The 72,089-nt window shown below is 39.2% G+C and overlaps 2 protein-coding genes and 1 long non-coding RNA gene across 3 annotated transcripts; 2 read left to right on the top strand and 1 right to left on the bottom strand.

Annotated features, from left to right (window-relative positions):
- Positions 1–20,225: 20,225 nt before the first annotated feature.
- Positions 20,226–54,124, bottom strand: LOC105398789 (insulin-degrading enzyme). The gene is made up of 27 exons (XM_048629866.1): positions 53,949–54,124; positions 53,116–53,292; positions 52,365–52,453; positions 52,024–52,109; positions 51,478–51,599; positions 51,077–51,246; positions 50,157–50,279; positions 49,457–49,659; positions 48,823–48,908; positions 48,336–48,450; positions 40,151–40,288; positions 39,336–39,457; positions 37,797–37,881; positions 36,712–36,801; positions 35,475–35,596; positions 30,274–30,352; positions 29,743–29,808; positions 28,514–28,602; positions 25,023–25,165; positions 24,313–24,439; positions 23,577–23,647; positions 23,028–23,185; positions 22,585–22,719; positions 22,134–22,262; positions 21,715–21,795; positions 21,246–21,359; positions 20,226–20,781 (listed from the first exon to the last, which is right to left on the bottom strand). The coding sequence occupies exons 1-27, from the start codon at positions 54,122–54,124 to the stop codon at positions 20,674–20,676; spliced, it is 3,204 nt and encodes a 1,067-aa protein (XP_048485823.1). The 3' UTR covers positions 20,226–20,673.
- Positions 54,125–55,159: 1,035 nt separating this feature from the next.
- LOC105396213 lies at positions 55,160–64,545 on the top strand. Its single transcript, XM_048629715.1, has 10 exons — positions 55,160–55,380; positions 55,685–55,782; positions 56,063–56,192; positions 56,718–56,891; positions 61,350–61,554; positions 61,917–62,053; positions 62,576–62,772; positions 63,194–63,333; positions 63,723–63,866; positions 64,408–64,545. The coding sequence occupies exons 1-10, from the start codon at positions 55,346–55,348 to the stop codon at positions 64,525–64,527; spliced, it is 1,380 nt and encodes a 459-aa protein (XP_048485672.1). The 5' UTR covers positions 55,160–55,345; the 3' UTR covers positions 64,528–64,545.
- Positions 64,546–70,234: 5,689 nt separating this feature from the next.
- Positions 70,235–70,794, top strand: LOC125490512. Its single transcript, XR_007267721.1, has 3 exons — positions 70,235–70,438; positions 70,521–70,605; positions 70,697–70,794. It is a non-coding gene; the product is annotated as an uncharacterized LOC125490512 (long non-coding RNA).
- Positions 70,795–72,089: the final 1,295 nt, after the last annotated feature.

The following is a 72,089-nucleotide window of genomic DNA, read 5'->3' as shown; positions in this document are numbered from 1 at the left end:
GGTATATTTGTACTGTCTCATACGAGTAGAATTTGTGTAAACCTTAAATTATTTCTTACATTTTAGTGGTTTTTTGAAGTCGGTTTTTTAATTTTTTTAATTATTATTTAATTACCTTTTCCAATACTTTCACTGTAGTTTTACCAATTTATTTCAAACGTGCCAGTACTGACAGTTCATTATTTAATTAAAAAATTGAACACCCCCAAAATCGGGTAAAAACCCCACCGCTGCCACACTGATAGCAATACCTGCTTATTACGCACACAAGCAAGCGCCTTTCACAGGACCTCGTGTTACAGAAAAGGGCGTCACACACACATCGACAATACACGAGTGCGAGCGAGACAGCCGCAATGCGGGCGCTATAGAAATGCCACTACACAGCTTTCAGATGAAATAAGACTTTGTGTCTGTCGAATAAATCCAATTTTCGTGTGACTTGTAAATAAGTCATACTAAGCTTTTTCCGCGGCTTCCTTTGTATAGTTCAATTGCATTTCTTTGTTTGTATTATTAATTAATTTTCAGAATTGCATGCCGGTTTGCGTAAAGTGATTATTCAATACGTGGAAAGGCTAATGTTTGATGAGTTAATTTTGAGTAGAGTGTGAGAGGGATGGAGCATAGGGGTTGTGGACGGGAACGAATGCGATGAAGATGTATTGGACGATTGCATGCACGATTTAGGAAAGCCCCGGAATACTGAAAAAAATCTATTACTTTGCCTAATAACCTTAATTTTAGTTAATTGTTCGATTACTTACTCCTATCTGTTTCCCTAGGATGGATTCTGGGAAGCTTAGGTCCGAAAACTTGTCTTCTTCTTCCAAGCCGATACGGCTACGGCGACTGCTAGTGGAGAGTTAGGCTTCGTAGGTGCCCGGATGTGGTTTATGTAGCCTATCTTGGCGTTAAATGTCCGACCGTATATGCCACATTTCAGTGACCCATTTTCGTAATTGTATAGGTATATGGAGATATGCTGGAGGTGGTAGAGTAGAACATCCCCATGCAAAGGGAGGATCCTACGACCAGGCCGGGTGGTGTGGCCTGGCGGGCAGCTGCCCGACGGTTAGCGTTGGGGATTTCTATATATTACAGAGTAGGTGAGAAACTTCGAATGCGCGATGTAGGATTTCATAGTGATTTGCGTAGTTCCCATACATCTTCTCTGTATTGCGTTCCGAGCGCCATCTGTTGATCTTCATCTGAACTAGTGGCTATGAGTCCGCCACAGGTAGGTACTATTGCCGCAGGTGGTCTAGCTTTCAGTTCGTCTCTTCTTGTGTCCAGGTCTGTTCGCCGCTGCTCCTCAAAAGTGAAGACATTTCCTAAAACTTACCCTACCATTAGTTAGGTATCTCTGCATGTTTAAAGAACGAATACCAACTTGGAATGACTTTTACTGATACAACACTGCTTTTCTTTACGTTTCGCCAACAAGCAAGCAGCGGCCGCTACACGGGCTAGGCAACGACGTCGATAAACTCGTTTAACCACAAGCGCATGGTGAATCGCGATATGATCGCGATATAGTGACGTTTATCTACGTCGATAACGAACCCGTGTGCAGTCTTGAGTTTGTCACAGTGGAGAAAGGATTGGCCAGCCCAATAGCATCAATCATCATCATCAGCCAATAATCATCCACTGCTGGACATAGGCCTCTCCCAAGGAGTGCCACAACACTCGGTCCTCGGCCTTCCTCATCCAACCACTACCTGCTCCTGCTACCCGCCTAAGGTCGTCAGTCAAGCGGGCAGGAGGGCGTCCCACGCTGCGTTTGCCTGTTCGTGGTCTCCACTAGAGAACTCGTCTACCCCAACGGTTATCGGTTCGTCGGCAGATATGACCAGCCCACTGCCACTTCAGCTTGCATATTTTGACAGCATCAATCGCTGACTGGCATGTTTCATGCGATCTACCATTTCCTTACTTTGAGGAAACTGAATGATTCTGTACTTATGAGTAAGGATCCTTATTAATAGTAGGCTATCTATAAGCTAGGGCAATGTTTAGTGATAGTGGATCAACACATTTCGTAAAGTTGCGTCAACTTACAGCAATCGGTACGCTTACGCTTATGCTTAATACAGTAAGTCGATATGGTCGTGGTAAGCGCAGGCAGCGATTTCCGATGGAAAAAGTCCTGAGTGCCGTAATTTCCCCGTTTTGTGAAACTTGAAATGTTATTATTTTTATAAAATTACTAACGCATAGAAAAAATCTGAGATTTTTTTAGGATGATACGGAGGGTTATTCTTATGATCAGAAAAATTATGAGCGTTGTCGATTTTTTCGGACATAGCCCATTATGTTGGTAACGTCAGGTTTTTAGTATGGGAACATGCATTTCAGAATCAGGACTTTAATAAAACCTATTCAGATTCGTAGCACCTTTCTAACTTAAACTAAGGTCGAGTTCTTTGATCCGTGGTCAACTTTAACCATTAGTCAAGTCACTTGTCAAACATGACATCTGCATACGAATTTCGTTGGTTTTTAACTAATGGTAGGCATTTTTGACCAATGGTTGAGTTAACTAGGGATCAAAAAACTGGCCCTAAAAGGCGTTGAAAAGTAGTACCTAAGTAACAGGCGCGGATCCACCTATATGGGCAAGGTGGGCATGCCCATCACCTAAATGGGCAAGCCATTTAGGTGATGGGCATGCACATAGGCATATCCCCTGTAGTCCCGTTGTCCCCGTAACTGTGTCCCCGTTACGGGGACAACGGGACGTCATTATATTTACGTTCCGTTGTCCCCTTTGCGGTCAATAGTGAACGGGGACAACGGGCCGTTAAAATTTTACGTGTCGTTGTCCCCTCCGAATTCTATTAGCACGAAATGGACAAAATAAAATGAAACAAAATGTTACATGATCGGCTTTAGGTAATGGGCAATGTCCGAAAAAATTCGACAACGCTCATAATTTTTCTGATGATAGGAATAACCCTCCGTATCTTCCTAAAAAAAATTCAGATTTATTCTATGCGTTAGTAATTTTATAAAAATAAAAACATTTCAAGTTTCACAAAACGGGGATTCTACGGACTTTAGGACTTTTTCCATCGTCTCAATGAGCAATAAAAAAAAATATGACAGGTATGAATGTTCAAAAGGGTAGTGTAGTTACGGAATCTCTCATTGGTTGACTGATTTAGAATAAGCCAATGAGAGTTTTGCAAACAACAATCTTATCTGTGCCGTTAGCGCATCCTTTAAAATTTACACGTTCATCAAATTTGCCAAATTATCACCCAGGTTAGTTATGAATTGATCTAAGCTAAAAAGCGATTTGATGTGGAGATAGGTATTATATAAAATTAATGAAATAAAAAATATACCTACTTGTGTTTTTTAAAGTTTATTTTGAGAACGGGGACAACGGGTCTGATTTTTTATTTTTTTATTAAGTGCCGCTGTCCCCGTTGAGGAGCTCACGTCCAACGGGGACAACGGGCCTGATTTTATTTATTTTCTGAAAGTACCGTTGTCCCCGCTTAACGGGGACAAGAATTACGGGGACAGCGGGACTACAGGCACATATCCTATCACACCATGGGAATTTAATATTATAATGTATAGTTATTTTATCACTTTGGAGGTATGGCTGTTTTTAATATGCTGGTGGTGATGATTTCGGGTTAGTGTAATTTTTTTTCCACTCAAAATGCCTCCGGATTGTTGTTAAAGAATTCAAAAACCGTAAATTTTTCTGAGCAGCATGTTATATCTAAGCCCTGAAATAAAATCAGAATATCAAAATTAGCGAAAAAAAATATCATTTTCATATCAGTTTCATAGAAACTTTGTTGGTCAACGTGACTTTAACATAATATGTAGTAGAATGTTTTTTTTAAAACATCACCGTATAACTTTTGATTTAGCTGTTTAAATTATTAAATTAGTAACTAAATATTCCCGCTTGCATCAAAAAATGCATTAAAAAAAATTCCCTTAGGAATTTTGCAATAAAAACTAGCCTGAATTTAAGTTCAGACCGTGGAAGTAGTTTTTTTCTATTTTTCCTTCTTAATTATTTTTGATTTTTTTCTACTTCCATGGTTCAGTTCAGTCAGAGTGTCAGTTTTCTACATTCGATTTCTCGTGAAAGATAATGGATATACAACATTGTTGTTTTTCGAACCCGACAAACTTTAAGGGTATTCTACAAGTAATTTCATCGAGAAAAAACCCCCATATGTGGGGTCAAATCTCAATACTCTAGAAATGGCGGCCATTTTAAAGTTTTAGATCCTTAGTTTTCATAAAAAATCATATCTCGAGATTCAAACGGCTTACGGACATGAAATAAAATGCTTTTATCCGCAAAAAATCATCTCTATCGAATAAAAATATGCAAAACTGCTAAAAAGTTACACAAAATAAGTTACAAGCACCTAATCTAATTTTTTTGACACAAAAAAACAGCAAAAATTTACATTTACTTGAATAACTTTGAAAATCGCCCCCCTTTGATGGTATTTTTATGTATTTATTTAAAAGTATTTGAAATAAGCTAAACAATGATACCAAAACCGTATCTGTACGTCGAGGCATTCAAGAATTATTGAAGTTCAAAACACACCTAACGGAGCTCATGTAAGTTGATTTCATTTACAATCTAATACTCTTTAATACTCTTTCACTCAATGGATTGCTACACCTGAGCTGCGGCGCTCCGTTAGGTGTGTTTTGAACTTTCAATAATTTTCGACTGCCTCGACGTAGTGATACGGTTTTGGTATCATTGTGTAGCTTATTTCAAATACTTTTCAATAAATGGGTGAATATTTGGAGCGCTAAATTTGTCAGTTTTCATCGGGAGAATCTACTTATTTTTTCGAATTTTGAGGCTATATTTGTATGGTACATGTAAAATGAAATTCTCTATCAAGGCCTATTTACAGTTTTACAACGATTCATAAAAAAATAAAAAAATGTATGACCAGATAACACTCAAATCCCATTTATATGGCGCGTCCAAACTCCAATTTCGTATACATTTTAGTTCATAAGTCTTACAATGTTCGCTTTGAAAACATTAAAATATAAATCCTTTATATTTCAATATATACCTACTCGTGAAGTCCTTAATATTCATTGTCCTCTAAATATAATACAATAAAAGTTATTAAGCTTTTCAAAACGTCCGCACCATAAAAACTAATTTGTCTGGCCGTGTCTTTTCACGAACGCCACCATTGAAGGGTTGAATATTTTTGAACTTGCGTTCGAGTTCAATCAGGTCAGTCCACCGCCCGTCTGCCGGCAGAGTGCACCGTCCGCGTGCGATTTGTGACGACGATAAATTGTGATAGCAAGCAGATAATCTGGACTTTGTACGGTAAGTGTCCTAATTTATATGTCCTGCCCTACATGCTTGCTGATGATACTTCTGTTTCGTTACTTAACCACATACGTGATCACACTGTATTCTACCTTTTTCCATAACAAGGTAGATGATTAAGTTCACAATTTAATTAATAATTTATTGTTTTTATGTAAAAACTCATTTATCTGCCACTCATTTGTCTGTTTTTATCTGGTACATAATGCCAGATGAATTTGTTGATGCCAGACCAATTATAATTAAAGACTTATGTCTACGCTAGGCTGGTTTGGACACGTACTCAGGCGTACTGAAAACGTCCCAAAGGAAGCACTGACATGGCATCTCGAAGGCGGTAAACGAAGACTCGGCAGACCGCGAGTCGAAACATGGCAGCACTCTGTCAAAAGGAAATATGCCAGGTGGGGATGTCTGGGCGGATGTAAGTAGTTGGCCTAAGATCGTAAAGAATGGTGGCGCTTCACTTCGGCCCTTTGCTCCCCAGCGGAGATTGGGAATAAGTATAAGTAAGTAAGTAGGTTGGTTTGAGCCTAGCGAAACTAGACCAGTCAATGCCATAAATTGACGTTTGGTAAATAAAGAAGAATAAACAAACAAATTTGACAGGTCATGTTCAGATTAGTGTTGCAGGATAATCGATTATCGATTAATCGATTGACCCCCCCCCAATAATCTAAAAATCGATTCTACTATCGATAATATCGATTAGATCGATAGTATCGATATTGATTATAGATTATAATTGTATAATCTCGACAATACTATCGATTAAATCGATACCGGAATCAAGCCAATACTATCGATATAATCGATATAATTGGCTTGATTATTATTATGTAATAATCGATTATTTTGCAATTATTTTTAGATATTATTATTGTCTCTCATATTAAGTCTTCTTAGGTATGTACTGTTGGACGTATATGATAAGATACAAGTTAAGTGTAGTAAAATAAATTAACATATTTAATTATAACAGTGAGTGAACATTTAAAGAGGAGAAAACCCAGTGCCAACATGGTACGAAAATAAAATAGTTATTAACTTTTTACCCGACTGGACCCGGAGGAGGATGTCGTATGTTTACTTGTCCGTTTCTTTGTGGCCTCCTGTAGCCTAAACGGCTTGATATATTTTGATGTATGAGGTATCGTTAGAAGCGTATCAATTGCGCGATGATTATAGGCGCCCTCTAGAAGATATAAAGTTATAGTCGTAAAATTCGGTAGATATGACCGGCCCACTGCACATCAGCCTGCAGATTTAAGAGCTATGTTGGTGACCTATTTTTTCTGACAAATTATACCTAATTTCTGATGCGATCCTTTCAGTTTTTTTTTTTTATTTATTTATTTATTTATCAATATGGTACACAAAACAGCAGTTAATCAAAACATGGTACACAGTTTTAAGCTTCTAAGATACAATCTAGATCAACTACCGAGGTATGTATACACATCCTGGAAAGCGTATGTAAACAAAAGCACTAATTTAACATCCTAGGTATACATATTTAATTATACACTAGTAGTAGGTGAATTAATTTAGGTACTATATAAATATAAAGTTATTAAAACATAAACTTACATGCAAACTTAAAAGTGATAATAATAATAATAATATAGTTACTCTGTATCAAATTTTAACATTCTTACTTGCCTTTTAAATCTGATAACTTTTGGATCGAAAACATCAACAACAGAATCTTTTGTGCTGGCGTAATCATTATATAGACGACACATTCTTGCAATAGGGTTAAAAAATGAAATATTATTTTTATAAGATTGAAGGTGGAATGGTTTGGGATGTCGGGGGTTTGGTTTTGTGTTGAAATTAATCAATGACAGCAATGTGGGGGAGTCTATAACGGAATGTATAATTTTATGGAGATATATATATTAAGTCCTGATGCATGCGACGAACATAAAGAGGTGTTACATTAAATTGACCTAGTCGCTGAGTGTATGAAATCAAACTTCGACCGTAACCTGATTTGAAGCTCAAAATTCGAAGCATTTTTTTCTGGACTCCTTCAATCCGTTCAGAGTGCACCGCGTAGTGCGGAGACCAAATTATAGAGCCATATTCCAGAACACTCCGAATTAGGGCGTTATACAAATAAATAAAACTATTTGGGTTATTGAATCCTTTTGTAGATCTCACTACGAACCCTAGCATACCATAAGCTTTGTTTATAATGTGATCGTAGTGGTCTCTAAACGTTAGTTTTTGGTCAAATAGGATTCCAAGATCCTTCGCCACTGTTTTGCGTTCTAATACCTGGCCTTCAAGTTTATATTTGTTTTTTATATAAGCTTTTTTGTTTGTAAATGTAATAATAAAACATTTACTCACATTGAGATACATATTGTTTGCATGACACCATTCAGAAATTGCATCAGCATCCCTTTGCAGCAGAGCACAGTCATTGTCAGTCTCAATACTATGGAATACTTTTAAGTCATCCGCGTATAGAAGACACCTACATGACAATCTATGAATGAGATCATTGATAAAAACAATGAAGAACAAAGGACCCAGGTGAGAGCCTTGTGGGACCCCAGAATCAATCAAAACAGGAGAGGACTGGTAACCACCAATAGCAACCAACTGGCTCCTTTTATGTAGATAAGACTCTACCCAACGCAGAAGACTACCATGGACTCCATAACACGACAATTTCGTACAAAGCAAGGAGTGGTTTACTTTATCGAAGGCCTTTTTAAAGTCAGTGTATATAGAGTCGACTTGTCCTCTTCTAGAAAAAGCTGTGCAAAGGTAGTTTTTGTATTCCAGGAGGTTACTGGAGATGGATTTTCCCTTAGCGAACCCATGTTGGTGTTCAGACAATAGTGGCTTAATATGGCTGAAAAAGAAGTTGTACACTAACGATTCAAATAATTTGGCGATGCACGATAGGATACTTATAGGTCTATAGTTTTCGCAGTTAGTATTATCACCGGCCTTATGTATTGGTACGACATGCGCCAACTTCCAGCAAGATGGGAAAACACCCGTTTCTAGGGAACGATTAAATAATAATGTTAAGGGATATGATAGTTGATCGCAGCAATTCTTTATGAACTTAGCCGGTATTTTGTCGGGCCCAGCACCCTTATTAGTGTCAAGACTTTTAATTTTTCTAATTACTTCAGCCTCTGTTAAAATAATTTTTGATAGAGAGTCATTAACCATGTTATCAAGCTGAAATTGCTGAGTGGGTGAAGACGGTTTCTCAAAAACTGAGGCAAAGTATTCTGATAATAGTTCGGTTATACCTTGGCTATCCGTTGCAGTTTTAGCACCAAGTGACATGCTAGATGGAATGGTTTTTTTACCCTTTCTGTTATTTATAAATCTCCAAAACGATTTAATGTTCCCTTCTAGAGAGGCTTCAGTAGAACTAATAAAAGATTTATAGCAGGATTTCATAAGGGTTTTTGATCTAGTACGGAGCATAGCGTAGGTATCATAGTCCCTCGGATTGCCAAACTTTTTGAATCGCTTGTGGTACTTCAGCTTTTCGTTTAAACAGTGTTTAAGAGGAGGACTAAACCAAACTGGGTAAATGTGCGAGTCATCTTTACTAAGCGGAACGTGTTTAATAATAATGTTGTGCAATTCTTCATAAAAAGACTCTACCGCCAGATCTATGTCATCATCGGAAAGTACTACGCTCCAATCTACAGCAGTAAGTTCATGACGTATTTTTACATAGTCGGCCTTTTCGAAGTTTAAACGAAGGCGTTTTTTTGTTTTAATCCCCTTTGAGGACAACGAGGAATTATCTAGTTCAATTAAAAGTGGGGGATGGTGCCTATCAACTCTAGAAATTGGATCGGTTTCAGTCACTGCAATGGATTGCTTATTAGATAATACAAGGTCAAGCCATCGGCCATTTTTGTTAGGCACGTTATTAAATTGGGACAAGTTGCAAAGTGCGAGAGTACTAACAAGGAGAGTAGACCTGAAGTCAGACGGACTTGAGGGTTTCAGTATGTTTGGATCATTAGCCATGCTATGCCAGGATAGAGTTGGGATATTAAAATCGCCAATTATTAAATTGATATCTGAGGTATGGTTCTCGAGTAAATTATTTTGTAATTTATTATAAAAAGAAGTTGATTTATCATTGGGCAAGTCAGGGGGGAGGTAACATACACATAGATTGATTTTTGGGCTGGAGGGGGAGTTGGGTAGGATGGATATCCAGATATCTTCAACATCGCTACTCATACTGTGATGTTGTAATACGTTTAAATGTTTTTGAACAGCAATTAAGACGCCTCCACCATCAGATTTACTGCTACTTGATGTATAACGATCTCTTCTAAACACATTGTATCTGTTGTCAAGGACTTCACCATCAAATACACTACTATTCAAATTAGTTTCAGTAAGGCAAATAATATCAAAATTGCTATTTAATATATTAAGGTAAACATCAGTGGTTTTACTTCTTATTCTATTGACATTTTGATAATATATGTTGTACATTATAGAAAGTAATATGGACAGAATATATGCATTATAACCACAGAAAATAATGATAACTTATGACTACACTTAATAAAATTAAGCTAAACTATTTAGGAAGTCCAAGTCTTTCACATACAAAGGGGGAGATATGTCGTCCTTACGCACATAAACACGATTATATTTAACCCACACATATTTGTAAGATAGATTTTTGGCCATTTTCCTTGCCGCGGCATGCAGTTCCTTGCATTCCGGAGATACATGTTCGGCCAGGTATATCTGTTTGCTTTCACCTTGAATTCCGAGATGTGATGAGTTGAGTGGGTTTGAACTATTGGATCTATTAAATCTTTTGTAGGCTGAAATAAAATTTTCTCTCTGTCGTTCGGAAGATAGCGTCAGAAGAATGTTGCGAGGGCGAGTACTTGCAGGGTTTAATTTAGCCACTCTCCTTACTGAGCAAATTTCATGATCCGCAACTGATAGGTTCAAAATTTCACACAGGCTTTTCATCTGCGAGAATAAGTTTTCTGTACGTTTCTCCGGCACACAATGTATTTCTAAGTTGTGACTCCGCGAGGCTCTCTCCAATGTAGCTAGACGACGATTAGTAGACAGTAGATCCGATTTCAGAATGTTATTCTCAGTTTCTATCGATTTTATTCGGGCGTTTGCCTGAGTTATATCTTTTTTAAGGTCTGCTTGCTCTTGGGCCAGGAAGTCCGTTGTATGCGTAAATTCTATTTTAAGTTTTTCAATAGCGGAGTTCATCTCACGGACCACTGCTGCCGTTATATCGCGAGTAATTGCATTCCTAATACTGTCAAGCTTTTGGTCTAGCTTCGTCTCTAGTAGTGCGCTAAATTTATCAATGGTAATAGAGTCCTGCCCTGATTTAGAAGTCGAGGGTGCTTCCGTTGATATGGGGGACTGGTTTCCGAAAGAGGACCGTATAGGTGTTGCATCGTTTCTACGGCGTGTAGTTACACTGCTGGTGCACTTGTGGCAGTACCATGGCAGGCGTTTTTTGATGTAATTATCTTTATACATTGCTAACGTCATGTTATTGCAACCGTAATGAAAGAAATTTTGGCAGGTTGAACATTGAAGTAATTCATTTTCTGCAATCGGGTGAGTACAGGTAAAACAATTCATTGCGATGTATTTCTCAGATGTATCAATACTCAATGAATTTAAAAATAAAACAAAAAGTTGTCCAGGAGTGGGAATTGAACCTTGGTCTCAACCGTGAGGTGCTGGCGCCTTAACGAGTACGCCAAATTACATATGAGCGAACACCGCAATTATAACATATGTATCTGCGAAATTGATGTCACCGTTGCCGTTACCCTTTACTTTTCAAGGTCGGTCGTTGCCCGGTCACTGACCAGTGATTTGTCACTCACACAGAAACCGAACGTTTTGAATATAAATTGTTAGAAATAATGCACAAGATAATCAAGCACTTTCACTATTTTTACATAGTTCTTTAGCTAAGTTTAAGCTGAACTTACTGGTATAACTTTTAATATGTAAATATCACTTTTTATACGTTTATTTAATATTTATGTAGGAGCGTAACGATTTAGATGTTTACTTGTTTGCGCGCGCGCGGGGAGGGTTTTTTATCCGCCTATCATGTCCTAATGCTGGGCAAAGGTCTCTCATTGAATTTTCCAATTATCCCTGTCTTGGACCTGCTCACGCTAGTCCTTGCTTAAGGTGTCCAGGTCGTCCGGCCATCTCCTTATTGGTTTGCCTCTGCGCGGGCGGCCGTAGCTGAGTATTAGTATTATTAAATTTCCTACTGGTCCATCCAAAAAATATGTTTTTTTTTGTCTCAGGATAGCGATGACCGGCCACTATCACCTTCTATTTTAGCACCAAGAAAAAGAAAAGCCAAAGAAACAAAAAGAGATGAAGCTAGTGGCAGTGGTGGTAGGTTGATAAATATCTACATAATAATATCCTACAACATCCTTAATGTTATGTGTTATGAGATTTTATGTTATCATCCATAGCTCAACATTCTCAATCAAATCTACCTATTAGTAGTAGTAGGTATCTAGATTACCCACCTAAGTAGATACCTACCAAGTAATTTCCTTCGGTAATTTTTTGGCACTATCTTGTTACCAAGAAATAAATACAGGGTGTTGCAAAATTGGTATACTAAGCCGAAACCTACATGTGCAGCATGGTATATCTATCTAAGCCCGAAACTGAAATCAGAATTTGGAAATTCGCGAAAAAAATATTTTTTCTTCCATAGTAAAAGTCACGTGACCAACAAAGTTTTTATGAAAAATTAATAATTTTTTTCACGAATTTTGAAATTCTGATTACAGTTTCGGGCTTAGATATACCATGCTGCACATGTAGGTTTCGGCTTAGTATACCCTTTTTGCAACACCTTGTATATTTAAGAGTCTGTTTTAGATTGATAGACATAAAACAACGCGGACTCGGTCGTACTCAATGTTGATAGACAATCACTTACCTTCTTCGCTTTAGATTCTTCGATTATTACATTTGTTTTTAATTTCCAATGGGTTGAGAAGATTAAATTTGATTGAGTGACGTTGAGTTTGTGTTAAAAGACTGAGTATTGTAAAGAATTTAATTTACCTCGAAACGATTAAATATTGTGTTATTTTTAAGAGCATGTTACCTAACTATCTCATATTATTTTTAATTATCCTGACTGATTTATTTTAAAAAATGCTGGTTGTGTTTAAAATAATGTTAGAAGATCTGTATTTGATTTTATGTTTAAAAACATTTTTTACTTAACTTGATTGAATAAACATTTTTTGAATTAGACTTTATTTATTACGAGGTAATGAATAATTTATAATTGATCTGGCCGAGCCTAATTTATATGTCTGCATGTTCTCATTGTTCTGGCTTATTCCTCATTCGTTTGGCAGGCTCATTAATTCACTTACCGTATCTCACAAACTACTCGTCAAAACATGAGGCAAATCACATTATATAGGTAATCTTCGATTCCCCTAAGCACGAGTTTACAGCAAAAGGGCTAGAGTTCAATTTTGAAAAATGCCAGGTAAATGAGGCAAAAACACTCGTTTTCAAATATTCACCCAAATACATAAAAATAACATCTAAGGAGGGTGATTTTTAAAGTTATTCAAGTAAATGTATTTTTTTTCTGTTTTTTTTTGTCAAAACTGTTAGATTAGGTGCTTTTAACTTATTTTATGTAACTTTTTAGCAGTTGTAAAATAATAATAAAATAAAATAAAAATCATTTATTGGCACCCATAAAACGTTTTTACAATAGTCTGGTGGTTACAATAATTTGGTGAGGAGTTGATCTATATAGTGTTGACAGTGTCCCCTACACTAGGTACAACCCGTATCGTGGGGGACGGTAGGCAGGTTATTTGTATTGTTTGGTCAGGTATTCGTTAGGTGGCTTTATAATAAAATTATGGACCATTAAATGACATTAATTAACAATTTAGATTTTAAACTAACCAAATTAAACTTAAAACCTAAAACCTAAGTTAAGCAGAATGTAGGATAGAATTTAGGCTCGCTTGTACACTTTTATAGGAAAAAATATATATAATAGTTAAGGATAAATAAAGTCAAATAAACATTAGTTAATATATATAAAATATAAGTTTATAAATATATAAGCAAAGTATATGTACTTACTCCAGATTATTACACAGATAGGAACGGTCCTATAAAGGGTTTCAAGGTCATTCCGTTATACAAATAATGTCCTCAGTTTGGTCATAATTCAAACCAGTGAGCCATTTTTTCATGGTATCCTTTGCCTCCTTCATTGTAGCATTATTCATACTACAGTGTTTTATAGCTTTGTTGTATGTATGTGGGCGAAGAAAATTGGGAAACCTTTGAGCGAACCTTGTGTTTGTGGCATGTACGGGCAATTTAAATGTTCTTTTGGATAAGAGAATGGGATAGTCCGTGGAGTTAATTGTATTGCGGTGTACTTGTAGACATGTGCGATAAATAAATAGTTGTCTCATTGTTAGCACTTGGCAGTCGGCATATATTTGAGTTGTGGGATACCGTTTCGGCTTTTTGAGCATTACTTTCAGTATGGACCGCTGCGCTCTTTCTAATATTAACATACTTGTTTTAGACGCTCCACCCCAGCATGTGATGCAGTATCCTAGGACTGATTGACAGAGTGCCATGTATACGTTACGAAGAGTATCTAACTCTGCACCGTTGCGGAGTAAGCGCATAATATGAATTAGCTTTCTTGCTCTGCCAGAGGTGTATTCTATGTGTTTATTAAAGTTCACTTTTTCGTCCAAGATTACTCCGAGATATTTTAAGGAAGATAGCCTTTGGATAGTTTCGCAAGAACAGGGTTGTAGTTGATGTTGACACATATGCATTTTTAACTTAAGAGCTGGATCGGGTGCAGACGCTTTAGTTTTATGAAAACATATATAATTTGTTTTAGATATGTTGAGGGTCAAGAGATTATGTGAAAGCCAAGTTGCAGTTTGAGTGAGGCCAATCTCTGCCTGTCTATATGTCTCATCCCAATCGTCTCCCGAGAAAAGCATAGCTGTGTCGTCCGCATAGCATACAATTTTGGCTTTGTTGGAGGTTAGGACATTGCTTATGTCATTCATATAAATAATGAATAGCGTTGGCCCAAGAATGCTGCCCTGCGGTACTCCATAGTTAATGGCTGATGGGTCACTTGTAGTGTCAGTAATTTTGGTAAGCTGTTTTCTGTTGGTAAGGTAACTTTTAAACCATGAGAGAGTTTGTCCCCTTATGCCTAGGTTTTCTAATTTTTGGGTCAAAATAGGTATCGATACCATGTCGAATGCTTTTGCTAGGTCTAGAAAAGCACCCAGGCAGCATCTCCCATTGTCTAAGTGAGAGGTGACAATGTCTAAACGTTGTGAGACTGCGTGCTCTGTGGAGCGCCCCCGCCTGAAGCCGAATTGGATGTCGGATAATAAGTTATTTTGCTCTAGGTACGAGGTGAGTCTGTTATTTGCAATTTTTTCGAGTAGTTTAGAGAGTAAAGAGAGTAGTGAGATAGGTCTGTAATTAGAGGGACAGGATTTATCACCCGCCTTATATATAGGTGTGACTGTTGCAGTTTTCCAAATCTCAGGAAAACAGCCATTGGACAGGCTTAAGTTGCAAATGTGCGCAAAAGGTTCGATTATGTGTTTGCATATTATTTTAATGAGCGGGCTTTTAATGCCGTCCAGTCCCGGGGCGCTTTCATTTTTGAGTTGCTTGATGTACTCAGATATTTCCTGAGGGTCGGTGGGTTGAAAAAAGAAAGATGATGTTGGGGTAGATGTACTTTTCACTAGGGCAGCAAGTTCAATCTCCGTTTTTCCAGTTAATGAAACTATTTTACTAGCCAAGACTGAGCCTATAGTTGCAAAGTGATCATTGCATTTGTTGATTGAGTCATGTTTGTCTTGAGTTGAAATTATCTCAGTAGCTGGATTATGTTTTGGCGTTATTTCACAGATTGTTTTAATTGCGTTCCATAACTTTTTTGGATGTTCTTTGCAGTCATTTAGCAGGTTGTTTTCGTATTGTGCTTTGACTTTGCGCAGGACATTCTTGTAAAAATTACGGTATCTGGTGTATATGAGTCTGTCTGTTGCGTTGTTAGGAGATTTTCTACTTTTAAGATGCAATCGATCTCTGTGGACCATGCAGCGTATTAGGCCTGGAGTGATCCAGGGTTTGGAGTTAATTTTTGAGCGGCTAACTGTTACTAGTTTAGTGTGTTTGTCAATAGAGTTTTTGACTAAAACTGAGAACTTGTTAGTTGCCTCGTTGACGTCGCGTGAAGAAATAATGTCAGTCCAGTCTGTCTGTTTTAGATCCTCCGCTACCGCTTCGTAGTCTGTTTTTAGATGTTGTCGTTTGCTACTGTTCATGATTTTTTTATTTGTAGATATAAAAGCCATGGGTAAATCATGATCACACATTGAGGTTTTACATACGAGAGCTACTGCTTTACTTTTGGATTTAATAAGAATGTGATCTATACACCTATCGTTTCTAGTTGGTATAGTAATTATTGGAGCTAAGCCATGTGCAGCTGTCGTACAGAGATATTCGTTTTTATTCTTATCGTCCCGTTGTGGATATTTTTATTGGATAGAGATGACTTTTTGCGGATAAAAGCATTTTATTTCATGTCCGTAAGGCGTCTAAATCTCGAGATATGATTTTCTATGAAGAAGAAGAAAAATTTTAGTAACTAAACTTTAAAATGGCCGCTATTTCTAGAATATTGAGATTTGACCCCACATATGGGGGTTTTTTCACGATGAAATTACTCGTAGAATCCCCCTTAATGTTTGTCGGGTTCGAAAAACAACATGTTGTACCTATAGCAAAACAAAGAAACGTATAAACTTTAGCTTTCTTAATGTACTTACGAGACTCGCGAACACTAAAAAAGTTCCACTTACAAAATGTCGACACTGAATGACCCATTTTTTTTAAACCTTTTTTAATGATTAAAATTTAATCAAAATAGGTATTCACAATTTTAGTTAGCAATATATTTATGCGCTGTTAAATAACTTCAATATTGCGGACGCACCGTCATTAAGTATTTAGGAAAACTGTTTTGTCAATAAAAGTTAAGTATCATTTAAAAAAAAACTATTTGGCCTATCGAGATAAAATAAGCCTAGTTTAAATGAGAATTTACTCCCGTTGTATACGTTGCATAGTAACTTTTGCCGTAACACAAACATTAGTCGTACAAAATTTTCAAAAACTGAAAAATTATTATTCATTATTTAACAATGTTTAATCCAAAAGTTTGAGATACAAAAAAAAAACACGCACTCACGCCTTGTACTAATGTACCTACTCCCTTACGGGGTAGGCAGAGGTGCATTGCTGCACCCACTTTTCGCCAGAGTGTTATGTTAGTCCCAATGTAAAGGGGGCGGGCCTATATGCAAAAAATATATTATATCATCACTACCAAAATACAAAAAAAACAGCTATCAGCACCTTAATCAAGGTTAGGCAAAACCACTTTTTTAGACTTGCCCATCACCTATTTTGAGGTCTGGATCCGCGCCTGCTAAGTAAGTACTTATAGCAAGCCGAAAGGGAGTGACTCGTAGGGTCTGTGAGGGCCAGGTCCACACACCAATATGACAAGATGGTAGAAATGATAAAAGAAGTGTAATTTATGATACTTAATTTGATTTATTTAAACTGATAACTATTCTATAATAATATGAGGATGAGTACGTGTCGCGCGCGGTTGTTGACGGACAAGAACTGACTTAATTTAGGTCACTAAGTTAAAACTGTTAACATAGCAAAATGTACGGCTATTGGCCCGTACAGGGTCATTCTGTACCCGTATCACGAAAATTCGAGCTAACGAATAGAATCGAATGCGAGTGCGACTATTGTCAACTTGACAGCACTTTCGAACACTTTTTACCTTTCGAATGAGTTTCGAAAAGAATGACCACATAGTACATAATATTATTCTGACAATGACCTATGGAATGATAGCTGTCAAACTTTCGCAAATCTATACACCGCCATTTTGTTGTTGACAGGTTGACAGCACTTTCGAATAGACTATCGAATAGAATGTGCTGCGTTTTTTCCGGATCGCTCTACTGAACAACTTTTGTCAACACATTACTAGTCACGACTTTTGAAAATCTGTGTTTTTTTGTGCTTCACTATTAACATATTGTTGGTCTCTTACTCTTTTTTCACGAATTCCTAAAAGACGTAAGACAAATTAATGTTTATCCGACAAAGTGCAGCCCAAACCCCTTTGCAGCTTATTATACCTACTTACCATTTTTGGAACACCCTGTATTGTAGATTATATAAAAATCCAATCCATTAGCTGAGTGAATCTAAAGTGACCCAATAACAAAAAATATGATCCGACATGTCCAACCGTTCCAAAACGCATAAATTTCCCCAAACGTGTGCAAATATTTTTATAGCGTCCATAAATATTCGCAAAATGGCGGCCATCCGTCAGCTGTCAACTGCAGGGCGGGAAACTGGCTGTTTGCGCCAAAGTTATTGCACCGCGAAAATGATGTCGAGAATTTTCCTCCACACAACTACAATAATGTTGAGTTAATAATAAAATATGCTGAATAAAGGTTTTTTGTGTGAAAAGTTCTCAAATAAAATTGTGTAAGTAGATACGGAAAAATTTACCAGATATTATTCAATAAGACAATGTTAGGTAAGTTTAACATTCTATGCATTCAATGTAATGTGTAAGTACCCAACGTAACTTAGTGTATGTGTAGGCTTTCCGCCCAACGCTGGGGTCGAGGCGGCTCGGCGTCTCGCGGCGGCTTTCAGACGCAGGGAATTATGCCTAAATGTGCTTATACATATAGAGAGACTGGGTTCCCTATATCTACCGGTACCGGTAGCCTGCTGTTTATCTTTCTGTAGAGCATTTCCCGGTTTTAAATCTCCCAGTGAGCGCTTTGGCATACCTAATCAAGTTACCGGTAGGTACGGGTAGATACAGGGAACCCGATTCTTTATGTAAGCACCCTAACTTACAATGTCGACTTATCCCCGCGCCGCGACATTTGTTTGTTATTGTCGCCTTGGTGAAATCCTGTCAGTTTTGCAGTCGCTGACTGCCCATGCAGGGTGTGTCGGGAACAGAATGATATATAACGAGGAGGCATTGGTCCTAGTGCACAGTGAGATGAAGAAATCAAACACAGAAAGCGAAGATGAAATACTTTATTATAAATTCTAGGTTACTTACCTACCTACCTGCATATTTCTAGGCCATTCTTGCTTTGTAAAAAGTTTCTACACCAACAATTACTTCGGTAAGTATAATTAAGTACTTAGGTACCTAACTAACTAACTACCTATAACCATTTCAAACGTACCTAATATATTTTACCAACACTTTATTTGTACAACCCAGGTTATTTTAATATACAGTGTTGGATAAATATATTTAATAAAATAAATATTATATAGGTTTTTGCTCACGTGAAGGTTCAAGGTCCAAAGCTCGGCGTGGAGGGCCCTCCCGATGCTTGAGTAATCCGTTTTAATCTTGAGGTTCTCACACACAAAATAACATGTCCACTTATAATCGTATACACAAATGTAATGCCTAATAGCAGCTGGTAATATTTAACCGAAAATACAAATATTGCGAATATCGAGATCGCGCCGAAATACAAGAGCAGATAACCCGACGAGAGGCTGCCAACGACTGGGAGACTGTCAAAAATAAAAGAACCTACCCACATACAAATATAAGAACCTACCCACATACAATTATTAAAGTGTTCGTCGGTACCGAACATACAGGATGTTGCAAAAGAGAATGAATGATGTTGAAATAAATTTTGCAAATTAGCTTTCGCTAAAAAAAAAATTTGCACCACCCTGTAGATTCAGCATGTTTTATTTCTTGTTTGTTTACACAAACTGTCTGCCTACAGCGGGATGGAACAGTGACAATACTGACAGTCTGTACGAAGGAAAGCAAGACGTAGAAAGGTTTAACGCCTTTCCCTATACTAGAATAGAGTTAAGATTTTGAGGTTAGAAGAATATAGGTACTTACAGTCGTCGAAATATAATAGGCCCGTTTGGACACAAATTTGCTATTTACTCTTGATTTACTTGATGAAATACATAAAAAGACACATAATCTGGCTTAAAAAGAACTTTTAAAGCACGAAAAGTTACTTATTTTTTAGTTTTTTCATGATTTAGGTTTGACACCAGCTGTCATCCCATTCATTTTGGAGCTGTCCAAACGGGCCTATTATGTTTCGACGACAGTAATGGTAGAAGAGCATTTTTAGGAAGCATTTGCGAATTAATGATGGGTCGATAGCAAGCTACGAGCCGATAGAATGAGGCCAGAAGTACAACCGAAGTGGCAGACCCTCTGCACCTCAGAGGCGCGATCACAGGATTCGATACTATTTTCGAAACTACACAAACATATTATGGAAAAAGAAAAGTATCGTCAATTCTCACTGTCAAAATGTAAGGCAAATTTTGGCAGTTCCAAAAGTGACATTTGTTTTTCCATATTATGTTTGTGTAGATTCGAAAATAGTATCGAATCCTGTGATCGCTGCACTGGGGTGCCATATATAGGACTGCACTAACATGCGAATTGCGAAACATTTAAATATTTCAATAGGAAGAAAGGGTAGTAAAGAAAAGAAATCATAAATAAAATAAATTCTATATTAACAACAAAATAATAATTTGAGGGAACAATTTTACACATCACACTTAAAATTATTACACACACTTAATATAAGTATTAACTTATTTAATTATTACAGAAGAGAAATACTATACAAAGTATTTACTTTTATTAAATGTCATTTTCAAAAGAATTTTTTGCATGTTTTACACCTTTGCCAGTTTCCGAATAGCTTTATAATCATGAATTAAACTGTACTTTAACACTAGAAACTCTTTAACTCCGGAAATAGGTATAAAAGTGGAGCCAAGAATCTAGATCTAGGCAGCATTTAGCATGTCTATAAAGCTTTGATGGTAAGGCCCCATTGATATTGACATAAATAAACGTTCATATATCGCGATTCGCCATAAATACGGCTTTTGATTGGCGGAACGCTCATTAAACAAGTTTATCAACGTCAATAACCTAGGGTGTATATTCTGGGAAACGTAATAATGAAGTTATGTCCCCTATACTATACCAGTGGAAATTATATCATAGCTCGCGATTGTATGTGTCTTTAGAGGTTAACCGTTGATTAACCTAAACCAGCGTGCCGGAACCCGGTCGCTCACAGCTTGCAGTGCGCTCCTTTGCGCGGTATGTTGGTGTGGGGCGCCGGGTGCGGGTGCAGAGAGCGACGATTCTTGAACTCGACCAGGTCTGTGATGAGGGTAGGCTGGAGAGAGAGAAAGGAGTTAATAAATAATAATAATAAATATTTGGGAACATTTCACACACGGCCATCCGACTCCAAACAAGGCAGAGCCTGTGATATGGGTGTCGGACAGCTGATGTATTTATACAAATACATTACAGATAGGTAGATAGGTACCATATTAAATAGTTAAACGAGAACCAGACGCAAGGCAAACACAAGTGCTCATCACACGAATGTTTGCCCTGGGCGGGATTCGAACCCGCGGCCCCAAGCTTCGGAAGCAGCTCACTACCGCCTAAGCTACGGTGCCGTCATTCATTCAGTTAGATGAACAATAGTAATATTTTGAGGTTATAATAAACTTAACCAACGTAAAAAAACCCCGAAATCTAAATCTTAAATTAACCTGGCAACGTACGACGGTCGGAATGATAAAACTCCACCTGTAGCTATAATATATGTATGAGTAAAAAACAAATTACCCGTGCTTTCTCCTCCTTCTCCGTGGCCTCCTTCGGCTCGGGGTCGGCACCTGCGGTGGCCACCACGCGCACTGACAACTTGCGCCGGCTGTCAGAGTCCGCGCTTATGTGACGCTGGAAGGAAGGTTGTATAAGTTTACAATCTGAAAGTTTACGTAAAAACGCCAAAAATGCCCGTTCCTGGCTGAAACGACCTCAACTTTCACATTCTAGGTATTGGGTATAATGGGTATTCGGTGGGATTTATAACTTATATAAAAATATAAAAATAAACCGTGGCAGTTTAAAAAAAAACGCTTTCAAACGGAAGTTTTTTTTTTAATTGGCGGCTTTATTTGATTCAGCTTACACTCCACCTTACATGAAGTAAGTATAGTTGAACCTCAACGTACGTCAACCCAGGAGTCGACACCTGGTCCACCCAAACCCTATATCTATTCCTAAGAAAAGAAAACTGTAATTGTCTTACCATAAAGAACTCCAACAGTTCTTCCTTGCTGATAGTCTGCAGCTGCTCAACCTCGACACGCGCACGGTCGAAGTTGTACAACTGGAACAACATGGCGATAATTAATTGTCACACAATTATATTAGAATTTATACTTATGTTACCGGTGGTTGGCAGCTCTTCAGACCCCGAGGTTAGGCGTAGCGAGGGCGCTAATAACCATATCGTCTAAATAAGGGACTGACATTGCGCTCCCGGGTACGATGAAAGTAAAAATTACAATTACTTTTTCATACTTTGAGGAACAATTTCCATATTAAAGTAAGCATTTATCATTTCTAGCTATCTTTCTGTATATATTCTTAGGTTTCCTACCTACGTTGTAATCGTTCTAGTGTAGTATCAGTCAGTTGCCTACCCGTCTAGTAAACATTGCCTACCTGCGTGGTGATCTCGCTCCACAGCTGGCTGGCGGCGCTGGACATGCGCTTGGGCCGCTCCAGCTTCTGCGCCGCGAGCGACGAGCGGTGCTTGATGAACTCCTCTTCGGGCATGTCTCTTATGTAGGCCTGTTTGGAAGAAGAGTTAAAAAGATGCATAAGATAGAAGTTAATTATTTGGTGTACAGCACTACACACAAAAAAAAAACAAAGAATTATAGTTTATTTAAGTTGTAGACAAAGTATAGCTTTAGAGAAGTAAGCTTTGCTAAGGCAAAACGGGGTAATATTGGTTATTCTGGACAACTTTAGTCACACAAATTTTGTAAATTCGTGAACAAAACCTACTTACTGTTCAAAGTAGAAACAAAAATTCAGGGTTTTCTACGACTATTTAAAACTCAACCACTTCACGACAACCGCCACCGTTTCGCAACGCCCTGTACATTACCTCCATAGAGTGCAAGAAGGCCTCTATCCTCTCCTCCAAGTACTCGGAGTGGCGGTCCCCCTGCACGATGAGGCGCAGCCCCTGCGTGCCGTTGGAGCGCCGCACGCCGCTGAACACTATGTAGCCGAGTTGCTCCTGTGGTGAGAGAAAATAATTGTAGTCGCTCGGCCCCATTTGATGATACAGAGTGTATATTTATACAATACAATATAACTTTATTGAGAAAACACACAGCATACATTAAATAACAAAAAAGGAGTAAGCACAATAGACGGCAATTTATAGCTTATACCCTGGATTACCACATAAGACACTTACTATCCCGGAATTCCCACGGGAAAACCTTTTAAAGCGAAGCAAACCTCGAACTTATTTTTTTCTTGTCACAGTTTTTTCCCTATAACATGACTCTGGCAGAATTGACACCTAACCTAACAACCTACCTTAGTCCGTAGCTGCGTGAAGGCGGGCTCGGCCAGGAGCTGCGCGCACAGCTCGAGCGCGGCGTGCTCGCGCGGCGCGCGCCCCCCGCACGCGTAGTATAGAGATGCGCAAGAGGATTTGTGGACTGAGTTGTTCACTATGCGCAGGTAGGATGAGCCTGGGGAACAAAAAATAAAATACTCAGTAAAATGACCAAGACCAAGGTGACGTGACCAAGAAAGTTCCTATGGAAAATAAATTTTTGATTTTATTTTTGGGCTTAGATATAACATGCTGCACATGTTGGTTTCGGCTTAGTATACAATTTTTGCAACACCCTGTAGTTTCAAACATATGAATTTATTGCATGACGAGAAGGCATCGCGCCATCGTATGATCGCTGCTAATTAGGATGACGCCTATGACTTTTGATTTGATGGACAGATGTTTATGCCTAATGAATTAAGTTCATTTCCCTTTGAAAAACTACATATAACAGATAGAAATTTAGTATTTGACAGCTGTCATATGGCTCATACTTTAGTGTACTAAGTATAGTAGGTACGTACCTTTATCTAACTCGACATCGCGATGGAGTAGCAACTGTTGAGCCAACAATGGCATCGCATCTTTTGGTAATCTGCAACAAAGTATTCAATATTAATTATTTGAAAAGACTACCTACTTCTACGACTAATAAATGCTGAAATTCAATTATGAATATTGGTTACTCTGTCACGTAAAAACTGCAGAACTGATTGCGATGAAATTTGGTATGCAGGTAGCATACACCCCGTTTTAACACACTAGCTAATCTTTATCCCGGAAATCCCACGAGAATATTTTATTATAGCAATACCAATCTTTCAGCAAATTTTAGCAACAAATATGCCACTTTCGTCAGCTTATAAAGGTGGACTTATCCCTCACTTCTCTTCCAGGCGCGTGGCAATCCGCAGCGCCCTCTCGCGGGACACGTTGCCGTAGATGAGCCCCTCCACGTGCACCTTCCTCATGAAGCGAGCGACACTCGTCCATTCATTCACTCATTGCGGTCTTTCATTTAGTCGGTCAATTGCGCCTAAAGTTTGTCACGCTCTCATGTGAAAACTACTGAACGGATTGCGATGAAATTTGGTATGTAGGTAGCTATTACCCTGGACTAACGTATGAGCTACATAATATCCCGGAATTCCCACGGGAAAACTTTTTATCGTCATTTAAGGCCCGCAAGAAAATCTAGCAAGAAATTTACGGTCGCTAGTTTCTGTGGCACTGTAAATAATAGGTGGACTTATCACTCACTTCTCTTCCAGGCGTGTGGCAATGCGGAGCGCCCTCTCGCGGGACACGTTGCCGTAGATCAGCCCCTCCACGTGCACCTTCCTCATGAAGCGGTGCGCGAAGTCGTTCAGCATCTCCGGGGTCATTGCTGGAAAAAATTTAAAATGATTTACATATTTACTTTTATTAGATCCATAGGTCGCTGGTTCATCCGGCTCGAAGGACTAAAAATAATGTACAGTTCGTACACTACTTAAAAGTTACGTACGACTGCTTTCTATGGTAGCTGTTCGTACTGTAATAATATTAAATTATATGGCTAAGGATGGCTAAATAATAGCTAAATTAATGAAATGGAGCTACCACCATTGGCAATTTAAAACAATAGTCGCTCAAAATGACTTCCTGGAGGAGGTCTACTTTCTATACCACCTTTGCATCAGCCTGTAAAGAGACGAGCAAAGCGATGCCATAAATATCAATCCTACATTTCCCAAAGCCAAGAGAGCCGGGAGGGCAATACTAACCTCACCAGCACTTTCTGAACTTTAAAGAGCCAAGCGAAGCGAGGCCACACAAACTAACCCCACATTTTCTAAAATGTAAAGAGCTGAGCGAAGCGAGGCAATACCAACCAAACCGGCATTTCCTAAACCCTAAAGACCCGGCGCAGCGAGACCAATTAATCCTATCCTACTTAGATAGTGGAACACCATGCACACTGCCCATACCTTCGGCGGCTTCTAGAAGCTGTCCCTTGGTCCACGCCAGCTCGCTCAGACACAGCGCCTGCTGGTACACGGCGTGTTGGTACGGCTGTTCCGCGTCGAAGTTCTTGATGGCTCGGATGTGGTTCTCTTTCATTATTTCGAACCTGTTAGAATTTAAATTGAAGTGTGAAGATTAATTCGTTGAAAAATGAAATTAAAATCTAAAATAAACTACCTCCCTATTCGGAGAAAGGGCTTCTTATATTCTACGGAGATGAAAGGAGTCAAAAACTTGAGCTGCCGCGGCACGAGTCTGTTATCGACATCGATAAACTCGTTTATAGCGCGTTCTACCAATCACATCACCGTATTTGCGGCGGATAGGTGTATCTACGTAGATAACTTCGTTTAATGGGCGTTCCACTAGACGCAGCGCTGTATTTCTGGCGGATAGCGATAGTGACGTTTATCTACGTCGATAACTACCCCGTGTAGCGGCAGCTGAGCCATAATTTCAAATATATTTTGCTGTAGGAGGTTTTATATTATTTGTAGCTACATTTTAATGACTTCATAATTAATTACTTTACTTAGGCCTTGTTTCACAATGTCTGGTTAGTGGCTACCTGTGAGATAAAATACATGCTGTCACTGTCGAAAAAATAATAACAGAGAGTGACAGCATGTATTTTATCTCACAGGTAGCCACTAACCAGACATTGTGAAACAGGGCCTTAATATTAATAACAATAACACACCGCGGTCTTTTACGTTTAGATTTCTCCAAAGTGGATGGCAAAGACTTTTCTTTCGCATTGCTTTTCAACGCAACACCCGTGAACGTGTACCAAATTAAACTGGGAACCAAAATAAACTATATAAGTACAATACACTCACGGGCAATGAAAAGGTTCCACTGAGAAAAGCATCAAATTACTCCTAAAACGGAAAAGGCTAGCTTAATGACGCATTCTGCAACATTGAAGTACATTTAACAGAGCATCAGGATATTATCAGCTAAAAACAATGATATTTTCAAATTTTAAATTGAATGTTTGAAAAAAGTGGCCTCCTTTCTTGTCGGAATTTTGTGAGTGGAACTTTTTCATTGCCCGTCAGTGAATAAAGTCCTGTCAATAAAGTTTGCGATTATGCAAAGACTTTTTATCATTGTCAGTTATTTACTTATATTTGTTAACATTTTAAAATAAAAAAAAACACGTTGATAATGGCTTTTTAACGAATTTATGCTTTAATCAATATAAAAAATCGATTAAATACGGTCTCTAACAATTAGTTGGGATCCACTTCCGTTTTCAGGACTTTATAGTTTTACTGTAAATGGATAACCGAAAAACGAAAGCCACGGGTTTGATTCCCAGCTAGGGCGTAAAATACATTCTTTCGGAACGGGCTATAGGCATAACAGTCTTTGTCAAGCCTCAGCCGACGATTCAGAGAGCGAGACCAAGACCGACGCTCGGGATCGTATCTGGCTCAAAGAATCTCTCTGGCTACACAGCGAGGCAATGCAGCCAGCATTAAGGGAACCTTTGAGCCTTTTAGGTTAAGTAGTTTTGTAAATAGCATATTTATTTGTTTTTTTTATTATTATTATTATTATTATTTAAGGACTACAACACAGACAAGTACAATTTAACTTATAAATTAAAGATAAATTACGTGGTATATGTGTTACTGTAAAAGCCCGAACAACGGTAAATCCTAAGATTTACGCGTAAAACCTAAGATTTACCAACTCTTAATGGTAAAAGCCCGAAAGATTTTGCGATTCGCACTTTTACCACTATTCACTTGGTAAATCTTAGGATTTACATTAAGGTACGGTAAATGTTGAAAAAGCCAGGTTATAACTTATAACCTCCGTAGTCGAACAAAGCGTCCGTAGTCGAGCGGGCTTCAATGATCGTAACTGATCACTGAGGTTTAGCAACAACCAGCATGGTCAGCCATTGGATGGGTGACCGATTTCAAGTGGTACTTTTCTGGATGCTTTCGTGCTTCGGACGGCACGTTAAGCCGTGGGTCCCGGTTGCTGCTTCGGCGGCAGTCGTTAAGCCTAGTCAGAGGCCTTCGGGCGGCTTGAAAACGTCTGACAGTCGGGTTGCCCACTTACCCGACAACTCGCTCAGCACAAGCTTGCTTTTGTTGGGGTCTACCAACCCGCACTAGGCCAGCGTGGTGGACTAGATCGAAACCTTTCCTTCATTGGAAGGAGACCCGTGCCCCAGCAGTGGGGACGTAATGAGTCGTGATGATGATGATAACTTATAACTAACCGAACTTAAGAAATATTTATTATTGCAATCTACTTTACTCGACGTCAACAATAATAATACGTGAAAATTATTTTACTTATTATTTTCCAATTTCTTTTCGACAAGTGGTTATTGGGAAAAACCGTTATCGCCAAATCAAAACGCACTTTATACATAAAAAATAATATAAATTCTGAAAGAAAATAATTTATGTTTTTGATTGAAATAAATGAATAGGTTATAATTAATCTTTGTTTTATTCCCAAAACCAACTTTTACTAGGTGTCAGTGGTAAAACCTAACATTTACCAAATTCTAATGGTAAAAGCCCGAAAAAAATGACCCATTTTCACAAATCCTTACATTTACCAACTCATGTTGGTAAATCCTAAGATTTACTGGTAAATCCTAGGATTTACCGTTGTTCGGGCTTTTACAGTAACATATGTACCTACTAACAAATGTAGCCACAACACGTAAGAATTACATTATTTATATTTTACCTTTTATTTGTTAATTTACTTAATCATTTTCCTGTTAACTTAAGTTATTTATAAGTTTTTTTCATCCAATTGAATACATTATATGTCTTAACCGATTATATGTCTGCAAAATAGTTGCCGAAATGCTAAAAATCATCATCGAAAATATGATATTTTTAGATAAGATTCATTTCATTTATATTTACAAATCATGTGTATTGTATTGTTTATGCATAACATGACAATTATTGTGATCATCTATTGATGTAAATAAAATACTTATACGTGTTGTTATTGTTCCTATTTTATACTAACGATTGAGGTTATTATAACTATAAAGAACACTACACATAAATAAGGAAGAAAAACACTTTTTGTTATTATTTAGAAAGAAAACTGTAAACCGACAGTGAAATAAAACATCGTAAGGAAACCTAGTTTTATCTACCGGCTGTTCCTAAAGTATGACTGTTTTCCTATTGATTAAACAACCAAAGATACGGATGCCGACCTCGGGGGTCACTTTCGCTTACGAAAAACATACAAACGAGAGCAATGCACTCCAAAGTTATGGGGCGCTGCTGCGCTAAACACGACTCTATCCAGTTGCATTAAACATGATTACGTGACAGCTTTTGTTCTTTTGGTTTTTGTAAACTAAAGAGACCCCGCAGTACCCCTTACCATAGACTGTAATATACCAATTAAGTCTATGCCATAATAAAGCTAACTTTCTCTACAAAAACCTTACCTTTTCGGGTCGCACTTGAAGTTGACTAATTCGTCGATAATCTTGTCCAAGAGTATGTGTTGTTTGTCGTCGTATCCGTCTATGGTCACCTGCGAACAATGTCACATAATATTAGGGTAGGAGCGGTGGTAGCTCAGTCGGTAAGCGCCCGCTTCTCACGCCAGAGATGCGGGTTCGAATCCCGGTGCTGACATGTATGTACCAATGAGTTCTTTTCTGAATTTAAGTACAATGTATACCATCGCTCTTACGGTGAAGGAAAACATCGTGAGGAAACCTGCATATCTAGATTTAGCACATCTAGATATGTGAACTCACCAACCCGCAGTGGACCAGCGTGGTGGGAAATGGTCCAATCTTAGGAAGGCAGTTTAGACCTTGGGGATATGCACAAAGGTTCCATTCGAGAGAGCCAGGTGCAGGTACTGACACCCCCACAGAGAATAGAATAGAATAGAATAGGGTGAAAATTGTCGGGGGAATACACCAAATTGCGGCAGACGTCGTGTCGCAACGTCAATACTTGTAGTTATACTTCTTCTCCTTGTAATGTCGACGCAGCCCAGTGGACCGCCACGACTCATCATCAGCCTTCTATCACCCACTGTTGTTGCCTCCTTTTTTGTACGCTATTTCTTCCGGTCCTGGGCCGCTCTGGTCCACTGCTTCCCCGCATCCTTGCAGATGTCATCGGACCATCTAGCAGGTGGTCTGCAAACAGTTCATCGTCCGTCTCTAGGACAGCATTCAATTCAATTTTGTTTTTGTGGCTCTCTGACTGTGTGTGACTAACACTGTCAATTCCGCCAATAACATGTGTTGGAGATTGCACGGTATTTTATTTAGCCTTGTTTACTGATTGATTATACCGCCTTTGTTCACGACTTTTTTGTCCACGACTCAATTCTAGATCAAATGTATTTTTATGCGATTCTTGTGTTGACTAGCGATATGACACTCAACGGCAGTATAAACACCTGTAGGGATGTTTCGACAGTTCGTTTGATGCAATATTTTGTGCCTTATGACCGTTAAAATGGGTGTCTATTTGCTAAAAGCCCCACTTTACAGACCAGCTGAAATCAAACCGTCTAAAAAGGTGGGCAATTTGGCTAAGTCACAGCCTTAGCTTGATAAGGCTATTTGTGAAAATACAGAATTTCTAACTAAAATATTTGTCTTTCTCCTAATTTACTAAACTTATACAGTCGCTATAACACTAAACTTACACTGAGTCCGTATTTGGCGTTGCCAACAGATCCCCGCAGGCCGGCCAACTCAGCCGCATAGCCGCCCTGAAAATTTATTGAGTATATTAATTATGTCTTTTAAAATGGTAATATTGTTAATGGAAGTCAAAAATAAACTACACTGCATTTGAAAAGTGCTCTTATGTAAGTGTTATCTTCGCAAACTCCGGTTCCATATTTTCAAAATTAGATAATTAATAAGTATGACTAATATTTTGTATTTGATAAGTTATGTTTTTTTTTTTCTATTGGAAACTTTTTCTTTAGTTCGATATCAATGAGAATATTCAATCACTGTCTGCAGTCAAGTGTAAAGTACAAAGCTAGCGAGCGAGTTAGCTTTATCTCACTCTACCACCAAAGTGGTAATACTAATACTAACCCTCTTGGTCATCGTGCACGACTTTTGGAAATTGGCGATAAAAACAACTCTCCATAGTAAAAGTCACGTGATCATAAATTTTTTCGGTGTTTTTGCAACACCCTGTATAGTCACTCCAAGATAGTCACCTGTTGCAGCTTATCCCTCAGCAGCAGCACCCAGAGCGAGGCCAGCCCGCACGACAGCGGCTCCGAGTACGCCAGGGGACTGCAAAATATTACAGAATATTAGTTATTAGTATGGGTATCTGCAAATAGATAGATAGAATACACTTTATTTGTACACCAAAAAAAAGTAAAATTAACAAGTTTAAACTTAGTTAGGGTACAAAAGGCGGTCTGATCGGACCCCCTTAGTCACCCTCTTTTGGTTTAGTACTTATACGCTTTTTGCAACAACCTAAATAAAGTAATGAAAACGCAAATGGATCCTACACTTTGTCAAATTGTTATATTAATAGGTTTCGGGTAGACATAAGTTAGCGCGGGCTGCGTCCCGCGCCCCAGTCCTCAGTCGAATAAATGCTTGTTCATATATCGGTTGTCTCAATTATAACAGTGGCGAACGAGTAAATCAGAAAACGCGTGCAAATAAAAAAAAGAAATGGCTAAATTCTCGGTCGGGTCTTTAACGCTATTCAATCACGAGCAGCAAGATTGGACATTATATAAAGATCGTCTAGAACAATGGTTCTTAGCCAACGATATCGGGACAGGAGACGATAAAACCGGTAGCAAGCGACGCGCCATTTTGTTAAGCAGTTTAGCCGAACCAACGTACAAATTAATTCGGGACCTAGCTTTACCTAAATCTGTCGGTACCCTTAGTTACAATAATGTGGTGGAGTTACTCGATGGACATTTTGAAACTAAAAAGTGCGGGTTTGCCGAAAGATGTAAGTTCTACGGTGCCACGCAGGCTCGCGGCGAAAGTCTAGCAGACTGGGCGGCGCGGGTGCGAGGCTTGGCATTACACTGCGATTTTGGCGCATCGACTCTGGAGGAGGCTCTTCGAGACCGTTTCGTGCTGGGCATGCAGTCCGGCCCCGAGCGGGACCTACTCTTCACCAAGGCCATGGAAGGCCTGACGCTGAGCAAGGCGTTGGAGCTGGCGGATGGAGTGCGTGCGGCGCGCGCCGGGTCGCAGCAGGAGGCGCCGGGCCAGGCGGAGCTCGCCACGGCCCAGGTGCTCAAGGTGGCCGCCGCGGCGCGCCCGCAGACCGCGCGCCCGCCCGCGGCCGCCTCCCCGGCAGCACGAGCGGACCCGGCTGGATGTCCAGCTTGTGGCTACGATGGCCACGACGTGTCCAGGTGCAAGTTTACTCGGTACAGGTGCAAGAAATGCGGCGTGAAAGGTCACCTTCGAAGAATGTGTCCGGGAAAAGGCTCGTCACGTCATCATTTCATTGAGTGTGGTGCCGACGGGGACGGTTACGATGTTGATGGTAAGCGCATAATTTGTAATATTCGTACGCAGCATGGTGAACCAATGAAAGAGACCATTCTAGTAAATAATGTCAGGTTGAATTTCGAAATAGATACCGGATCGGCAGTTACCGTTATTTCGGAGGAAATATTTAATAAATATTTTTCTACCTTAAAATTAAATCCGAGTAAATTAGTTTTACAAAGTTATAATAATTCAATAATACACACGTTAGGCTACGTCTCGTTAAGTTTCAGTTACAATGACCAAAGTCGAAACTTAGATGTATATGTAGTGCGTGATGGGGGCCCGCCGTTATTAGGGAGGGATTTCTTTTTGAAATTTAAATTACAAATATCACCATTGAACTTATGTTCGGACGTATTGGACCAATTCGCACAGAGGTACCCTAATTTATTTTCGGATAAGTTAGGTTGTTTTAACGGTGGGACAGTGAACCTCGACCTTAAACCAGATTCTAAACCGATCTTTAGGAAAGCGAGGCCGCTCCCCTTTGCTATTCGCGAAAAGGTAGAACAAGAAATAGACAGGTTAGTGGAATTGGGCATCTTGGTACCCGTGCAATACTCCGATTACGCAAGCCCCATTGTACCCGTTATTCGCGAAGATAAGAAGTTGCGTCTGTGTGTAGATTACTCGACAACAATCAATAAACAACTGTTTATTGACAAATACCCATTGCCGAGGGTCGATGAACTTTTCGCAAAACTTCATGGCGGTCAACAGTTCTCGAAACTAGATTTGTCTAGGGCGTACAATCAATTTTGTCTCAGTGACAGTTCCCAAGATCTTACGTGTATAAATACACACAAAGGCCTGTATAAATTCACAAGATTAGTGTTTGGGCTATCGTCGGCCCCGGCCGTGTTCCAGAGAGCGATGGAGTCGCTGCTATCCGGGCTCGACGGCGTGCTATTATTCCTGGATGACATCTGTGTCACCGGCAAGGATAAAAAAGAGCATAGTGAAAGGTTAAACCAAGTGTTTGATAGATTAGAAAAGGCCGGCCTTGTTTTACAAAAACAAAAATGTTTATTATTTCAGGACTCAATTTCATACTTGGGATTTGTAATTGATCGTAACGGAATTCATAAGTCGCCGGAAAAGGTTAAGGCTATTTTGAATGCGAAGACACCCACTAATGTATCGGAGCTAAAGTCATTTTTGGGGATGATAAATTATTATAGGTCGTTCATTAAAAATGCGTCATCTATTATGAGCCCGTTACATAAATTACTACAAAAAGGTAGTATGTGGCAATGGTGCCCTGAGCATGAGTTGGCAATTACAAATATAAAAACAATATTGGCATCGGATAACACCTTAGCACATTTTAATCCAAATGCCAAAATAATATTAACCGTAGATGCATCTCCTTACGGGCTAGGGGCGATATTATCGCAAGAGGAAAATGGTGTGGAAAAACCAGTTTCGTTTATGTCACGGTCATTGTCACCCGCTGAAAAACGTTACAGCCAAATCCAAAAAGAAGCAGCGGCCATAGTGTTTGGAGTAAAAAAATTCCACCAATACCTATTTGGTCGTTCTGATCCGTTTATATTGCGCACGGATCATAAGCCTTTACTATCAATATTTAACCCTAGCAAAGGAATTCCAGAAATATCGGCTAACAGGCTCCAACGTTATGCAATTTTCCTCTCCGCGTATAATTACAAGATAGAATATGTTTCGAGCGCTAATAATGCAGCTGATTTCCTAAGCAGATCTGTAGCCGAGAGTAGTTGCGCACCGCGCGCGGCCGCTAGCTCATGCGATAGTGTTGATGAATTATCGTATGTAAACTTCATTTATAATGGTCACACGCTCTTATCGCAAAAAGAGGTAAAAGAAGCGACACACAATGACATCGTCCTTAAGTCAGTTGTGAAGTATTGTTTGACCGGATGGCCCAGAAAAATTACTGATAAGGATATTAAACCTTATTTTATGTGCCGAAATGAATTATCATTAGAAGAAGATTGTTTGATACGAGGGTCAAAATTGATCATACCAGAATGTTTACGTAAAAATGTTTTGGTCGAGTTACACAGTGGTCATTTAGGTATTAGTAAGGTGAAGTCTGAAGCGCGCGATAGATTCTGGTGGCCGGGCATGTCGAGCGACATTGAACGTTATGTGTCGTCATGCGACGTGTGCGCCACGCTGCGGCCCGCCCCCCCGCGCGTCCCGCTCGCCCCGTGGCCGCACCCGCCCGCTCCATGGCATCGAGTTCATTTAGACTTCCTTGGCCCGATCAATAATAAAACATATCTAGTGATTGTCGATGCCTACTCTAAATGGGTAGAATGTTACGATGTGTCTACAGGGTATGGATCTAGGATAGTCATAGAAAAGTTATGTGACGTCATGGCTAGGTTTGGCCTTTTTCACACAATATTAACAGATAACGGCACATCGTTTTGTTCGACAGAGTTTAAATCATTTTGTGATAGTAACGGAATTAAACACATAACTTCACCGCCATACAACCCGCAAAGCAACGGTCAAGCGGAAAGTTATGTAAAAATAATAAAAAAGGCTATCAAATCGATAATTTTGTCAGGGTCAAATTTGCGAGACTTAAACATTAAATTATGCGAATTTTTATTAAAATATCGCAATTCGAAGCATTTTACAACAGAAAGGTCTCCTTCAGAAGTACTTTTTGGTCACAGATTGCGTAGCAGATTAGATGTGCTGTGCCCTAGCGGGGCGCAGGCGCAGGCCGCCCCCGCCCCCGCCCCCGCCGGCACCACACTCGGTGAAACAGTAACACGGAACCAGTCCTTACAGTGTAAAAATTATACAGGAAACAGGAAAGTTTCCTTCGTCAGTGGAGAAGTAGTGTTGGTGAAAGTGTTTAAAAATCAAAAATGTGAGTGGGCTAAGGCCGTCATTTTAGAAAAACTCGGTTCTAATGTCTATTCTATTCAATTGTTAAACTCTCAGACTGTTTTGAAGAAACATGCTAATCAAATTTTGAAATTTAAAGGGGAGGAGGATGTATCAGTTATACCTAACGAGTCAGAAAATGTTTGCGAATCTGAACTAGTGTTACCTCCTGTAATGTTGTCTAGTGTTAGCGCACCTGTGTCACCCGAACCTGAGGTACAGGCGACACAAACCGACGACGTCAGCTCGCCTTCAGCCACGACTTCCGTCTCTGACTCTGAACCTCAGGTTTTGGAAAAACGCAAGCGTAAAGTTATTAATTATAAAAGTTATTTTTAAATCATACTAGCGGATGCCTAGGCTTTGCTTTTAAGTGTGTAAACAGATTTTGTGCCTATTGATTTAAATTGTTTTCAATAATAATTGTCAGGTTTCTTATGCAACTGCTTGCGCCTTATCTTATCAATGGCATTCAAATATTGGCGGAGGTATGTTATATTAATAGGTTTCGGGTAGACATAAGTTAGCGCGGGCTGCGTCCCGCGCCCCAGTCCTCAGTCGAATAAATGCTTGTTCATATATCGGTTGTCTCAATTATAACACAAATACATACATTTTATTTGGACTAGACCTAAAACCCTTCCTTCATTTGTAGGGGACCCGTGCCCCAGCAGTAGTGAAGTGATGGGTCGAGATGATTTATCATTTGTAGTTTTCAAGAGAAAACCAACTTCTCCTTGGGAGAGGTCTATGTCCAGCATAGGACGAATACGGGAAGACTATACTTTGTAAAATATAACATGAATCCTATAGATATTAGTCATATTGGATGCTGAAAGCTATAGATCACATCCATCGGCGTGCTTTGGGAGAGGCCTACGTCCAGCAGTGGACTGCTATAGGCCGCGTGATATAGACTGCGACGGATAACTTTAGTAATATCTTGTCGTGCGTGTCTTGGGCCCCATACTAGGTGTGCAGCTTTACTGACCTGATGAAGTCAAAAGTGGCCACAGCTTTAGGCAACAGGAACTCGTGGTCGCGCTTGTACCACAGCCGCAGCAGCGCCGAGTCTCGCACTATGCACGGAGCCACTGAGTCTTGTGTCGGGTCCTGGGTGAGAGAGAAAGTGGATTTTGAAACTATAGTAACACAAAAGAGGCAGGTACGATTGTGCAGTGTGTTGCAGTCACCTGCTTTTCGCTACACATTTGAAAGCACGTGAGAGGTCGCGAGCCGTTTTTAAATGAGTAAATTGGTGACCCCGACATCATACCAACTGAGTACTTAATTTATTTTGGTTCCTAACTCTATAATTTATTTATTTAATATTGTAATATAAACCACTCACCCTGCTGAGGTCAATGTCCAGGTTTATCGCGCGCACTGTGCCAACAAAAGGTCCCTTACTCAGCATGTGCTGTATAGTATAAACCACAGACTAGCTTATAATCTCACCATGCTGGGGTCGATGTCCAGGTTGGCGGGTATTTACAGCTCTTCAGAATGCTAAGTATTGAGCAAAAAATTCCCCACTCAGTATGTGCTCTATAAACCACAGACTAGGTTCTAATCTCACCTTGCTGGGGTCTATGTCCAGGTTGGCCGGTATGTACTCGTTAGGAGGCGGCAGGTGCAGCTCTTCAGAGTGCTTAGTATTGAGCAAAAGGTCCCCACTCAGCACGTGCTGTATAGACTACTAGTCTCACCTTGCTGGGGTCGATGTCCAGGTTGGCCGGTATGTACTCGTTGGGAGGAGGCAGGTGTAGGTCTTCAGAGTGCTTAGTATTGAACAAAAGGTCCCTCACTCAGCATGAGCTGTATAGACTACAGACTACTGTACTCACCTTGTTGGGGTCGATGTCTAGGTTGGCGGGTATTTACAGCTCTTCAGAATGCTAAGTATTGAGCAAAAGGTCCCCTACTCAGCATGTGCTGTATAGTCTACACACTATCTACTAGTCTCACCTTGCTGGGGTCTATGTCCAGGTTGGCGGGTATGTACTCGTTGGGAGGAGGCAGGTGTAGCTCTTCAGAATGCTTACTATTGAGCAAAGGTCCCCTACTCAGCATGTGCTGTATAGACTACTAGTCTCACCTTGCTGGGGTCTATGTCCAGGTTGGCGGGTATGTACTCGTTGGGAGGAGGCAGGTGTAGCTCTTCAGAATGCTTACTATTGAGCAAAGGTCCCCTACTCAGCATGTGCTGTATAGACTACTAGTCTCACCTTGCTGGGGTCGATGTCCAGGTTGGCCGGTATGTACTCGTTGGGAGGCGGCAGGTGTAATTCTTCAGAGTGCTTAGTGTTCTTCCATTTCTGTTGAAAAATTGGTAATATGTGCATGTATGACTACTGTTTGACTACTTATACTTAGTAATAACATGTAGGTATAGGAGTGATAACTCTTACAAAGTTGGATACGTTTCACTGTCCAATCACAAATAACACCCCACTTTTTCCGTCGTCGGGGGTAAAAAATTAGAACCAACGCGCTTACCAATAATAGCGCTATTCATCACATAAAATTCATAGACGTTGTTTCTTCAGATCTTCTGACGACTTTTTAGCCATTTATTTGTGTAAGATGCACTTAAAACATAGGCTACTAGCTAAAATTAGAAAATGATTCACTTGCAATAAAATATGTTTTTAGGGTTCCGTAGCCAAAATGGCAAAAACGGAACCCTTATAGTTTCGTCATGTCCGTCTGTCCGTCTGTCCGTCTGTCACAGCCGATTTACTCGGAAACTATAAGTACTACAGTGATGAAATTTGATGGGAATATGTGTTGTATGAACCGCTACAAAAATATGACACTAAATAGTAAAAAAAAGAATTGGGGGTGGGGCCCCCCATACATGTAACTGAGGGATGAAATTTTTTTTTTCGATGTACATACCCGTGTGGGGTATCAATGGAAAGGTCTTTTAAAATGATATAAAGTTTTCTAAAAAACATTTTTCTTAAAGTGAACGGTTTTTGAGATATCAGCTCTCAAAGTCGTAAAAAGTATGTCCCCCCCCCCTCTATTTTTATAACTACGGGGTATAAAATTCTAAAAAAAATAGAGGTGATGCATGCTAATTAACTCTTTCAACGATTTTTGGTTTGATCAAAGTATCTCTTATAGTTTTTGAGATAGGTTGATTTAACTGTAATTTTGCTGCTACGGAACCCTTTGTGCGCGAGCCCGACTCGCACTTGGCCGGTTTTTTTTATCTTAAGCACCATGTAAACGTTGTTTAAACGTGCTAACGTGTCTTTACATTTAAGTTGAGAAACTCGTAGTACAATAGGTGTTTACTACGTACCTGAATAGTTGCCTCATCAATGTCTTCCTGTAGATACTTGGTCCCGTACCACGGCTCCACCATCGTGCATTTGTCGGCAAAGGCTCTGGAATACAACAAACATATTTAGGTGAGGCAAAAATACTAAAATCGTTAAAGGAATTCACGAAGGTAGACACGAATGTTTTGATTAGGAAGGCCGAGGATAGAGTGTTAAGTATAGTTATTTAGTGTTAATTATAGTCTATTTACATTTCATTTAATCATTGTCAAAATAGTTGAAAAATTAACGTTGTTGTAATGACCCAAGGTACGATTTCGAACGTGATGAAAATCTGCTCTCTTTTCTGGCCTTTGTGAATAGACCCTAAATGTCTTAGTCAGTTCAAAGAATCGAATATTTAATGATTTGGCTAACTAAAACAGACCATTTAATCTGGATGAGACAGACAACATAGGTCTGTCAGCCATTTACAGATTGTATAGTTAAGCTTAATAATTAACCCGTGCGGATAACTATACAATCTCGTAAAAGTGATGTGCAGCAATTGCTGGTATTGTAGAGGTAAGTTGGAGGTAAATTGGTGGTACGTTGGAGGTAAGTTGGAGGTAAATAGTAGCTAACACTCACCTGGCCACGATCCCCACTCTGACATTCTCCGGGGTGAGCAGATTGAGTAGCTCCTCAATGAGGTCGGGCCTCCACTCCGACATTATGTAGTACTGAGGCTTTACAGCTGACATGACCCGCTAGAGCTGCGGGTTCGAATCCCAGCGCTGACATGTACTGAGTTCTTTGAATTTAAGTACCATACCACAAGTATGTATACCATCGTTCTAGAGGTACATCTAGATTCTAGATGTGTACTTACCTTAAGTGCATTGTAGTTACTCATTCTAAAACGGCGATATAGCTCGCGACCTTTCACGAGACTACAAATGAACAGCGAAAAGCGGACTGTCTGACTATCCCTTCGGGGATTACAGTTGTGAGCATATGTATGTATGAATGATCTTAGCTGAAATGAAGTGTGAATGCAAATTGGAGGTAAGTTTGAGGTAATTTGTAGGTAAGTATGTTGGAGGTAAGTTGGATCTAAGTTGGATGTAAGTTGGAGATAAGTTGGAGGTAAACAGCAACTACTACTCACTTGGCCACGATCCCACTCTAACGTTCTCCGGGTGAGCAGATTGAGTAGCTCCTCAATGAGGTCGGGCCTCCACTCCGACATTATGTGGTACTGAGGCTTTACTAACATGATCCGCCAGAGATGCGTTCTCGAATCCCGGCGCTGACATGTACCAATGAGGTCTTTGGAATTATATAACAAAATGCATACCATCGCTCTTACGTTGAAGGAAAACATCGTGAGAAAACCTAATAAGTGCATTGTAAACATTCGAAAACGGCGATACGGCTACGCGACAGTCGCGACCAATTACGTGATTAGGTACAAATATGAAGTGTAAATTGCAAATTAGAGGTAAGTTTAAGTTAGTTGGAGGTAAGTTGTAAGTAAGTTGGAGGTAAGTCCGAGGTAAGTTGGAGCTATTACTCACTTGGCCACGATCCCCACTCTGACATTCTCCGGGGTGAGCAGATTGAGTAGCTCCTCAATGAGGTCGGGCCTCCACTCCGACATTATGTAGTACGCGCTGAGCACGTCCTCCATGGGGAATTGCTGAGGACAGAAAAGGACAGTTGAGGACAGAAGAGGACAGGTTTAAGCCCAGTTTCACCACAGTCTAATAGATCATTAACACTCCTGTTAAATTGTAATGTCATCAATTATACGTCCGTCTCCGTATATTTTTTTTGACAGATGTGTCAAAAGTCAACAACAAATTCCTTGTTATGATCTAACAGAGTATGGTGAAACTGGGGCTTAGTCTTTCATGTGGTATTAGTTATATGCGATTCAGAAGTCGCGGGTAAATTATGTCGTGTAAAAAAAAGTTTTTAGGTTTGATGAGACCATAAATGTGCGCGTAACTTTTGAACGAATAAACTGATTTTGACGAAACATGGCTGAAAATACACGTCATCAAATTCTTTATCAAACAACCCACAGTCATATCCATCCGCCCCTATTCTATTCTATTCTATTCTCTGTGGGGGTGTAAGTACCTGCACCTGGCTCTCTAGAGTGGAACCTTTGTGCATATCCCCAAGGTCTAAACTGCCTTCCTAAGCTTGGACCATTTCCCACCACGCTGGTCCACTGCGGGTTGGTGGGTTCACATATCTAGATGTGCTAAATCTAGATATGCAGGTTTCCTCACGATGTTTTCCTCCACAGTCATATCCATCCACCCCATACAGAGCTACAACTTCCCAAAAATTGCTAAACCATTTCGGATGCAACTTTCATTACCTGTATAAGGTGAACATGCGAGGTGACCAGACTGCGGGGCTCCTGAGTGTCTTTGAACCGGAACTCCGTGGAGGCGAGGTCCCGCTGCTCCTCCCACACCCAGCGCACCGGGCCTTCGGAGCGGAGGAGGGATATGTACTGAAAGTGGGAAAAAGTTTATAAACGATGCTGCTGATTTGGACGTTTTTGAATTAATATAATTGGTCTGTTTACCCGACTGCCGAAGGAGGAGGGTAATGTTTTTCGATTTAATGTATGTATGTATGTACATGTTTGTCTGTTTCTATGTTCCCTCCTGTAGCCTAAACGGCTTGACAGATTTTGATGTATGAGGTAGGTAGAAGCTTATTGATTGCGCGATGGTTATAGGTTATGTGACGTCATATTATAATTTATATAGCGCCCTCTAGAGGACATAACGTGATGGTCGACAACAAAGTCACTATCACGTTGGGGTCACCACTGTAATTGTGAAAAAAGTGTAGTTTGTATATTTGGTACATTATTATGGGTTTATTGCTTAAATTAGGTCTCTCTGCTCCTCCCATACCCAGCGCACCGGGCCCTCGGAGCGGAGGAGGGATATGTACTGTGGGAAAGAGGGTAAAACTACAGTGAATTCTGTTTATTATACCTATCACACACACTTAATTTGTACGTCCAAATAGGGCAGAACATAGCGCTAAATGTAGAAACCCTACCATTATGTTATACCTATGTATGGTACATAATGGTGGGTTTGGAGGTTTTGAAATTAATATACTTGGTCTATTTATAGCTTTATTTACATTGTGAAGTATTTCAAAGATGACATAATAGTTTCTTCATAAATTATTTTGCCTCGGGATAAAGCGTCGGCAACAAAGTTACAATCACGTTGGGGTCACCACTACCTAAATGTAAGGATTTTCTTATTATTATGTAATGGTTTTTTAACGGACTTGTGCTTTAATAAACAAGAATGATCGATTAAATACGGTTTTTATCAATTAGTTGCGATCCACTTCCATTTTCAGGACTTTATAGTTGGACTGTACGTACCTGGAACACCAACTCAATGATGTCGTCAATATGCTCGATGCCGTCCTCAGTGGGGTCCACTTGTACTCCGAAGAAACCGAACCCTCGCGCTCATAGTATACAACTTTTCGCCACACACTAACTAATCCTAATCCTAACTAATCCTAACTAATATTATAAATGCGAACGTAACTGTGTCTGTCTGTCGAGCGCGAACAGCTAGTCTCATATAAGAAAGAAAATACCTCAGTGTAAACTTCTAGACTTTACTTCTAACTTACATAAGCGTACGATTCCTATTCTAGATCGACTCACGTGTATTTCTGTGCTATCTTCAACAAGCTGAATAAACATAAACATAAACATTCTTTATTTCCATAAAAGCATACAATTTTTACACCTTAATAACTAAGACAATTTGTAAATATTTCAGAATTTGTAAAGTAAGTAGCATCTGCTGCCGAACTAGGTAAAACCTGTATTTCAGCTCGCAGCGCCCAGACCCTATAATTAAAATACTCTATGGTTTTGTCTTACTAATAATGAAGTTCATAATGATAGTTAATTAAACACAATAGTTAAAGTAGTTAGGCTAACATATACATAACACACACACACGCACACACACACACACACACACACACACACACACACACACACACATCTATATTTATATATATATTTATTCGTGTACATATAGAAAAACAAGCTCTCAGTTCACAAAGTTGTAAGAATAGATTTAAATAAGTACTTAAAAATAAATGGATTTCTACAAAAAACAGAAATAAACATTACTTACTGCAAAACAGTTAATAAGTTCTCAGTCTCATCGTAAGAGAGAGATAGTAGCCATTTTGTGATCTCTCTTTTGCATGCCAAATTATTCATATTGTATATGAATTTTATTTTATTGAATTTGTTGTACACAAATGGTCCCAAAAAACAAAAGAATCTACGAATAAAAACAGTATTATAGTGTCTAATTATACAAATGTTATGTTTTCTGCGCCTGTTTAGAATTAAGGGGCTATATATGAGCTGCCTATGTTGCTTGGTTAAAATCTTGAGCAGAAACAATTGGCGGACAGTTAGTACTTCACAGTATTTGTAAAGAAGAATCGTCGGGTAACGAAAAGGTCTAAAAGTGGCTACCTTTAATATAGCGCGTTGGGCTACTTCAACACTTTTTAGATTTGTTTTAGAAGCACCTCCCCAAGAGCTAATGCAATAACTAATTAAAGACTGACATAGGGCATAATATATTTGTTTGAGCTTTGTGGGTTCCACGACATGTCTAAGTGTTAAAACAAAAATGAAATATGAAGATGAGTTTTCTAATTCTAGAGGTCAAAAGGTCAATATGCGGTTTAAATGATAAGTTACTGTCAATTAGGACTCCAAGATATTTAATGCATTGAGTGCGTTCCAAACATTGACAAGAGCAGTCAACTGAGCCCGGTAAACAAGTATGGGAGATAATGTTGAAGTCAGTTGAAGGTTGGCCAGAGTGGCGTATTGAGAATGCCATGTACTTTGTGTTATCAACATTTAATGAGAGCAGATTTCGACTAAGCCAGCTGTTGATTGTATTAAAGCCTTTTTGTGCTTCTCTGAAAGCTTCTTCCCAGGTGTCAGCCGAAAAGAGTAGCGCAGTGTCGTCGGCGTAGGATATGATTTTGCCTCTCGGGACACCTAGGGTAAGAATGCTATAAATGTAAATTAGGAATAAAGTGGGTCCCAATATACTACCCTGGGGTACCCCATAAAATACCGGGAGCATTTTACTGGTCACTTCACCTATGGTCACACATTGATACCTATCCGTTAGATAGTCTTTAAAAAGATCTAGTTGTGAGCCGCGTATCCCAATTTTGTCCAATTTGTCAATCAACAGGGGGACAGAGACCGTGTCAAAGGCTTTAGCTAGGTCCAGGAAGACAGAAATACACTTTTTACCGGAATCCAAGTTAGTAGAAACAAAATCAGTAAGAGAAAGGACAGCGTCATCAGTTGATTTATTTTTCCTAAAACCGAACTGGTTGACTGAGAGCAGATTGTTTGACTCGAGGTAGTGCGTTAATCTGTTATTAATTATTTTCTCAAGTATTTTTGAAAGTGATGGCAGAATTGAAATTGGCCTGTAATTGTTGACACGATCTTTGTCCCCACTCTTATGAATCGGATGTACTTTGGACACCTTAAGATCCAATGGAAAAATCCCTAATTGTAGACACTGATTAAAGATGAAAGTGATTGGTTGCACAAGGAAGTTTTTGAATTCTTTGAGAAATCGGTTTGAAATTTCGTCAATGCCCATGGCACAGTCGACCTTTAGACCATTTATCATTTGTTCAACCTCATTTTGGTCAGTGTCTCTAAGAAAGAACGAGTTATTAGTAGAAGAAATGTCACCAATATTATGATGTTGAACGGTATTCTGTCTCCCGACAATAGATTGAGCAAGCGACTCGCCAGCCCTGACATAATATTCATTGACCTTATCAACTGCTATCTGAGGAGTGACATCAGATGAGAGCAGCTCTTTGGCGCTTTTATTTGCTTTTGTAGTGCTTGTGATGTTTTTTATGACCTTCCATAGTCTTTTAGAGTCATTTCCTGCCTTCGTGATTTCTTCTTTATCGTATTTTCTTTTAAGTGTTTTAAGCAAATTGTTACAGAAGTTTCTATAGCGTTTATAGGTCAATTTTAGAATTTCGTTATTAGGCCTACGATTTGATTTTTTATGCAAGTTATCCCTGTGGCGCATACACCGAAGTAAACCAGGTGTGATCCAGGGTTTCAGGATTATTTTGCGCTTGGATATCACTTTACTTTCTGTGTTCATAGCTATTGCTGTGGTAATCGATCGAACTAGATAATTCAAAGATTTGTTTGGATCAGATTCCATATAAACAGGCCCAAGATCAATTTTGATTATGTCTTTTTTTAAATTTTCATAGTTTACTTTAGATTGGATAGATGAGGGACATATAGACTTCTTTTTGTTATCTAAGCAGAGCAAGACACATTTATGGTCAGTCAAGGAAGATTGGGGAACTATGGTTGTAGATGTTTTTTTTGTTTTAAGAAGAACGTGGTCCAAACAGGTTCCACTCTGATCCCGTGTAACGAATGTGTGAGCAGGAAGAAGACCGTGATATGATGTTAAAGTGAGATATTTCTCTGAATTTATATCAATTTTACCAGAATTAATTGCTATATTAATATCCCCTGTTAGAACAAGATTCTTGGCAGATGATAATTCGGTTAATAATTTGTCGATTGACGCAAGAAAGCGATCCGTATTTTTAAATGATGGAGATCGATAAATACACACAATTGATGTTTCCTCACCAATATTTATCAAGAGACAGTTACCGTCTTGAAAGGATGGTTCCACGACAGTACATGTAAGACCATCTCTGACGTATACCACAACGCCATCATTCTGATAGGTACTTGATTTGGTGGAGTGTGACGTGTATCCAGAGAGTGCCGGTATAATTGGAGCACTAGACAGCCAACACTCAGTTAGGATTATACAGTATTGTGCAAATTAATGTGAACACGAGTGAAAATTTGAAAAAAATACATTTATTAGTTCTAAAATAAAAAAAACAGAGATATATTAATACAATTTAAGTTATTTTAATAGAAAATGTGTCCTCCCTGGCTTTTATAACTTCTTCAACACGCTTTGGCATAGAATCTACATGAGTTTGTGAACAGTTTTGTGATATTTACTGGTCTAAAAAACTTGTATGGATTACAGCCTCAATCGTTTTAGTTTTTCTTGTGCAATCCGTTTTACGAAGTCTAACTTTCACGATGGCCCACTTATTTTCAATGGGATTAAGTGCCGGTGAGTTCTCTGGCCATTCAAAGGCATGATATCTTGTTGTCCTTGAAATATTTAAGCATAATCTTGGACACGTGGCATGGAGCCAAATTTAGTTGAAAAACTTATTGACCGAAAGCATCAACTTTTCTTAGTTTGGGGCTGTTTTTCTTATATAGGTACCGGATGACTTGTGCCCATCGAAGGGATGATGGACTCGCTAAAATACAGTGACTTGCTAGAACGGAGATTAGAAGTTGAACTAAGAAAATTTGATGATAACGGTCAATAAGTTTTTCAACAAAATTCAGCTCCATACCATGTGTCCAAGATTATGCTTAAATATTTCAAGGACAACAAGATATCATGCCTTTGGATGACCAGAGAACTCACCGGCACTTAATCCCATTGAACATAAGTGGGCCATTGTGAAAGTTAGACTTCGTAAAACGGATTGCATAAGAAAAACTAAAATGATTGAGGCTGTAATCCATACAAGTTTTTTAGACCAGTAAATATCAGAAAACTGTTAAAATCATATAGATTCTATGCCAAAACGTGTTGAAGAAGTTATAAAAGCCATACTGAGGACACATTTTCTATTAAAATGACTTAAATTATATTAATATATCTCTGTTTTTTATATTTTAGAACTAATAAATGTATTTTTTTCAATTTTTTTTCGTGTTCACATTAATTTGCACAATACTGTAATATCAATATCAATCTTTAACCTGGCTAGAAGAACCTGAAAACCAGTTATGTTGGCATTTATGCTTCGTATATTTTGAGTCATGATGGAAAGAACGTCAGCTGAGACCCTGGTCCTGCTATGGCAAACATCAACGTCACAGGTAAAAGCATTAGAAATTGAGATGGAATCGACATCATCAGTTAGATTAGTGATATTTATTGGATTCATTTTAAAATTTTAGTGCAAAATTTCACAGTAATAGCGAATTGGCAGGTGATATTCAACATTTGTTTATTTTGGGCCACAAAGAGACAATCAAGATACTTTAAATAATCATTGCAGCAGCTTATTGGGAGTGTTGATGTAGACATTGTGTAGATATGTATGAGAGAGCAGTTAACTTCAGATGATACAATATACATACTTTTAAATAATAGGACATGTACAAAAATATTTACTTCGCACCTATAGGATATGAATAACAACAGCAAACATAAATTTATCGGTGAAACTAGTCATGCATTGCGCAGAGCCTCGAGATCAGCTTCATGATTTATACGGATTTGAGGGCTATTTTCATCGCGTCTTCAGTAGACAACTCCATGTGAAGTCCAGCAAAAGGTGAAGTTTAGATTTTTCTAGAGATCCCTCGCTAAGAAAAATAGTCGCTGCGTTTTTGGAGTCAGAGTTTCAGACAGATATACCGGTTTAACCGTGGTTTTTAACTGAAGATGACTGGTATTAAGCTTCTCTCCCTTAGGTTTACTTTTATTGAAGGTTTTGGAAGCTTTCAAGATTTTTTCTTTCTTCATGACTGACGAAAATTCAGTAATTATGGGGAAAGAGGAGTCTTTCGTTTTTATTCTATAGATGTCCTTAATATCGCAGTCTTGATGTACATCTACCTTCAGGGTTTCTCCTAAGCTTCTCACTATTTTGCATAGGTCATCCTTAGTTTCTCCTGTCGTTTTAGGGATGTTTCTTATTTCAAGACCTGATGCCCGAGACTTTCGTTCCATTGCCTCAATTCTATCTTCCAGATGGGCAATCGTGCTTTTATCCGTTCGTCGTTCGGCTTCGAGACGAGTAATACGGGATAAAAATTCATCGTATTTGAAATTCATGAGCTCAATACTTTTAACGAGTTCAATATTTTCATCTGTCAAGTTGTTGATAGCCAACTGCAGATCTTGAAAGCGTTGGTTTTGCTCCTTAGAGAGAGCGCTGAACATCTCTTTCATTAACACCACTACTTCACTTGCATCTCCTCCCTCAAACTTTCTCTTTTTACGCTCAGCCAAATTAATCCCAAGAGTTGGTAAATCAGGTGAAGATTGGCAGTGTTGAAGCGTTTTTTCACCATGGACGAAAGCAGATACAGTCGGAGTCTTGAGAGGTGAGGCAGGGGGGGATCGATTTATAGGCATGGTTGAGTAGCAATTTACAGCCTTGCAGCCAGGGAATGGAATTGTTGGACAACTGGAATATTGCTATGCTTGAATTTGTAGGCGCTTGAGACCCGCGGTAGTACGAGAAAAAAATATATAAAATTATTGAGTCACCTTTTTAGACTTTAGATGATTTACACACTTATTTCACACGGAAAGTCAGCCGAAACACTTATATCACTTAGTCAATTTGGTTTATAGAAATGGTACATCACTTTAGTTACAAAACAATTGGATTTAACCACTTTTAAAATTTAATCAGCGGGAGCAAAACAAAACACGTCTGGTTGGCTTGAGCGCGGGGAGCGGGGAACTGTCCAGTTGTCCAACACTTTCTTCTTTCTTTCTCTAAAAAACACGTTTCCTTACGTTGTACATTTATCCTAACTAATATTATAAATGCGAAAGTAACTGTGTCTGTCTGTCTGTTACTCTTTCACGCCAAAACTACTGAACGGATTTGAATGAAATTTGGTATACATACGGTCTAGACCCTGGGAAAGAACATAGGCTACTTTTTATCCCTGAATTCCCACGGGAAAACTTTTTAAGGCGAAGCGAAGCTCGCGGAAACAGCTGTAAATTGTAAAGTGTAAAATATTTGTGTGGTGGTGAAAAGGTTATTTTATATTTTGAGCTATGAAACGTACCTGGAACACGAACTCGATGATGTCATCAATATGCTCGATGCTGTCCTCAGTGCGGTCCACCTGCACGCCGAAGAAACCGAAGCCTCGCGCCCATAGTATACTACTTTTCGCCACACACTAATATTATAAATGCGAAAGTAACTGTGTCTGTCTGTTACTCTTTCACGTCAAAACTACTGAACTAGCTACTTTTTATCCCGGAATTCCCACGGGAAACCTTTTCAAAGCGAAGCGAAACGCGCGGGAACAGCTAGTGTATGATTTAAATATCCATCGTTGGTCGTTCGTTGGGCCAGGCTGTACGCAGCTTTAAAAACACGTTTCCTCCACACCAACATACCTTGTACATTTATTTCCTATATTTGTGCAAAAAAGAATTAGTAAATAAATACAACACTGAACATAGGCCTAGCCTAGTGTGTTAGCCCTTGTCGTATCACCATTTTTAAATTGTTACCAAATACTGCAACCTATATTATATTTTGTATCTTTCATAATCTTTAGTTTAAATAAATATATATTTTTTAATAAATACCTGGAACACCAACTCGATGATGTCGTCAATATGCTCGATGCCGTCCTCAGTGAGGTCCACTTGTACTCCGAAGAACCCGAAGCCTCGGGCGCCTATACGCGTGCCGCCTACTAGACTGTGGAAAAATATAATTATATTGTAAGGTATAATGTATGAACGTGGCGTTTTTTAGATAAGTACAGAAACTTAGGGCGACTTGCACCAAATATTAAATCTAGATTAATTAATTAATAGAAAAAAGTTAAAGTTAAGTTAATAGCGAGTATTGGGAGAAAACTACATCCAGCAGTGGACAATTACGGGCTGATGATGATGATGCTAATTTTTGCGGTGGTTTCTGGACTTCAAAAAGCTTTCCTAGATTTACGCTAGCGGGTTGTTTCCAACTTTGACTTTAACTTTACCTATTGCACCATCCCCTCATCTGACATTCGTCATTATCTTCCCCCACTTTTCTTTTCTACTTTTACTTTAACTTTAACTTTACCTGTTGCACCATCCCCTGGCCTTGAGCGCGGCGAGCAGGCTGCCGGGGCCCTCGTGGCCCAGCAGGTGGGACAGGTAGTGGCCCGGCTGGAACGAAGATAATAGAAGAATATTTAATTTTATAACATAAAAAAAAGTTGATGAGTTTTCCAGTGGGAATTAAGCGATAAAAAGCAGTAGCCTATGTGTTAATCCAGGGTGTAAGCTAACTTCATACCAAATTTCATCACAATCGGTTCAGCCGTTTTGTCATGAAGAAGTAACAAACATACCCACACAACACACACACAGATTCACAAAATTTCGCCTTTATAATATTATATTATAGTTGGATATAGTAGGATGGATATAACATGGCAAAAAATAAGAAACTAAAATCGCTTGAGCCATTTGTGGGTTATAAAAGATACGCGATATTCGTATATTCGATCTTGTTACTCAATCACGGGTAAACGGCAGTACAAATTAAATTTATGAAATTTGGATTATAGTAAGCTACATTTTATCTCGGAATTTACAAGATAAATTATTTTAAAGCGAAGCAAAGCTCGCGGAGAATAAAGATGATGTAAAGTGATATATGATGATTTAAGACTTAAGTACCAAATGTGAAAGCAAATAAAAAAAACACTCACAGCACTCTTATAATGCGCCGTCGAATCCGGCACAGGGAAATCAATCGACAGCGACCTCAAGTCCTTAACGGGCATGCAATAAGCTCGCTTTTTGCGCAACTCCGGTGGGAATGGCGCTTCGGGCCATGTTGGGGCGGTCACCCCCTTCTCTTCTATAGCTGAGAATAGGGGGGTGACTAGCGCTTCTAGCTCGTCGAGGGATTCTGGGGGGAAATTTAAAAAAAATTGAGAATAACGTATTTCATAGTAAATGAATGATGTAACCTAAAGAAAATTAGATTAACGTATTTCATAGTTAATTAACCAGCAAACACAGAATTAATAACCTAACCAACGTTAAAAACCCCCGACATTCAACACTAAAAGAAGCATAACTTTTGAACGGCTAGTTGATTCATGCTTTACATTCGGACAAGGGTGTATCTTATTTATTCCATTCATTTAATTCATTCATTCATTAATGTTTATATTATTTGCCATACCCTTCCCACACACAGCCAGTGTCATGATATCCGCACAGTGCCAGGGGCCGTGGAACTTGAGGAGCTCATCTATCTCCCCATAACTATCTATTCATTTAATGTTTCATTCAGTCACCCGTCTATCTATATTCAATCTATCATATCATATAATGTGCGATTCCAAATAAAGTTTTTTAAAGTCCATATTCATTCAGGGGATAATTTTTTTGTGTTATTACCTTTTCCACAAACGGCTAGTGTCATGATATCCGCGGAGTACCACGCGCCGTGGAACTTCAGGAGCTCGGCGCGCACGTCGATGCCTTTCTCCTTGGGGATCCGGTCCAGGGTGTCTTTGTTGCCTGAGGACAATAGATTTAAATATTAATAAATTGAGTGGTAGAGTTTATTTACGTTACGTTTAATTCGACCATTAAACTGTGGCATAATGTTTAAAATGGTAAGAGGGTTGACGGTGGACAGCTAAAAATGAAGGATGCTTTTGACATAGGTCTGTATCTGTAGTTGTAGCTTTGAAGGACAAATTCATAGGACATTTATTCGATATATTTTTTCATTTTTGCTATGTATAGGATCTCTAGGTTACGTCATCTTACTTTCTCGTGGTTACTTAATCGCTTTTCGATTATTTAACGGCATTTATATACTTGCCAGTCCCAACCCAACACGCTCAAATTTGTGGTAAGGATGGTCTCTACTGGCAGAGCTCTTATTAAGCTGGTCCAGCCGCCAGGTGTCGCTAGAAGTATTCTTCTCATGTTCAGAGTTGACGGCGTTGATCATAGATGGCGCTAATCCGTATTTTTCTTTTTCATACTTATTTTCGCTTAGGGCTTATTTTATCGCCATAATTTTGCTTTTTTCTTAATCCTACCATATTTACACTACAGCTTACCCGTTCCAAACTTATGGTACGGGTGTTCTTTGCTCGCAGAGCTCTTATTAAGCTGGTCGAGCCGCCAGGTGTCGCTAGAGGTATTCTTCTCGTGTACCGAGTTCACTACTTTGATCATAGATGGCGCTAATTCCTTTTTTTTACAGTTTTAAGGTGATTTATATCATTTTTTGCGCAACAATTTAGTTTTTTTCCTAGTTTTACTACATTACACATTATTTAAACGTCCATAAGGTGTCTTACCTGTCCCAAACTTATGATACGGGTGTTCTTTACTCGCAGAGCTCTTATTAAGCTGGTCCAGCCGCCAGGTGTCGCTAGAGGTATTCTTCTCGTGTTCGGAGTTGACGGCGTTGATCTCTCGCTCCGTGGCTGATTCCGTGAAGAGGGGCGCGATGAAGAATTGTGCGAAACTGGGGGGGAGAGAGGTTTATTTAGTGAAAATCAATAATTGAAACATGGGCTAGAAATGCGACAGTAAGTCAAAAATTTGAAAGGGCAACTATGTCCTTTGAAATTTTAAACCCTAGATTAGCACATCGGCTACTTTTTATTCCGAAATTCCCACGGATAACCTACTTATAGCATATTTTTTAAATGCCATATTTTTATACAATTTTCTGAGTTACGTCGCTATTGCTCACATGTCGAGGGCCATGGGCAGGTGGTCGGGCATGACGTCGAAGTAGTAGGTGGTGTGGTCGCTGGACGTGGACGCGTTGGACGAGCCGCCGTGTTCCGAGAGGAACTTGTTGTATTCGTTCTCCTGTGGATGAGGATATAGATAGATAGAGTACTCTTTATTTGTACACCAAGAAATAATATACAAGATATAGTCGGCATTACGGCGTATTTCACTAGCCCGCACTAAGACAGTGTGGTGGACTAGGCATAAACTCTTCCTTCATTAGAAGGAGACCCGTGCCCCAGCAGTGGGGAGGTGATGCGTTGTGATGATGATTACGGAGTATTACCACTAACGAATAAAATAGGGTCGGCTTTATAAATTGGTCCCAACACTCGCCCCAAACTTTACAATGCCATTTTTTTAGATCAGCACTTCATCTGTATTGGGGCAAACGTGTGGAGCTGGGGAGTAAAACAATAATAATCCATCAAATACCGTATTTTTTTGTTGTTGGTAATGTAGCCCAGTTTAGGTATGTTATATTTTCTTGTAAAAGTCTCACCTCTGGGTATTTTTTGGTGCCGAGGAACAGCATGTGTTCACAGAAGTGCGCCAGCCCCGGCAGCTCCTCAGGGTCACTCAGGTAACCTGCAGGAGAGGAGTATATCTATAATACATTGTAAGATTGACTTATATTATAAACAAATAAATAATAAGAATCGGCGAATCTTTTTTTGTTTTTACATACATGGCAATTACCTCAGGACTTATTGAAAGTTTTTACCAGACCTGTAGTTAAATCTAACAGTGAATTCGTATGGTGCTTTGGGAAAGGCCACATAGCCCTTAGGCCTGCTGTAAGTATGTTTTACTAGACCTACATAGATTGTGTAAATAAGTTACCAATATTGACGTCCATGGCGGCAGCAGACTTGTCGGTCTTGGGGTCGCTGATGAGGAGCACCTTCAGCCGGTTGGACAGCTCCAGACCTCTGCAGATAGAACAATATCCATTATAATTGTTTAGGTTATTGGGCAAAATTCGCATTTCACATAGACAAACCTGGACAAAAAATTAAGTTTCGAAAAGTATTCTGAAGTTACAAGAATAAATTTTATAAACAACTAAAACTACTCAATAACCTTTCACCAATCATATTATTATTATTATTTTTGTAGTGTGTTGTTCTCCCTCTGTTGAGTTTGAGGGGTATGTTTTGTATCCAGATCACGCGGGCCTTAGCCAAACGTAATCGGATCGGTGATGCAGGATGATGTCATGAATTTCCTTGTGATGCGGCAGGTGTTCAGGATTGTGGCTTTTTGTAGAAGGTGGATTGTGTGGAGTGGAATGTTCAGTATTTCTAGGCTATTTTTAAGGGTTTTGGGTATGATTCCTGTTGAAGACAAGACTATGGGGACTATATGGACTGTACGTACTTTCCATTGAGTTTTATTATTATTATTATTTTATTATTATTATTATTTTATTCTTTTATTGCACAATATACAAAAGTAAATATGTACAATATTCATTCCACAATCCAAAATCCAGATAGTAATGTGGGTGGAAAAAATCTCAGTATAGCCATATTAGCACATCTGTGGTGGAAAGGCATCCTGAAACTCCCTCACTCGTCCCAAACATACTAACCGATACTCCCTCTTATCCTCCTGACTCTTGACAATGTTGTCATATCTCTTCACCATGGGCTCCGTTGGGGTGACAGCGGTCCTGGCCGTGGTACCCGCGCCCCCGCCCCCAGCGCCGGGGGGCTGCCGCGGCGCCCGGTGTAGTGGAGACCCCATTGAGGCGATACCTCTTCTGTTGCTGGGGAGGAAAGAGTCAATGTTGATAGTGAATTAATATATTAACAAATTCACAATTCACAATAAGAGTTCAGATAGAAGTGGGGTGTTATTTTTCGAGAAGCTTCTTTGGCAATTACATTTTATCTAGTTTGTGTTCTAATATTGTTGATAGAAATAAAATAAGAATTATACCTATTGTATTTTTACTTTACTTCATGCATTTTATAAAAGATTTATGCATAGACGCATGATGATAATGATATAATAAGTAAGTATATTTTTTTCTGCAGCAACCTGAACTCTCAATCATTTGTTTTCTTGTTAAATAAATATGTAGAATGAATAACATGACATACATTATTAAAATATGTATTTTACATAGGTAGTTGATGATGTGGCTCAACTATGCAATCATAACAAGGATCATTATAATAATAGTATCGATTTTTCAATAAAATAAATATCCAAGGTTAATCAATTCTTACCTGGCAATATCAATAAGTTTGAAAAAGCGTTTTAAGTCTGTCCCACTAATTGGAAACCTTATAGATTGTTGAGCAAACAAACACAAACACTTAAGGTTAGTATAGTTACAGAAACACAAGAGGAAATTAGTCTTTTATTTGATAATTTTACGGATTGATCGAACTGGCTGTAATAACTTTAAAACCTAACCTAAAATGGCTGGCCCGGTTGCACAAAGTTGGCGAGAAACTGTGGAAGGACACAAATAATAATTTTCTCGATGCCAGCTTGACAAATTTGCTGTTAATTGCAAAAATAATTAAATTTTTACTGATTACTGCAATAGGACAACTTTTTGGAAAATTTGACAGTTTCCCATATGACATAAACAAAAGTGACAGTTGAAGACGTCAGCACCTGCTCTGTGTGATATCCATAGATTAATAAATAAGATTATAAAAGAGTTCCTCTTTTGGTAATACAGAGTCCCTTATTCTAAGAATTCACATAGTATTCACCTTTATCTATTTTTTTCTATTACCTACTTAGGAATTTATCACCAGTATCCTGTCCTGTCCAATCTTATTCAAGACCCGAGGGAGATATCAACTGAAGGTACCATGCGGTGGCGCACCCTGGACTATCAATGACTTAGTTACTATTCTTCCTTTCACCGTGGTGACGAGGTGGTGACAAACCCTAAACGCGCTTTAGTGCCAATTTCTCCATTGTCGGTTATAGCATAACCAGGGAGTAGTGGTTGACTTTTGACACATCTGTCATGAATTTTATATGGAGATGACGTTTAATTTATAAATCAATCCCTGTCGGTTAGATAACCGACAATGGAGAAATCGGCACTTAGTGTCTCGTATTTGTCACCGACATGCTAAGAAGAAGAATACCTACAAAAATATTATTTTATCTCTTCACAAATTACCTAGTTGGTAGTTATAGCTAAAGTGCACCATTACAACATATTGCTATCACTTGTTTTTCAGGCGGTAGTTTACCATTGAAGTAGGTACCTACCTGTATTCCAGATTCCAGTTTATGTATTTTATCGCGTTCGAGCGATCCCCATCCTCTGCCAATTGATTCATTGCATAAGTTACACTTCTCATGAAAATAATCTAAGTTACTTAACTAATTTATATAAGTACTAGTTACTTTAACTACTAACATGACTAACATCTAGTTACTAACTATCGGTGCAACTACAAAGTTTATTACATGGTTCATTAATCTGGTAGGTGGACCGAGATAAATATACAGGAACAATATTGATTATCAGTGTATACCCACATGTTAATATATTATAATAAATAAGTGCATACGTAGTTAATACCTACGCGGGGATAACAAGACGAGACGCGAAACCAGTTTCATGATAAGGAAAATCCAAATATAAATTATAATATCACCACTACAGGTCAAACTAGCCAGCCATACGTGTTGGCTTGGCTTGGCTTTTTAAAAATCATGGAATAAACAAAGTGATTTGGCTTTTGAAACCACGAAAATATCTTAATTAGTAAAATTATAATAACAAAGGTCGGAGTGTTGAGATCTTGTGAGTGATTGATTAGTGATATCATCTAATAATTATGATGACAATGTTTTCGAAGAAAAATTTGTTTTGGTAAGTCAAAAAGTCGTGTTTTATCGCAGTTAGGTATACCTACATATACCTAGGTGTACCTATTAGAGTTACCCTTCAGCACTTTTAGTGACAAACACTATATCTTACATTATGATTTATAATTAACTATGGATAGACCTAGTTCTAGATAGCCTGCACCATAGGTGCTTCGTTAATTACATGGTCGTGTTTTTTTCGACGTTCAGCACTCTCAGGATTCAGCGGAAGAAGTTTTGCAAATGATACATAAGGCAAGGGCGTGAATGCTTATAAACTGACTTATACCGATACCTATAAATTCCAGGTGCTTCGTAACAGCTCTTCTCAGCTGTACATACCTGGTGTGTAGCCAGAGCTTGGACGATGACTTGGAAAATCTTATCAATGAAATTTTTGCTCAAGGTTGGTTGGTGTTCTAGCTTTAGTTATTACAAATCCGGCAATAACTTTACTTATTTTGGTGTTGGTACTTGTTTCTGTTGCATAGTTAGCGTTATCGGAATCAAACTTATAAAACAAATTGGCTGGTGATGAATCTCAGAATAATAATAGCCTCGCGCTTGGTCTCCAATCTCAGAATAATAACACCGTTTAAATTTTCTAGCCTCATAATAAACATCGCGCTTTCCCTATCTATCGCTGCAGCTTCTATACTTACCTCCCTCTCTCTCTCGATCCACAGACAACAACCAGCCAGACCGTCAATGCAGCCAGATCGAGCAGGAGCTCCGCGGCTGCCACGACTGCTACCCGTGCAACCACTCCGTCATCGCGCACTACGACCGCCGCATGACTGAAGTCCGGCAGATTAGGTAGGTACTAGATTCCCAATAAAATGGTCCACCCTGTACCTCAAAAGCACACGACACAATAAGGAGCACCAAGAATCATTAAATACGTCTTAGTCTACATGAAGGACGCCACATAAACCACAACAACATCCTCAGTTTTATTTCTGAGCATCACCACCATTTTGTTTCTTCAGTTATTATTCTTATCATTTACGTTTTTGCCTAGACTATAAGTACTTGAGTCCTTATTCTGCGTATGCACGAGGCTGTTATTATTCTGAGAGTTGCACGAATGACCTAAAAAATTACTTGTTGCCTCTTGCACCAGGTGCTTATCTTACCCAAGGCCCGGCCCGGTAACTTCTTAGAGGGTTTTTGATTGGGTTTTATGATAGGGTTTACTTGATCAAACTATTTTCTTTTTTTTAACTACCTTCTGGTATCCTATGGTTCCTCTGAAGTGCATTGCACAAGCATCAGTAGGCATAAGACCTTCACCTAAGCTTAAAAAGCCTATTTCAATAATCTTTCCCACCTCTCCAACAGCCTAATCAACGCAGCCTGCGCCCCAACCAAAGTGTGCTGCGTGTCGCAATCGGTGCTAGTCCTGAACCGCATCAGCCCGGACGCGTGCGGGCGCCGCGTGGAGACGGGGCGGCGGCGGAGCAAGCCGCGCTCCATCCTGCATGGAGAGTACCCGTGGCAGGCTCATGTGTTTCAGTACGTATTAACAAGTGTAATTTGGGATAATAAAACGGCAGTATTGATAAAAACCTCGTAAAAACTAAGAAACATCGATGGAAACTGGTTTAATAACCGTTATTACCTACACAAATTACTTACTAACTTTTCCAACAATACATTAGTCATTAGATTAGATTATTTCAAACAAAACGCGGAAAAAACACCGGATGACAACAACTACCTACATAGAGTAACCGGGTTGCGTTGTTACCTCAGAATAATACAGAATGTAACTTACGGGTGTCGTAGCGACTATTAATATGATAATAATTACAATCAGTACGTAGGTGTATGTTAATACATAAGCTACAATAATATAAGAGTGCTGCGTACGTATTGCAATCAGTGCTAGTCCTGAACCGCATCAGCCCGGACGCGTGCGGGCGCCGCGTGGAGACGGGGCGGCGGCGGAGCAAGCCGCGCGCCATCCTGCACGGGGAGTACCCGTGGCAGGCGCATGTGTTTCAGTAAGTTAATAATAAAACGGCAGTCTTGATAAAAACGAAGAAACTGGTTCAATAGGTAGATGCACCATGACAAACTTTTTAAACAATTTTTCAATCTTGTGAAAAATCATAGACTAGATTCTAACAAAACGCGGGAAAAACAACGGATGACAACTACGCAGAGTAACCGGGTTGCGTTCATATAATACAGTTCCTCAGAATAATAACGTATACTTATAAGAGCGCTGAGTGCAATAGTGTCGCAATCAGTGCTAGTCCTGAACCGCATCAGCCCGGACGCGTGCGGGCGCCGCGTGGAGACGGGGCGGCGGCGGAGCAAGCCGCGCGCCATCCTGCACGGGGAGTACCCGTGGCAGGCGCATGTGTTTCAGTACGTATTTACATGTGCAAGTACGAGGGCGATACCGAAATGATCGGGAATAGAAAAAAGTACAAAGATATCATAATATTAGTTATTTACTTTTATTGTTTTTCAAAGTAGTCTCCGTGACATTCAATGCACTTTTTCATTCGATTAAACCAATCATTGAAACAGTAATTCCAGTCTGAAGTGGATACTGTCAAAACAGCTGATTTCTAAGCTTCGCCGCCTCTTCTGGGCCGCTAAACCGTTGACCACGTAGCATATCTTTAATTCTTGGGAATGTAAAATAATCATTGGGGCTCAGATCAGGGCTATATATACGGAGGATGGTCCATCAACTCCACGGTTTCCATATTTAAAAACGTTCTTGTTTTGCGAGTAACCGTCCTTTGTTCTTGTAATGGAATCGTAGCCACATGGCCAGTTTTCGATACAAACGAAGCGACCATTTTTTTCGACACGCTGCGTGAGCGAATAACTTTTGTTGGCTTGACCTCACCTTCGAAGACCCAAACTGCCGATTGATGTTTTCTTTCGGGCTCATATGAATAAATCCACGATTCATCACCAGAGACGATATTGTAGACAGCATTTGAACTGCCTCCATTGAACCGTTGCAGAGCAGATCGACACCAATGGACAACATTTCATTTTCTTTACCCTATATTTTTATTAGTTATTCGGAAAGTTTATACAAAATTTGTGGACCCGTATTTTTTTATTTTGTATATACATAAATTTTTGCATGTTATTTTTAACTTTAAAGTTAATTATTTTAAAACCGGAAGTGACGTCACATATTAGGCTCAATTTTTATTTTTGTCTATTGCCTGAGTCTCGAAAAAAAACATAAATGACACTGACAAGTGACATTTAAACTTTGTTTACATGCCAACCAACAAATGGGTCATTTTCAAATGACCTTGATATTTCTGATGATGGAAAGTAGGTACTTATCATGTAAAAAAATAAGCAGAAGCATTTTTTCAGCTGTGTAGGCGGTGGCATGCTCTGGGACATATTTATTTATTTATTTATTTATTTATTCAAAAAGGAACACCAGCAGCTTAAACAACTTACATTAATAAATCATTTCTTAAAATCATATTATATAGAGGTCATCTCTTAATAATAAATAAAAAAATATTCAGAAAGTGTCAGAACAGAATTAGTGAAAATGACCCAAATAAACAACAACGTCATGATAAAACGTCAACGTCAATCAAAAATGAAAGTGACAGTTACTTTGTTTTTAAATCTATAGGCTTTGATCATCAAAATGCATCGCACCTGATGCATGACGTCATCAGCACTTTTTTACTATTTTATGATTTTCTCGAAAATGATACATCCAAAAAATACAAAAACATTTTTTTTGTGGCCTTTAGAGCTAAATCTCGAAATGGTTTTCGATTTATAGCAGCTTTAGTTTTTTGAAATGTTGTCCATTAACACGAGCCGACTTTTGTTCCTCGGTCAAACGGTGGGGCACCCAGCGCGAAACTAACTTCTTGACACCCAGTTCTTCATGTAAAATGGTTTGAATGGCTGTCATACCAATGCTGAGAGAAGCCCGAATCTGCTCGTATGTCACATGTCTATCTTCTTTTATTAACTGGCGTACAGCATCGATGTTATCTTGTGTTACCCAATGATTTCAAAAGGAAGGATACGCCCGTCAGAACGTTTTGTCAAAAGAAAATGGCACCCGCGCGCTGGCCCTAAATTCATACAAATTATGACAGATTTATGAGGTTTTAGGGCCAACGCGAGGGTGTCATTTTCTAGAGCGGTTGGGCCTGTCCTTACGCTAGTAATATATAAGTCAATGGTGTTACCGCTGTTTTTGGCCGACCAGTAGAAGGGACTGTGGTAAGAGAGGAACGTCCACGGCGAAACTCAGAATACCAACGATATATAGTCGTTTTACTTGGTGCTTCAAGTTTATAAATAGAAACAAGCTCGGCGAGACATTGTTCTTGAGATAAACCTCGACGAAAGTTGTGAAAAATTATTGCACGGAAATGTTCCCGCGTAAGCTCCATTTTTTACACCGACTTGTCAAATTCAAATGGTCAATAATTACTCTTTTTTTTTTACTTTTTTTTTAATTCGAAAATGGAATTATGTTTGAAAAAACACTACATTTGATACACCAAAAAGGTTTCACTCTAATTTATTCCTAAGTATTCTATTCCCGATCTTTTCGGTGTAGCCCTCGTACCTACCTAACTACATTAATCAGCCAACATATACTCATTGCTCATGAGTGTACAGTGAAACTATTAATTCATGAAATTAATGTTTGAGGAACTAAAATTTTCAGGAGCCTGGCACCATTAGAAAAGAAACATAAAAGTCATAATCTTGATAACAATTGTTTATGGCTATTGGTGGTTGGCTGTTATTTGAATTTTCTTATTAATTATAAGACTAATCTAGATAAAAGCAACCATTTAGGTACCCATGGTTGCTATTAGGAAGATGAAGAAAAATATTCGGAGTCAAGCTAGGGAAGTTATTTATCGAGTTTTTATACAATGTTTAGCGGAACATCAAGCTGGACACATTTTGTCGAATTTGGAGGATGTTTACGCTCGTACAGCGTCTATGTCGGGTATGTAACATTGTACAAATTGTAATAATTCATATTTTATTAGTACCAACGCTTCATTTATCGATAAACCTAGGTTTTAACCTTCATTTATCGATAAACCTAGCCCAAGTCGAACATTGTTTACATATCACTGTTTGAAGGTTTGATCTGGTTTAAGTTCAATTAAACTATAATACTTTGATACTTGAAGTTATATTTTTTGTTTTCTTACTAAATTCACATTTTGTAACTCTGTTTCTCTTAACATAAGGTTAGTTTCAAATAAGCATGTTTTATTTTATTTTATAGGGGTATCGGACAGTACCGTCCGGCGTATTGCAAAAGAGGGCTCTAATATTGGAACATTTCTAACTCCTGGAAGAAACAGAACTGGCCGTCCGAAAAGAGAAATTGATGAGTTTACTGTGTGCCCTTTGTCAACAGATCCAGTTTTTTTATACAGTTGTAATGACGTTATCTAAATAAATATGTATTGGTTTCACTATTGGCCTTGATATTAACTCCTTCTAGCTAGAATAAGTGCTTTTTTGTGGGTGGTAAGTAGGTAGTTTTTAAAATACAGAAATGGGTAAGTAGGTAGTTCACAGGCACAATTTCAAGTATCAAAGTCGGTTTTGTTTCACTATATACGGATGCTACATGAAAGATAGCTGCGCCCTCATTTATTTTCAGGACTTTATAGTTTCACTGTATGATGGCTGATTAATGTAGTTAGGTACCTAGGTACTAAGTAGGTAATAAGTTACAAAATGCCCCAGTTTGATCGTAAACCTATCTAGTTAGTTACATGTAAATGTGAACTTCATCATCATCCAACACGCTTTACCAGACACAATACCTCTTTCTCTAAGAGCCACATCCTTTGATCGCTACTTACCCCATCCATCTTAACCACTATAATATCAAATCTCAAACCAAAAACCTCCTGAAACCACAGCATCTACTTCAAAATAAATCTCAAACCAAACCCCCTCCCAAACCCACAGAAAGAAAAACCGCGACACCAAATTCCTCTGCGCAGCGACCCTGATAGACGCGGACGCGCGCGCCCTAATCACCAGCGCGGGCTGCGTGCGCGGCGCCTCCGCCGACAGCCTGTACGTGACGTGGGACGTGCCCGCCGACGCGCGGGGCAAGATGGCGGTAGTGGAGAAGGTGGTTTTGCATGAGGAGTATAGACCAGGTGAGGAAGCTACAGATTATTGAATTATTTATTACATCTACTTCGAACAGTAGTTAAAAATACCAATGGATCAGGAAAACAGAAGATTGTGCATCGGCTTGATTAAGATACTTACGGAAATGTCATAAAACAGTATGCTACGTGCCAATTTCTCCATAGTCGGTTAGAGCATAGTTAACCAGGGAGTAGTGGTTGACTTTTGACACATCTGTCATGAATTTTATATGAAGATGACGTTTAATTTATAAATCAATCCCTGTCGGTTAGATAACCAACTATGGTGAAATTGGCACTAACTTAACTAAGTAGTTAATCAAAGAATGCACAACAAGAGGAGCAGCCAAGTTCCTCTGCGCCGCTCTGCTCATAGACGCGGGCGCGCGCCCTGGTCGCCAGCGCGGGCTGCGTGCGCGGCGCCTCCGCCGACAGCCTGTACGTGACGTGGGACGTGCCCGCCGACGCAAGGGGCAAGATGGCGGTAGTGGAGAAGGTGGTTTTGCATGAGGGGTATAAAGCAGGTAAGTTTAGCTCAGTATGAGTGAATTCTACGAATACCACTAGGTAATGGATAAGGAAAACAGAGGATCTCCTTGATTAAGCTACTGGAATGTCGACAGGCGGATGTCTTTGAACAGTAGATACAAACGTAATTTTTTAAGGAAATCAGAAGATTGTGCATCGGCTTGATTAAGATACTTACGGAAATGTCATAAAACAGTATGCTTCGTGCCAATTTCTCCATAGTCGGTTAGAGCATAACAAGGGAGCAGTGTTTGACTTTTGACACATCTATCATGAATTTTATATAGAGATGACGTATAATTTATTAAATCAAACCCTGTCGGTTAGATAACCGACTATGGAGAAATTGACATAAGAGCCAATTTCTCCATAGTCGGTTAGAGCATAACCTGTCATCTGTCATGAATTTGATATGGAGATGACGTATAATTTATAAGTCAATCCCGGTCGGTTAGATAACCGACTATGCCGAAATTGGCATTTAACTAAGTAACTAGTTAATCGAAGGATGCACAACAAGAGGAACACGCAAGTTCCTCTGCTCCGCTCTGCTCATAGACGCGGGCGCGCCCTGGTCGCCAGCGCGGGCTGCGTGCGCGGCGCCTCCGCCGACAGCCTGTACGTGACGTGGGACGTGCCCGCCGACGCGCGGGGCAAGATGGCGGTAGTGGAGAAGGTGGTTATGCATGAGGGGTATAAACCAGGTAAGTAAGGCGGCTTGGGCTTTAAGGGAGATGCGGGAAGTTGGAATGAATGCGTGGTCCGATGCAAAGCTGGCTGTTGACTGGGATGGAAAACTTTTGGGTCTGTCTGCCCACTGCCCCACCTGGGGGACATATTATGGGGGGATACCAAGAAGAAGAAAAAGTAAGGCAGCTAAGTAGAGAGGTCGTGATCATCTTCATCCATAGGGTGCACGAAATGTGCCGGGGTGGCTAGTGACGTATCAACTGTCCTTTACATAGTTACGTCGAGTTAACCCTGGGTAGTCAGGGAATGACGCTATTCTATTATAGCTATTCTGTTCTGACCTTTCTTCTTCAGAAGAAGAGATTATCTACATAACTATCGGTATTCTGTAACTCCAAACCCACACCTACTCAACCCCAACCCCTTCCCTTCCAGACACGAAGCACAACGACATAGCGGTCATCAAACTACGCTCCGTGTCTGACATACCTGAGTACGCGGCGCCCATCTGTCTGCCGACCGCGGCCCCGCCCAACGGCATCGCCTGCGCCACCGTCGCCACTAATGATTATAGGGTAGGTTTACTAAATATTAGTTTAATAATACCTAGTTAAGAATTTATAGGACAAGGAAGGAACGCATCAAAAAGAAAAAAAACAGTTGACGCGGTTTGAGGCAATTTCAAATACGCAGCAGCCAAATGTTGGAATCATCTCCATCCATCCTTCTTTTAACCCTTACGCTAATGATTCATGTTTTATTGGGTATTTGTTTAAAGACAATAATATTTGTACTCGGGTCTTGGGTTTTGATATTTATATTTAATATGTATCTATCTATGTATTTATGTAGATAATTATAACACAGGCTCTGCCTAGCTTGGGGTCGGATGGCCGTGTGTGAGATGTCCCCACATATTATATTATTATTATTGGGTGTTGACGAATCTCTCTCAAATCCACAGATAAACACGTTCATCCCGCAGCGCAAGGTCTGCACGACGGGGAAGGGCGTCCCACTGGACAGCTCCCAGATCTGCGCGTCCACCGTGGGAGGCGGGGACTACTTCCCGAGGCAAGGGGCAGCGTTGATGTGCCAGCCGCCAAGGGTATGAGAAACTTATGTTTACCCTGTCATACACTCACGGGCTATGAAAAGTTCCACTTACAAAATATACCGACGCCAAATATTTAAAAAAACTTTAAAGTAGTTACTTAAAGAGCACAATATTTGGGTAAGTACGGTCGCCTGCGCCTAAAAGTATAAGTACAGGCGGATTTTTAAAATAGCGATCTCAACCTCACATGCTGCTCAAGCACATCCACATAAGCACCTCTGCTACACACATCACTCCCCGGATTTATAACAAAACTCAGGATGTAGCTTGTCCCTTCATCATCAGGGATCGCTATTTTTTTAAACTCCGCCTGTATACTTTTAGGCGCAGGCGACCGTACATAGTAACGTTTTTACTAATGTAATATTCTGATGCGCTATTAAATGTAGGTAGGTACTTCAATATTGGAGACGGCGATCATATAGTCAGTACAGTATAGGTGCTATTGTCACTGGAACTTTTTTATTGCTCGCGAGTGTAGGTATATTGTGTCCGTTTTTAACATCGCTCATTATAATCCTCTCTATTCCAGAGCGACAACGACGAAGCAGTCTACGTTCTCTACGGAATAGCTTCGTTCTCTGTGAACGACTCCCTCTCCATCTACACCAACGTGGCCGAGTTCCTGCAGTGGCTCGCGAAACACATCTAAACATGGCCATCTATAAATAATACTAGGACTAGATGGAGTGTCAGTGCAAAAGTAAGGGCTCCCGCACACAGGCCACCGGCCACAACCACAAAACGCCGCCACTGGCATTTTTTCTGTAATTTTTGTACATTTTATATGGACTCCGACTCGCCGCACACGGTTGGCGCCGGTGGCGGCCACACACTACAAATCGTTTCTCTACAAAAGCTTCTCGTGGCAACGTTTGTGGCTGTGACCGGTGGCCCGTGTGCGGCGACACTAAGGAACAAGTAGTCAAAAGTAAGCTTTGTCCGCGACTCTGAAAACGGTTAACGTCGCAGTGCTATAACATTCTGTTATTCAAAGTGCCATATTGTATTAGTTTGACAGCTGATGCACATAACTTAACCAAGTCGAACATAAAAGTCCATACTGTGTACCTACCTTAGGCAGCGTTCCCACTACGCCGGACCGGCAGATCTGCCGAAAACCGGACACCGGACAGAGTGTTCACATTACATCGGATCCCGGAAGAAATTTAGACAGTCCTCAGTTGAATTTGGACCTGCGCGCACAATGGACGACGAAATTGTTGTGTTGTGGTGGTATCCAGGGTGTCCACTCAGAATGCTCCAAAAAATTCCCTGACTTTTCCCTGACTTTCCCTGACCGTTTCAAAAAAATTCCCTGACCGAAGATCAAAATATAAACCTAATTTAGGTAATTTGAACACGAAAGCTTGATTTCAAAGTTTTGTGTTCATTTGTTTGACACTAATTCAAACTTGACTGCGTAAAATATTTATACAGGGTCCCCAAAAATTGAATATTAAGAGGGAAGTACTTACAGCACTTGCTCGTCCATACAAAAAGAGAAAACGTTGGTCTACTTCTAAATATTATCCAATCTCCATGAATTTTTAGGATATTGGCGACACAATAAATAATTTATAGTTTTTCCATTTCTCTAAATTTGCTATACAGGGTGTTGCAAAAAGGGTATACTAAGCCGAATGCTACATGTGCAGCATGGTATATCTAAGCCTGAAACTGAAATCAGAATTAGAAAATTCGCGAAAAAAAATTTTCATTTTCCATAGAAACTTTGTTGGTCACGTGACTTTTTACTATGGGAAAATAATATTTTTTTTCGCGAAAATCCAAAATCTGATTTCAGATTCGGGCTTAGATATACCATGCTGCACATGTAGGTTTCGGCTTAGTATACCCTTTTTGCAACACCCTGTAGATTCAAACTTATAGACACCTCAAGTAACGCAATTATTGTGATCAAAACTGTGCCGAATGACGCAATTCAAACTTATAGACACCTCAAGTAACGCAATTATTGTGATCAAAACTGTGCCGAATGATGCAATTGTTGAATAAAAACAATGTTTTTTTTTAATGATACTCTAGAATATATTATGCTGAAGCGATTTACATCAAAATCAAAAAGATTTGTTGATATTTACTTGGTGAATAACGATTTCTCCCGAAAATTTATCAAGAAAAGTACCTATGTCATTCACGAGCTGCATTTATCTCTATAGCACCCGAGCTCCGGGGCATGAGTGCACAAACGATAGCAAATATTTTCCTCATTACCAATTTCTCGAGGTTCCCTCTTAAGCCTTAGGAGTAAATTCTGAATAACTTTCTTTAAAAAAAACCTAAAAAAACGCATCCGCCTTGCAGCTTGCAGCAAGTTGCTATAATTTGAATTAAATTAAAATTTGACAGATTACCATCGAAGTAGATATTGAAACCGAAATTGAAACAGATTTTTTTTTGTTGTATGGCACTCTCCTGACAAAGTTGTTAGTTGTGTAAGTATTTTTTTATGAAAGATTAAACATGCAGTAGAATAAAATTCGTTTTGCTCTGCTAATTTAAAAAAAATAAGTTATAGATTAATAGATGCTACGCGGAGGCAGCGTATGCGGTCTCGCTGAGGTATAAAATAATTAGCAAATTGAGAACCTCCTCCTTTTTTCAAAGTCAGTTAATGAGCGCGGCTGCAGCGCGTCTGCACCAACAAAATCATGTTATTTTTTATCACGAACTTCTAAAAGTCTTTAAATTAAATTTGTTTTGAATGTTGAGATGAGTCACCCTCTTTTGCATCAACCTGTATATACGGGACATAATTTTACCAGCTGAGTCTGGAGTCTAGCTAATCTTTTAGAATTCCTACTATTTTAATCACGATATAAATTTACCCCCTTATTCATAAAAATGTTACTAGACGCTTTAGCTATTGAACTGTTCTATCACTCTCTGACAGAGAACAATTTGTTGTTTGACAGAGAGGGACAAAACCACAAAACAGTTCAATAGCTAAAGCGTCCAGTAACGTTTTTATGAATAAGGGAAAGTTTATTAAAAAAACTTAATTAGTAAGGATCAGTCAAAAATATTCCAAATCTAAACGAGATTTTATTTTATGACTTATTTATTTCACGTAAAAAAGAAGTATTTTACTAGTAAGGAAAAGTACTAAAATTATGCTAGGAAAGGGTCATTTTTCCCTGACTTTCCAGGTGGCCCATCAATTTCACTGACTTTCCATGACCACCTAGAGCTTCCCTGACTTTTCCCTGACTTTCCCTGACTTTCCAGATAGTGGACACCCTGGTATCTTAATAGAAGGCAAAATAAAAGAAAACATTGGGTACACCCTATTTTACGGGAAAGATTTTCCATTCTTTTCATTTTACATCCAGGGGCGAGGGGAGCACGAGCGGGGCGAGCGGGGGACAGATACCGGCACAAACTCGTTCACATTACTCCGGGCCCGGTCGTTCTACCGGCAATTCCTAGTGACAAAACGTTCGGTAGAAATGCCGGGCTCGGCAAAAATGCCGGACCCGGGATAATGTGAATAGCTTCATATAAATTGTACAGCCACTAGCTCTTCCGGCAGATTTACCGGCGCGGCAGATCTGCCGGTCCGGCGTAGTGGGAACGCTGCCTTATAACTCAATATAAACCTTTGCGAGAAAAATAAAAACCAAAGTCTTTCATTTAAAATATTCGTTTTTATTAATTTTGTACGCTTCGCGTCGATTACAACATCTGAATGTACAAGAATCGGGAGAAACAAAAGAAAATTAAGATTAACAGTATTTCCTTCACATAACATAGTTATCCTGGGACCAAAATTATCAAAAATTCGATAGCGCTATTGCATTTACACATACGAAAATGCCAGACCGATCATGCTATCATGTAAATGTCGCTTTACAGACCCCTTAGCATGAATTTTCATCGTGAACGAGACGTGAAATTACTCGATGAATTTTGTAGGGAAATTTTAGTTCTGTTTCCCACCGCCAGGGGCGCTGTTCATATTTTCATACAAAATTACTCGATGAACTCTATATTACGTTCACGATGAAAATTCGTGCTAAGGGTGATCTGATTAGCCAATCCTGTGCCGTTTTTAGCCCAATTTTATGATTTCCAATATTGTGTATCTAACATCTTTTTAAGCATTTATAATCTATCTATTATTTAATTTTATTACCATCCCTTGTCAAAATTACACTTTATACAGATTTAATGCTCTTTGCAAATAAAAGGAGAAAATGTGATCTGTATTACACTTGCAAATAAAGTCTGCCATTTTTTCTTATTTGAGAGGGTTACACATTTATAGATCGTTAAATTTTCACCTCTCGATAGTGCCAATATCTCCATAGTCGGTTAGTGCATCTGTCATGTTAACACATCTGTCATGAATTTTATATTTAGATGACGTTTAATTTATAAATCAATCCCTGTCGGTTAGATAACCGTCTGGTTAGATAACCGACTATGGAGAAATTGGCACTTAGACATTTATAGATCGTTAAATTTTCAATTGGATTGGTTTACTGAATCATATTTTTTTGTTGAAGGAAAAATTACTTCGGTTAATGCATATTTACTTAATCAAAACTTTTATTTCCCGTCTGGTTAAGCATTCATTACTATTTACCCTAATCAAGAATACATTATTAAGAGCGCATTTTCGTCAACGCCCGCAAAACTGAGAAATCTGTAGTTTTCGGGTGCAGTTTACGATTGAATCCGTTGAATTATGTCCACTAGTTTAGGTACCTACAGATAGCCTAAGCCTTTGACTACTGAAAACTGCTTTTTTAATTGGAGAAATCACTGTTTTTTATACAGTAAAAGCAAATTTCCTTACCCTCCTCTCGTGAAAACAATGAAAACAGGGTGTGTTTAGGTGCGCAAATCTCAGATATTATAAGATTTTAGTGTTTATAAAAAATATGTTCTTATAATTGATATACTCTATTTTGCGAAACTTATTTCTATAGGTCCGAAATCCTATACAAAACTAAGAAAATAAATAAACTGTTCTCTTAAAAAAAAACACGATTTTCGTGGTCTTCGTAATTCTTTAGTGGCAAGTAATAGGGTTCATTTTTCAACTGTCTTATCCCGTACTGTTACCATGAATTTTCAAAAATCAAATCAGTCTGCGCCACGGCGCCTTTGTGGGTGGACCTGTGTCGGTTTTTCTCCGCCGCTCAAAGTGAAAACATCGCTGTACAGATACGAATAGTTATTTCCTTGCTCTTGAGACTTGAATCTTCATTGATTACGAAAAATGTACCTATTTCCGTACTTTTTTTACCCGACTCGATATTGTTGTATTTTTATTTTACTGACCAGATGATGGATTTCGGAGACTGCTACTGGAACTCATAGGCGGGTAGACGTAGATATGTCGTGTTTGGGCTCGTAGTGTTTCTTGTGATGAGTACTTCCCACCGGACTGACTGAACTGACCTGATGATGAACTCCGGAGACTGCTACTGGAACTCATAGGCGGGTAGACGTAGATATGTCGTGTTTGGGCTCGTAGTGTTTCTTGTGATGAGTACTTCCCACCGGACTGACTGAACTGACCTGATGATGAACTCCGGAGACTGCTACTGGAACTCATAGGCGGGTAGACGTAGATGTGTCGTGTTTGGGCTCGTAGTGTTTCTTGTGATGAGTACTTCCCACCGGACTGACTGAACTGACCTGATGATGAACTCCGGAGACTGCTACTGGAACTCATAGGCGGGTAGACGTAGATATGTCGTGTTTTGGCTCGTAGTGTTTCTTGTGATGAGTACTTCCCACCGGACTGACTGAACTGACCTGATGATGAACTCCGGAGACTGCTACTGGAACTCATAGGCGGGTAGACGTAGATATGTCGTGTTTGGGCTCGTAGTGTTTCTTGTGATGAGTACTTCCCACCGGACTGACTGAACTGACCTGATGATGAACTCCGGAGACTGCTACTGGAACTCATAGGCGGGTAGACGTAGATATGTCGTGTTTGGGCTCGTAGTGTTTCTTGTGATGAGTACTTCCCACCGGACTGACTGAACTGACCTGATGATGAACTCCGGAGACTGCTACTGGAACTCATAGGTGGGTAGACATAGATATGTCGTGTTTGGGCTCGTAGTGTTTCTTGTGATGAGTACTTCCCACCGGACTGACTGAACTGACCTGATGATGGAATCCGGAGACTGCTACTGGAACTCATAGGCGGGTAGACGTAGATATGTCGTGTTTGGGCTCGTAGTGTTTCTTGTGATGAGTACTTCCCACCGGACTGACTGAACTGACCTGATGATGAACTCCGGAGACTGCTACTGGAACTCATAGGTGGGTAGACGTAGATATGTCGTGTTTGGGCTCGTAGTGTTTCTTGTGATCAGTACTTCCCACCGGACTGACTGAACTGACATGATGATGGACTTCGGAGACTGCTACTAGCTGGAACCCTTCTTGCTTTTTGACATTTTCTTTACTAATATTTTTTTTTTGTTTAAGATGGGAGTGGGACGGTATAAGAAGTTTGGAGTAACTCGAAAAATGATTAATGCAAATAGACGTAATGCGCAAATACGTAGAACGTACGTGTCGATTCACTAGTATACCACATAGGCATATTTACTTGTATTTATATCAAAACTAATAGTCATTTTCATGTTTCAGGGTCATAATCGCGAGTAACCAAAAAAACACCCAGTCTGATGAAATAGATATTCAGGAACAACTTTGTTTATCTGGAGACACTAACGTATATTACTATATTTTAATTAAAATACCTACTTACCAACGTTTTAATATTTTCTGTAGCATTAAATTTAATATTCTTTGTACTCTTTCAGAATTTCGACGAAAAAGAGAACAACCAAGAAACAAATAAAATAAAACCTCCGGATGAACCTTGTTCATCTAAAGTTAGCTATCTTATGTAAATATATTTATGTAACTATTTTTAAAACTGAATAAGCCCAATCTCGATGTTCTTAGACGACCGAATGGCGTAGTGGTTAGTGACCCTGACTACTGAGCCGATGGTCCCGGGTTCGATTCCCGGCTGAGGCAGATATTTGTTTAAACACAGATATTTGCTCTCGGGTCTTGGATGTGCCCGTAAAATGGCAATAGGCCCGCCCCCTATTACATTGGGACTAACATATTGATTTTTGATTTTTTTTTTTTTTTGATTTTCAAAGTTCTTTATTGACATATAAGCAGTACAACTTAAAACCTAGTGTACATATTTATCCTAGGATTAAGTACCATAATGGTTAATGTTTTTAAGCACCAAGGCTTTTTAAAACTTTTAGAATCACTATAAAATTATATAAAAAACCTAACTTACGTTATGAGAATCGGTGTACATTCAATGCATTAGGTTGGTACACTATGATTACAACTATGCATACTTTGATAGTGCGCATTTGATGACAAAAACACGACACTTACACATTTAAACGGTACAATTTACAATAACAAGTATTAACACACAATACAATAAATTCAATTTTAGTTATTATATTCTACCAAAAGTGGGTAGATTTAAGTCTCAACAGTACGGCGGCAAGCAGTTGGAGTGATGACGTCATGCAACACATAGTGATGGGGTAGTCTTGTCGTATATCGATATCGATTATTTGGGATCGGGCGGGACTTACCTATATTTGAAATAAGTAGATTGGAATGGATTGGGTTGGTAAACAGATAAAACTTTTTACACATTTTTATGATGAAGTTAAGTAGGGATGGTAATTTTATTTTATCTTGTAATTTTGTTAAATTGGTCTTAAATGGAGTATTGAAAGCTATTTTTAAAGCGCGATTTTGGAGGACTTGTAGTTTCAAGTGGTTAGATTTTGATGTATTGCTCCAAACGGGACATCCATAAGTAAGGCATGGTCTGATTAGAGAGGTGTAAAGCAGTAATTTAGTTTGACTACTTAAATTAGATTTTCTGTTAAGAATTGTACTAAGGGCATTAAAGGCTTTCATACATTTTAACCTCAAGTACGACACGTGTTCGTTCCAATTTAATTTATGATCCATTATTAGCCCCAAATATTTCACAGATTTACTCCACGCTATTGAATGGCCGTTTATCTTTAAGGTTCTCAGCGGTTGTGTTCTTTTACGAGTGAACAAGATGGCTTCAGTTTTAGAACTGTTTAGTTTCAATTTCCACTTATTGAAATATTCAAACAGTTTTTCAATTGCCAACTGTAGCCGATCTATTATTAG

This window comes from Plutella xylostella, chromosome 24 (genome assembly GCF_932276165.1).
Source record: "Plutella xylostella chromosome 24, ilPluXylo3.1, whole genome shotgun sequence".
NCBI lineage: Eukaryota > Metazoa > Arthropoda > Insecta > Lepidoptera > Plutellidae > Plutella > Plutella xylostella.
The sequence above is the reverse complement of the archived record's forward strand: the minus strand, read 5'-3'. Positions and strand labels throughout refer to the sequence as shown.

Excerpts from the sequence above, each read along its gene's own strand:
- LOC105398789 (XM_048629866.1), bottom strand. The coding sequence starts at position 54,124 with ATGTCATATGGGAAACTGTCAAATTTTCCAAAAAGTTGTCCTATTGCA. Across the intron at positions 51,600-52,023 it reads GCACCAAAAAATACCCAGAG|GAGAACGAATACAACAAGTT; the intron begins GTGAGACTTTTA and ends CCTCATCCACAG. Across the intron at positions 22,720-23,027 it reads TCACGCAGCTACGGACTAAG|GAGCAACTCGGCTACATAGT; the intron begins GTAGGTTGTTAG and ends CTCTCACCACAG.
- LOC105396213 (XM_048629715.1), top strand. The coding sequence starts at position 55,346 with ATGATGACAATGTTTTCGAAGAAAAATTTGTTTTG. Across the intron at positions 56,193-56,717 it reads ACTGAAGTCCGGCAGATTAG|CCTAATCAACGCAGCCTGCG; the intron begins GTAGGTACTAGA and ends CCTCTCCAACAG. Across the intron at positions 62,054-62,575 it reads AAGGTGGTTTTGCATGAGGG|GATGCACAACAAGAGGAACA; the intron begins GTATAAAGCAGG and ends AGTTAATCGAAG.